Below are 72,089 nucleotides of genomic sequence, written 5' to 3' on the forward strand. Positions count from 1 at the left end.
GACAAATGGAAATTATTTGCAATGGAAACATTGCCATTGAAATCGATGGTGATGCAAACGGAAGCTATGGTTTCCGTTTGCTTTTCCGTTGATGGGTTCCTCCGACGGAAAAGTCTGTCGGAACCTATCAACAGAACCCTAACGCTGAGGTGAACAAACCCTAACTTAATGCTCAAGGTACTACACAGAAGGAAAAACTATTGTTTAGACTGCTCGACATAGCCAGTAGATTTGAGTTGATGGGATCCTCTCTATAGGGGCTGCCAGAGAAACCCGAATTTATGTTGTCAGAGGCTTTCTGAGACAACCCCTTCTCTAAGGACAGTCATCCCAGAGATCAACTGATTGTCCAGGTCTCGCTCCTGGAACCCTCCGCTATCAGCTATTAACCACAGGCAAAGTTTTATTCATTCACACATTGTATTAGAATAAATAAATTACTTACCATGTAATACATGGTAGGGTCGGGTTCACCAGATTTATAAAGGGGTGTCCCAAGTGCGAGATAATGTTTTAAGACATCTTGATGAGTCAATCCATTTAATGGGCTGTAGACTTACCTATATTCGCCTGATGGAATCCATTCCCGTTTTTAGGCCTTGAAGGGGTTGTACAGACCTAAATCATTGCTTAGATGGGGGTGGCCTCAGATGAGTCCTGGGCCTTAATGGCTTTAGATAATACCAAGGCTTTCGACTTATTGGAATTGCCCTTTCTGTTGAAAATTCTCCATAAGTTCTATTTTGGTATGAATTTTATCAAATGGATAATTCTCTTGTATTGTCACCCATGCGCAAAACATGGCATGTATTTCCCTTTTTTCACTACACAGTGGCAAAAGGCAGGGTTTTCCACTTCCCTTCTTATTGCTCTTTTTGGCTATTGAGTCCCTGGCCAAAAAAAATCAGGCAGGACACACAATACACTGGTATTAAGTTAGGTCCACATGAGGATCGCCTGGGCCTATATACGGATGACCTCATCTAATCCTTTTACTACTTTACCTTATGTCATTAATGCCATTAAAATATTTGGTTAGTAGTCCGGCCTTCGGATTAATTGGTCAAAATCTTCAGTTATGCCTCTCGTTTCAATTTTGACCAATCCGCCCCAATTCTTGATTTACCTCTTATTGTATATTTAAAGAATAAATGTAGAATCTGGATCGCCCTGCCTATTTTAGTAGCAGGTAGGCTAAATTTACTGAAAATAGATGCATTGCTGAAATGCTTTTATATTTTTGAGCACTCGCCTGTTGTTATTTCCAAATCCTTCTTTAATGAGGTGTCCTACCGGACGTCCACCTTTGAATGGGGTTCCTCTCGCCCAAAGATAATATTGACTTCTCTGCAAAGACCAAAACTCTAAACTGGCGCTGCCCTTCCAGACCTATTCCATTCATTCACACATTGTATTAGAATAAATAAATTACTTACCATGTAATACATGGTAGGGTCGGGTTCACCAGATTTATAAAGGGATGTCCCAAGTGCGAGATAATGTTTTAAGACATCTTGATGAGACAATCCATTTAATGGGCTGTAGACTTACCTATATTCGCCTGATGGAATCCATTCCCGTTTTAAACTTCTCTGCAAAGACCAAAACTCTAAACTGGCGCTGCCCTTCCAGACCTATTTCTTTATTACTTGGCAGGCCAAGTAAGATATCTTTGGACCTGGTTCTCCTCTACTATGCCCCCCCCCCCACCTCTGAGGTCCATTTCACATATTTTTAAAACCAGATAAGAATAGGGGAAAGTAAAGAGGAACCAAAGTGTGTGGTTATGTAAAGCAACGATTGAAAAACAATATATAAAATAAATTTTATTTCCATCAATTAAAATTCTCCTGTGATACAGGGGTCCGACAGAGTAAGTTTGAATGACCACTAATTGCACACCCTCTGGTGGACAAAAATTGGCCAGCATTAGGGCATGTTCAGAAGTGGCAGAAATTTTCCGCTGCAGATTCTGCCGCAAATTCGCGCCAATTGCGCAACGAATATGCAGCAAAATTTGCATATTTGACAGGTAATTCAGACGTTGCAGGTATCCCAACGGACTGGCTGCAGATTTCAGCCTTTGCATTGCAAAGGCTGAATACTGCAGTGAAAATCCGCTGCCTCTCTGCAACACACTGTGCATGCTGCGGAAGGAAAATTCTGCACCACAGCCTAAATTCCGCAACGTCTGAATTAAATTACCTAGAAACGTATAGAAACCAATGGATAAAAAGACTGCTGTGGATTTCCACTGCGGACTGTCCGCAGCGGAATTCAACAGCAATTCCGCCATGTCTGAACGTGACCTTAGAAAGTAAGTAATGTGTGTACTCATAGGTGTCACAAGAAATATAGACAGCGTAAGAGCAAAGATAACCAGACCAGATGGTTATATGAAACGGTATTACGCTAAACTGTCCCGCTCAAGTAAGGCTATTGTAGAGAACAAGGCTAAATGAACCACAGTGATGTGTCCCACAAGGATCAAAGCCATGTAGGCTCCAAAGAAGCAGAACGTTAGATAAATTTACATCCAAGTGCTGTAATAAACAGGGAGCGTGGAAATAATAGTTATTTTTTCCAATTGTTGCCTTACATAATCACACACTTTGGGCCCTCTTTCCTTTCCCCTTTCTTTTCAGTCATAAACATTTTGGTGGTGCACACCTTGTGTGGTTTTCCCTTATGATTCCAAATCATCATTTGAGAAGATAGTTACCATCTCCATTTAATATATTTTTCAAACCTGTCCTCCTTATGGCCTATTATTTATGCCTCTTCTAGATGGAATTGTAGGACCCTACCCATACAGAAACTAGTGTTGAAATTATGGACCCAATATTTTACATTATACCGATATCTCTGCCGAAAATCCATTATGGCTTAATATTTGTCCATCCCATCTAAACTCTTTACCAGATGTTAATTTTTGGGAGGCCTTGGGATTTTTAACCTGGGAGATTTACATCATGATTCTATTATTGACTTTTGAGCAATTAGCTTCACGTTTGGACCTGCCCCATTGCCTCATTTTACTGATACTTACAGCTTCGCCATGTGTTGAATGCGCAATTTTCTAATGACATTCTTATCTCTAAACATCCATTGATTGGAGTGTTGTGTTCACAGAGCCCTAAAGGTCTCACATTGGACTTCTACACCTCCTTGCTCAACGAAACTATAAAACATTCTTTCTTTTCAGTCTGGGACAAAGGGCATGATATTATTCCCACCATGACGTTGGAGGATTGGCAGGAGGAGATGGAGCCACACCTTTATGTATCCCCGGCTGCAAATAACAAGCTGATACAACTCTATATTACACGTCAATGTTACTTATCTCCGGTTAGATTGCACTGTATGGGTAGAATTCCCTCCTCTGCTTGTTTGAGATGTCTCGCAGATTTTATATGATATGGTCCTGTCCCAATATATCTAAATACTAGCAGAATATGATGGATTGACTATCTGGGGTACTAGCATTGACTCCCTCTCCAGCCTTCTGCCTGATTGTTGGGATCATTAGCAAAACATCTTTATTCAACTGACTTTATTTTTGGGTCCGGAAAGCCATTGCTATTCGAGGGATGGCTCCCAGGTCTCCAAATTTGCATATGATGAAACAGGTTGTCAACCAAGCTATCTCATATGAAAACATTGTATACAATTTATATAATTGCAATTATCTGGCTAAATTCTATAAAGTCTTCAATGCTTGCTGAACTCCATTTCCACTTGTTTAGCCGTCTCTTCTAGTAATACATATGGCCTCTGCCCACAACTTTATGTTGCTCTTGACTACTTGTGAAATAGAGGTGTACCCATTCCTGTGATACCGGATATTGCCACATTCCTATATTCATGGTAACTGTACCATTTATCGTTTATGTTTTGACGTGACATCTTGCTCTGTGATGTGTTTGTGGATTGCAACCTTTTCTTTGTATTATCCTTTTAATGTTCTATCTCAATAAATCCAATTTTAAAAAAAAGTTAATAAATAAATAAAAAGGGTGTGTGGGTTGTACAGGATTCGAAAAATATGGCTGCCTTCTTCCAGAAACCGTGCCACAAATGGCCATGGGTTGTGCCGGGTATTGCCGCTGTAGTGAATGGGGCTGAGTTGCAATACCCCACACAACCTGTGGGCAGGTGTGGCATGGTTTTTGGAAGAAAGCAGCCAATTTTTCTAATCGTGTACAATCATTTTAACATTCCTGTGTGACTAAAGCCTTACAACAGATTAGAACCAATCGATATATCTACAAATAAAGATTATCGAAACTAGCTTTACTTACCAAGATTTTGTTTTGGCATCTTTCTGTTTTGTTGGAGTGGCCATTTTTGCACATGTGTTCAATCAATAACAAAGTGACAAGTGTTTATCATCAGTCATTGAGAATTTATTTCAGCCGTGGTAACCAATATGGCTGATCTTTCTGTTGTCAGTTTTACAAAACTTAAAGTGTAACTAAATGTTTGAGAAACTTCTGACATGTCATAGTGACATGTCAGAAGTCTTGATTGGTGGGGGTTCAAGCACTGAGACCCCCACCAATAGCTCAAACGAATCGGCAAAAGCGCTTTGTGTTTGTTCGGCTTTCTCCGGAAAGCCGATGTAGCGGAGTACGGGCTCATGGACTTTCTATTCAGCCCGTACTCCGATACATTGATTTCCGTAAAAAGCCGAACAGACACAAAGCAGCTAAGCGCTCACAGGAGCGCTTCTGCCACTTCGTTTGAGCGATTGGCGGGGGTCTCAGGGCTCGGACCCCCACCAACCAACACTTCTGACATGTTACAAGTTTGTCAAACGTTTAGTTACCCTTTAAAACAAACAAAATGACCAACCGTTGGCTTCTGCTCTAACTTCTGATTTTTTAAATGTTGTAATAATGTATAAATATTTAAATGTTTTGCCTGGATATCCTCAAAGTAGAAATTGTGCAATTTCACATTAATCACGGTCCTCTCTAATAGTCAGAGAAGAGGGACACTACAAAGTGTGAATTTCCCTCTACCCTCTAGAGTGGCGGTACCCAACCTTTTTTTTCAGTTTCATGTAAGACAATTCTTCCACGGACGGACGGGGGTTATCACGCGTATTACAAAACACCCTGCAGACTGCAATTAGGAAAGTGGATGAGATGGAACAAATCTCATCCAGATGCTGCATAAATTGTGCAGTTTTATTTCGCAGCATGTCAATTGTATTTGCGTAAACGCTGCTTATTTGTTGCATTTGTAGCAGTTGTTGCGTTTATTGCGGCGGAATCACACCGATTCCGTCGCAATAAATGCAACTCAGAAAAAATAAATCTTAAACTTACCCAGATGTCTGTGTTTCTTCCTCCAGGCTGGCCTCCTGGGATGACGTTTCATCCCATGTGACCACTGCAGCCAATCACAGGTTGTAGCGGCGGTCACATAGGATGAAACGTCATCCCAGGAGGCCAGCTTGGATGACGTCAGAGGGCCGGTCTCCTGGGATGACGTTTCATCCCATATGACCGCCGCTGCAGCCAATCACAGGTCATCCCAGGAGGCCTGCCTGCTAGCAGGCTAGCAAAATGCTGCAGTTTTCCACAGCGGATATTCTGGGCAAAAAACGGCACCACAGTTTGGTGCGGTTTTTCGCCTGGAATTCCCTGCGCCCACCGTGGCGGATACGCAGTAACTTTATGCAGCGTATCCGCCCCGAGGAAACGTAATCTTTCTGTGCGGCCCAGTACCAAACGATCCATGGCCCAGTAATTGGGGACCACTGCTCTAGAGGACCAAGCATTTACGTGCTTTTCACTTAGGGGAGTAATGGCCAGCAGCCCTCAAATCCAGACGCATCTTTTCTCAGCTCCAGCTCAGCTATGTTTGAAACCAAACAAACATATTACCTGCTTAGAAGCTCTACAGGAAACCCTCCTTATACAGGCCAATGACAAGTGGGGTACGTACTCTGAAGTCCGATCGTGGTATGCTGGCCTGGGCCTAGACTCCGCCAGTGGCATGTCGGGCTGCACCATCTTCTGTATGGCCATAAGGGCACATAAAAGCTGCTTGCTACAGGGAGTCCGGTTTTTGATTCAAGCGGCCTACAAAGCCTAATGAGTTGGTCTGGTTGTCATATTTACCCTACTATTTACAGATCTGTCCCTGCCAGTTTACCCTCAAGAATGGTTTCCCACACTTTACTTATGATCATGCTCATGTTACGGCCACATACATGGTGATCTACTTTACTGGTTTTCTTGAAATCTATGCTGTTTTATTTACAGGTATCCGTGTTACTCAATATGCATACCCTGTCTCTCACACAAGCCTGAGGAATACCTGGGACTTGCTTGTTTCAGCCATTGTTTGTACCTTAGATCAGTGCATGTATGATCTTGGCCATTTCTAAAATGCTTTATGATATAAAAAAAAAAGATTATTTTTACAGCCTTTGTTTTCAACTGACCAAACTTTTTAAAAAATTGTTAAAGGGGTTGTCCACTTTTTATTTTTCTTATTAATTAACTTATAGACTAGGAATCATACAGATAATTCATGTATTTACAATTCTGCTCACATACGTTTCTTATATCAGTGCAGTGGCCTGTCTAAAAAAATTAATTAAAAAAATGGTATAGCTGTAAGATTAGTTTATAGTAATGCACCCATAGAATAACTGAATAGACTAAAGATGGCGTCGGTCATGTGACCCACATCACGTGACCACTGGTATTCAGGTAATACTGTCCAGGTATAGAACAGGTTATTGAGGAGCAGAAATTCTAAAGCATCTCATCATCATGTCTGTCAGTGTCCGTGAGGAGCAGCTCTTACATTCTTCTCCTTGTCTTCTCTGTGTGTTGTGTGTAGGGTATCACGATACATCGAAATATCGATACTATTTTAATGCCGCGCACCTGCAAACTGTTCAATAGCGTTAATTCATGTATTTCGATAACAAGATGTGTGGCCATACAACTTAGTATTGTAACACATGAATTTAGTCAGAGCAGGGCTGCGGCTGTGTAATACCCTGCTCCTGACAACAAGTGTGTGCGCGCGGTCTGCATGATGTGATGCAGCCTGCCCTGAAGACAGAGAACATGGTGGGCACACTGCAAAACACCCCCATGTTTTTTGTCTTTAGTGCTGGCGCCGCCGGTCATTAATGCAGCGCCGGCCGCATTACCACATGCTCACCGTGCGCGCACACTTGTTGTCAGGAGCAGGGCAATGAATGTATTACACAGCCGCAGCGCTGTTCTAATGGCGGAGATCAGAGATACCTCTGATTCCCGACGCTATTCCCGTAAATGCCTCGATCAAAGCGGACCATAGCATTCAAGGGGAAAATGAAAAGGGGGATACCCATTTGATCGCGTCAGTTAATCCCTGTGACGCGATCTAGAGACATACCATATATGGGCAGACAGCCCAGGGTTCAACGTCTGACCATATTTCCTGTTAGGGCATACTTAGAGATGTCCTAACAACTGCCTGTGTACTATCCGTACACAGGCTAATGTACTGGCATATAGATATATGCCAGTACATTAAAGTTTAAAAATAGAAAAGTAAAAAGAAAAGTCAAAATTATGTTAAATAAAAAATACACAATAAACATTAAAATAAAAGTCTTAATACATAAAATATACACACATTCGGTATCGTCGTGACCGTAATAACCTGCACAACAAAATTTATAGTGTCATTTATGTGTACGCTGTAAAAAAGATAAGATAAAAACGGCTTTCTTTCACCTATTGTGAGGCACGAGGTGTTATGAATTTTGAACCTCCATGTGCCTCACATTAATAGTAATTAACCCCATCATGTACCTCACACATTAACCCAATGTTGTCCATTATGACTGAGAAACATGATGGGGTTAATTACTATTAATTTGAGGCACATTTAAAATTCATCACACCACACGCCTCACATCAGAAGACGGAAGGACTTTTTTGTTTTTTCATTATTGTTGGCAAAGTATCGTCTAGTATCGAGAATCGCAATACTACACAGAGTATCGGTATCGAAGTCCAAATTATGGTACCGTGACAACCCTGGTACCGTGAAGTAGTTTATCGTTATTCCACCATTACTCTTATTCACTTAGCCCATGTATGCGCCCTCCATGTTGCCCCAACACATGACTGCTGCCATGTTTAGTCATAATTAGTTAGCCTATGGATGCATTACACAGGACTAATTTATGTGTGTGTGATGCCCGCTAGCATTCCCCCACTTACCGGCAGCCGTGATTGCAGGTCTCTCAGAACTTGCTGGCGTCTCCTCCCCCAGAGACGCCGGCACACACTGCGGTCTCTCACCGCGGTTTCCACTAGGGTGCGCGCGCTCATCCCCGGTTTTAATCTTAAGCTAGATTGAGAAAGATTCTGTGTTGAATTGAAAGGTCGGTCACTTGGGGTGAAATTAAACAACTGTGCTTTCATCTACCTTGAAGTCCTGGTGCCGTGCCTTCTTCTAGGATTGTGTGTGTTTGTGTGTGTATATATATATATATATATATATATATATTTATTTTCCTAAGACTTTATTTACATTTTTTATTGTTTTTTTAGTTCAACTAGGGGACTTGAATAAGCGATCAGATCGCTGGTACAATACACTGCAATACTTATGTATTGAAGTGTATTAGCCTTTGGCAAGGATTAATCGGAGGACATGAATGGCAGACGTGGGGACCATCATTTAGCCCCCAGGCTGTAATGACAACTATTAGCACCCCGTAGTCACATCACGAGGGGGGCCCCGTCTAATGACTTAGATGCCACAGTCACTAGTAATTTCGGCATCTAAGCTGTCACATGGCTGAAATCAGTTATCTCCGATCCTGGTCATTACAGCAGGGTGTCAGCTGTAATACACAGCTGAGAACTGCAGCATATGGAGCCCATGCGCCTGCACTATACTTCCCCTTCCGTACATATACCAGGATGCTAATTCTTTGCAGTCAATGACTGCTTGAAATCTGGACAACACCAAATGTTGCGTTTCCTCCCTTGAGATGCTTTGCTCGCTAATGCCTTCCTTCTTTTTAAGAATGTTGTAAATTGTTGATTTGGCCACTACTAAAAACTTTCTGCTATATCTCCGATAGGTTTGTTTTTTCAGGATAAGGATGTCCACCTCCACTTGCATTGATACCACTTTGGATCGCATATTGAGAGTTCCCATGTACAGCTAACAAATGCAAATTCAACAATTAGAATCAACTCCAGACCTTTTATCTTCTTCATTCGTCATAAAATAAGGAGGGCCCAAAACGGAACTGCCAGACAAAATGAAGGGACTACGTAAAAAATTCCTAAACTATTAATGCAATATTTTCCCAATAGATTTAAAAATACACATGTATTTGCGTTTTTTCTGGCGTCAATAAAAATCAATGCAAGGCAGCAGGGGCTCAGTTTCACGAGGTGCACTAATGCATCAAGTCATTGGGAATATATCATCAGCCATTCATATGTGTGGAATATATTAGAAATTCCACACAGACACCAAGTCTGAATACAGCTTGATACGGTTCTGTGAAATAAGATGAAAAATCTTTCCAACGGAATGAAACACGCAACGTGATAATACCTCAAGCTGACATTGTACACAAGATTTATTTTAATATCATATTACCCTCATTTTTAACCTTTATTTGAGAGCGCACAGGTCCATTCTATGTTCAAACCAGATCTTTTCAAAGTGCATACCAAACATCAGTCTTAATCCTCACACTATATGTTCTTTTTGCTTCATTTTGAACAAATGTAAATCAAGTTGCTTAGAATAAGTGGGAAAAACTGGGACGGATACAAGGCTATACTCAGAATTCAAGGTGCACCAGATACTGTAAATAAATACACCATATATTATTAACAATACATCACACATGGTCATGCCACTCTGACCAACACCTGCTCCTTCATTACTTTTAATGAGAAACATAGGTGTTTGGTAAAGCCCAGGTACCCATCAATCAATCAACGTTAAATTGATCAGTAAATGTAATAGATATCTATGCTGTAGGCCTCCAATTACCAAGACAAAAACGCATGCTTTTCTGAAGTACAGGCCAAGAGAAATAGTTACTTTAAAGGTTCAAGCACACGGAGACAGCACGGCAGTACTGTACAGCCTGTACAAAGCAGAGCCATAATAAGGCAGTGTGAATGAACGCTACTTTTTCTTAAATAAAACTCCTGACGTATTAGTGGTCACTAATTTCTCGAATAAAAGGCTCCTGTGAGCGCTATGCCACTATGGGTTTTAATCTAGAGATTTGGAAATACTGACGGTGCCACCATGAATTTGCATTACTATCGCATTTGTTATTATTGCTGGGTGATAAATATTAGCTCGATTTTTGAGCCAAACCTCAAAAAGGGGCACAGAATTCAATAGAGTGCCATGGCCCGCCTTCATTCTCGAAATTGGTAGGGGTTCCAGCGTGCAGACCTTCGCGGAGGTAATTTTTGATGTGTCTGTATGATATTGAGGTTTTATACAACTGTAGGTATACTTTATGTGCAGTCACACCTGAATTTTCACTTTGAGTGCAGTTAGATTATTTTTTTCTTACCTTAGATAATTAAAAAAGGTTTGTTAGTTATGGAGAGAAGACAACACCAGGTCCCTAATTTGAGTATCATGCTAAACAATTATCTTGGCTTCCGAGCTGGTTATTGCATTCATACCCGACTTTCCAGGTTTTGGTGGAGTTAAGCTTTAAAACATGTAATAAACACACAATAATGACTTCAGATATGGAGATTCACTATGCTATTAAAAGATCATTCCATTAAAGAAGTTCACCAATAAAAGCGCTCTAAATTTCTCAATGATCAGTTCGGCACATCATCACCAATAATGTTTAAATTACTACATTTATTTACTTTTGGAACTTTTGAGGCTTTTTCGTACTTGGAGCTCCATCTGCCTTTCTCAACCCGTGGGAGGGTCAGCTTGGTTGTCCACCTGTTTCTAACTCTAGTGAACCCTAAACAAGCTGTAATATAAACATAAAAAGGATTCCTTCAATCGCAGGCTATTACTAGCCACCTCTTGGATGAAACATGATTATCTCCAATGGAAAAATTAAGCTCTGCATGATGATAAGCACTATACTTATGCTGTATTACGATTAGCTAATGCAACATAAGTGGAAAAGGTAGCAGGAAGAGGCGGGAATAAAGAATGTTTTGACTAGGTAAACCAAGAAAAGAACTGTGGAAATAACCTAGTCAAATTACAGAAAGTGGAATTAAATTTACTTAAAATCACCTAAGACAAAAAAAAAAAAAAAAAAAAAAAAAAGGACAGTTTTACTAATATAAGGGCAGGTTAAAACAGTCCCCAGCAAGATGCAGACAAGCCACAATGTTATATGGATGGGGGTCACACAGGTGCAAAATACTGATGAACAGCCACTCACACATCTTCCATTCGAGAGTGGGTGCTTCGCATTCTAGTTGCACATAGATAAGGCATCTATATGGCGCCAATAACACCGTTATGTGTTAGTCACACCCATACTATCAGATCAAATGGGTTAAATTAATGAAGGAAATACAATAAAACTTTAAAGTACAATTTCAAATGATCATAGCATAGCTCTATTGTTAGGTAAATGTTTTGACAAACAGATTTATTGAAAAACAATACTGTTTGGCAGTTAAATAATGCAAGTAATCACATTCATTTATTGTTTTATGGAGAATCAGGGAGTCTTTAACCTACACAATTGCCATCACAAAAAAAAAATAAAAAATTGGAAAACATATCTAGTCTAATTTCATTTCCCAAAGTTTTGTTATAAATCATCAGCCAGGCTTTGGCACAAGCTGCATTTTGCCTTAATTTCCTACCCATGATCTCTTTAAATAGACCAAATAACTGCCCCCCACACAAAGTCTGACAACCAATATACATTCTAGATGTCCTCTACGTGTACTTTTGGCCTTTTAAGTGTACCAAGCTATTGTTCCATTACAATTGGTTAGTTAGCGTTGTAGATGGCATGCCTCTGATTCATGGGGTTTTCGGGAGATTTCATCCATTCCTTTTTCAAAACTTGCTTTAATTGGGAAAGCCTCATGTTTGGATTCTCCTGCTTCAGGCGTGGCAGATTGAGTTCTTCATATGCTGTAAAGGCGGCTTTCATTCGACGTTCCGGATGGCGGTCAAGCTCCTTGCTGACACTGGATAGAAAGAAGAGGAAGGAAGTCATTGAATATCATAAACATGTTTTCTATTCAGGCTTTCATATCTGACAATACAGTGGTATTATCTCCATGCATTGGAACCTCTATTGGGCACATTTTACAATTGAATCATGTATGTTTGTTTGTGTATGTATTGACATACATAAAAACGTAGGTCTGTCCCAAGCAGAGTCTGAGATGCACAACACCTTCTTTAACCCTTTCATGACCAAGGGTCATTGATGCCCCTGTGTCCAGGTCAAATTTTCCATTTTTGATATGCACTTCTTTAAAGGATATAAACTTTGGAACTACTTTGAATATCACATCTAATTTTGCTTTGTTTTTTACAAGTCTTATGAGGCTTTAATTTTCTAGATTAGTTTAATTAATTCGGTGTTTTTAATTTTTATTATGAGCAGACAAATCTCATCGCTGTGAGGGGAGAGTGGAGAGGGCTATATACACACAACCGTGAAAAAAATGGCAGTCAACAACGAATCAACGGTCAGTTTTTCAGGGCTGTTTTGCATCAATGTGTCTCAAAATTTTAACCCATTCCCCGCCATCTGACCGTTTTTAACCGCGATTTGCAATCAGTTTGTCATGGACGTTAAAAAAAAAATATTTTTTTTTTTTATTAATTTGGTGTTTCAGGGGGTTGGGCCAAAAAACCCTCAGTGCCCATGTAGATAGTGACGCAATACCACTGTAGACAGTGCTGGTGCCCACATAGTGCCACAGTTCTCCCTGTAGATCATGCCCACAGTGCCCATGTAGATAGCGCCAATATAATGCCACAGTACTTATGTAGATAGTGCCACACCCCATGTATATAGCACCCCCCCCCCCCTGTATTTAGCAGTATCCCCGCTGCAGATAGCGCCACCCCATCCCCCGTAAATGGCACCTCCTTCCCGTAAATAGCACCACTGTAGCTCCCTGTAGGAGCGGAATCCCTCTGGCCAAAGTTTCCGCTCCTACTGGAAACCCCTGATGTCTCTGTCCATATATGGACAGAGACATCAGGGAGTTAACTCTAAAAGCGCAATCCCTTGCCAGAGTGGGGATTCCGCTCCAAGAGTAGCCCCTCACGTCATTGTCCATATATGGATAGTGACACCAGGGGCTTCTCCAGTAGCGGAATCCCCGCCAGAGATTCCGCTCCTAGAGAGAGCCACTAACGTCACTGTTCACAATGGGGTTGTGGGTGGCACTATCTACAGTTGGGGGTGTCGGCTCTCAAAGCCCCGGCCGACATGAGAGTTCAGTGCTGCTCACACTGAAGCAGCACTGCACTCATTAAACCTGTTTCAGGCTGTCAATGTTTATACACGTGCTAACTGCCTGGGGCATCGGCAGTTAGAATGTATATAGCCGTATGGCAGCCGTGAAGGGGTTAAAATAAGTGCAAGATGTGCAGAGCTCATACATCCTACATGTATTTAACTTAATCACCAGAACTGAATAGACAAAAGATCTCTGCGATTCAGATGCCAATAAACATCTGAGTCACAGAGTTAACAAATGGTCTGAGTAGGCATAGGGGTGATTACATTTGCAACCGCTCACCCTTATAGTAGAAAAACAAAAAGAGACCGAGAGCACATATCCTCTCCGATTGGTAAGGAGGTGATAAAGAAACATTCTTGTATCACCCACCAGGGGTCACTATTCGTCCATACAGGAGTAACCGGCTATGAACTCCTGGTCTGACTTGCTGCTTCATCATGCCCCTTCACTTTAAACGGGTATTTGCTTTATCTAAGCTTTAGTCCTTACATTTTAGTCACTGCAAGAGTTTAGTCATGACATATAACATACATCACTGGCAGTACAGGGTTGAAATAAATGGTAAGTCGGTCCACATGGTGGGGACAGGCTTGAATTTGCCATTAGTTGTGTATCTTTAAATAACTGTTATATTGGACGCAGAAAGGCTTTCTACTACCAACCTTAGTGCAGCTATGGCTTCTTCTACAGAACGCGCTTCAAGCTCTCCTTCCTCTAGCACACGACGGTTTAAATTTTCTTCCAGCGGCATCTCTAGTTGTGTCTTCGGATTTTCAACAGTGGCTGAGAAGAGGGTAGCAGATAGTTAAATGGTTTTTTTTGTACAAGAAACTAGTGCATATGCTGCTCTGTCTGTCCTGCTTACCTTTCTGAACATCTTCATTCTGTAAAGTTTCTTCTATCTGTGCCCGTGTCACTTTTGTGGGGGCAGGTTTTGCTTGTCTAATCTTCAATTTGGCATCCTCTTCCTCTAGCATGCGTTGGCTTTCCTTCTTTCTCTCTAACTGCTCGACGCGACGCTTTTCTTTTTCTTCCTGACAAAATTAATAATGACATTTAGCATAAATACAAGTTTGATAACAGACTGGTAAGTAGAACTGCATGATGTGGCACCAGGTCTACATTAAGACTTCTACAGACCTAATAAACGGATATGCTAAATAAACATAACAGGAAACTTAAGAGAACACTAAACATAGAAAAATACAACAAGAAAAATCTTTTATATATAATAATCGTTTAATTGTGTCTCCATTTCTCGCAGATAAAGGGACATGTCCAGGGATTGGCGCCTATTGACTAGGGCCTTCCTTTTAATTCAGGAATTTCAGGAGCCCCCAATGTTAGCATACCGTAAAGGCGTAACCTTAACCCCTTCCCTCCGCAGCCATTTTTCGGATTTTCACTTTTGTTTTTTCCTCCCCACCATCCAAAAGCCATAACTCTTAGGGTATGTTCACACACACACTAATTACGGACGTAATTCGGGCGTTTTTGCCCCCGAATTACGTCCGAAAAATGCGCCTCGATAGCGTTGACAAACATCTGCCCATTGAAAGCAATGGGCAGACGTTTGTCTGTTCACACGAGGCGTATATTTACACGCCGCTGTCAAAAGACGGCGCGTAAATAGACGCCCGCGTCAAAGAAGTGACCTGTCACTTCTTGGGGCGTAATTGGAGCCGTTATTCATTGACTCCAATGAAAAGCAGCGCCAATTACGTCCGTAATGGACGCGGCGTTCAAGCGCCTGCACATGCCGTTACGGCTGAAATTACGGGGATGTTTTCTCCTGAAAACATCCCCGTAATTTCAGCCGTTACGGACGCTGCCGTGTGAACATACCCTTATTTTTCCATCAATATTGCCGTATGAGGGCTTGTTTTTTGCAGGATGCGTTGTAGATTTTCACAGCGATTCCTTGTTTTTACGGCATTCACCGTACGGTAAAAACGGCATGTTAACTTCATTCTGCGGGTCAATACGATTACAGCGATACCAAATGTATATAGTTTTCTTTGTTTTACTACTTTTACAAGGAAAAAACTGATTGTTAAAAATAAAATGTGAGTTGTCGCCATATTCTGGGAGCCATACCGTTTTTATTTTTCTGTAGATTTGGCCGTGTGAGGGCTTATTTTTTTGCAGGGGGGGGTTTCAGTTTATATTGGTACCATTTTGGGGTACATAAGACTTTTTGATCACTTTATTTAATTTTTTGTGGGAGAAGAAGGGACCAAAAAAAACAGCAATTCTGATGTTAATTTTTTACGGCGTTCACCGTGCGGACTAAATAATGATATATTGTAATAGTTCAGACTTTTATGGACGCGTCGATACCAGTTATGTTAGCTTTTTATTTTTTTTACATTGTGCTTGAGGGAAAAGTTATTTTTTTTGAGCTTTTCATTTTTTTCTTGTTAAAAAAAAACAAAAACTTTATTTTACTGTTTTTTACTTGTCCCCCTAGCGGACTTTAACCAGCGATCGTTAGCACGATATACTGCAATAATAATGTTTTGCAGTATATCGCGATTCTGACAGTCACTTATGAAGCCCATGAAGTACAAAGATGGCAGACCTGTGGGACTTAGTCAGGCCCCCAGGCAGCCGTGGCTATAGGGGGACGTTACAGGGGGGGTCGCCCCCCTGTTTTTAGTCATTTAAATGCCGCGATCGCAATTGAAAGGGGCATTTAACGAGTTAAACAAGCGGGATCGCGCTCGTTATCCGGAAGTGGCGGCTGTAACACACAGCCAACACACTCGCTCTATGGAGCGACCTCAGCCTGTGAGCCCGCTCCATATTCCCCCACCCGGCGTGCGCCGTATATATACGGCGGATGTCGGGAAGGGGTTAAGAAATAGGTTAGTAAAAGCCAATATTGGGTCTAAGGCTATGGGATTACAGAGTGTTCTAGTCCCTTCAAAACGGGGCTGTTACCCTTGCCTTGGATGCAATATGTGTAATCATATGATAAAGGGTGACCGTTTCAGCCATCCTCAGACAGGTAACATTTTCAAAAATCAAAAGGTTTCTACACGTGTAAAACCACATATGCAATTTATTAAAGTTGTATATGTGGCCTATACTATGTAGGTGAGACTATCACTGAGGTAACCCTCAGGATGAGGAATCATAAGTCCAGTATCAACACCAAAAGACGTAATCTACCTGTGTCTAGACACTTTATAGAGTGCAGACATAATACATCTGTTACATTTTAGAATTATTCATTCAGTACCCCATAATAGACGGGGAGGTGACAGAGATTTGGCCCTTAAAAGAAAAGAACTGGAGTGGATTTTCACCCTAGAAACTATGTCCCCAAAGGCAGTCAATATAGAGTATGCCTATATTCCACACATCTAATGTTATGTATTTTTTATATATACAAGCGATTTGCCTTGAGTTCAGACTATCCTCCTTGGTATTTGTTAGATTTGTATATAGATTTATTATTAATATTGTTACACTTGTATTGTAATTTAATGTTTTGTTACAGATATCGATTCTCCAGATGAGGGGGTTTATATTGTGGGTGTAGAGGCAGTCGTTTCCCATATCATCAGAATATTGTTATATATGCATTTAAATACAAGAATTTTTGATTGATCTGTGCCTTTTCAAATGATGTGCTTGAAATAAATCTTAATTGAAAGAAGCCATCATATAATTTTTTATACAAGATGTCCTAAAATATGCCCGCTTTTGCCTATAAATAATGTGGGAAGTAGACACCGTTACTCTGGTGTGGTTTCTTGTTTTCAGGCTTAATAATTCTCCTCACCTAGACATCTAACGGGTTGTTCCACTAACAGTCGTCTCCGAAAGTCTTTATAATATATACATATATATATATACACACATATATATATATATATATATATATACACACACACACACACACACACACACACACACACTGTATTTTTCGGACTATAAGGCGCAGTTTTTAGCAAGAATAAATCTTGCTTACTGAACCACTTCCCGACCCGTGATGTGCCAGCACATCATGGAGCGGGGAGGGGATGATGTATGGAGCGGGCTCACGCGCTCAACCCGCTCCATACTCTGCAGGTGTCAGCTTCAGACATGCTGCTCTAACGGGCAGGAACAGCGAAGGTGCTGTTCCTGGCCATTTAACTATTTAAATGCCGCAGTCAATAGCGACCACAGCATTTATATTGGTTTTCCCATGAAGGACATTTATGACATATCCACAGGATGTCATAAATGTCAGATAGATGCGGATCCAACCTCTGGGACCCGAATCTCTCTAGAACGGGGCCCCCTAAACCCCGTTCTATCTTACCCGGCTCCGCTGTCATTCGGCCACTTCCTGGTTACATGGTCGAGTTACGAAAACATTGTAACTTGCTGAGCTACACAGTTTCTGTAACTGCCATTCACTACCATGGGAGTTACGGAAACAACGTAGCTCAGCGAGTTACGCGGTTTCCGTAACACATCCATGTATTGTACCAGCGATCTAATAATCACTGGTTCAAGTCCCCTAGAGGAACTAATAAAGTGTAAAAAAAAAATAAAAAATTAGACATTTTCAGGAATGTAAAACATTAATAAACTTTTCCCATTTTTCCCCAAGCACAATGTAAAAATAAAAAAAATTGGTATCGCTGCGTCTGTAAAAGCCAGAAACCGTTACAATATAGCATTATTTGACTCACAGTGAATGGCGTAAAATTTTTTATTCAAAACCCAGAATCGTTGTCTTTTGGTCTCCACAGCGCTAAAAACAATTAAATAAAAAAACAAAAAAAAAAAAGTGATGAAAAAACCGTATGTACCAAAAAAAATGTTGCTAATAAAAACTACAGCTCGTCCCGTAAAAAATAAGTCCTCACACCGCTCAAACGATTGCTTTCAGAATGTGGTGAAATGGAACAAATTTTTTTTTTTTAACCAATAGTTTTTTTTCTTTGTAAAAGAAGTAAAAATGTGAAATATTTTCCTATTTTCTGTTGTCTAAAACCTGGGTGCGTCTTATAGTCCGAAAAATACAGTAATAGATATTTAAGATATATACTGCCCTTGACCCATGAAACAGATATAGTATTTTGTATTGTTTGGACATCTATGTCGGCATTTTGTGCTGTCATGACATTTATTGTTCGGTATTTAGGGATATTCCTGATCTGTCAGTTATATTGCTCGTACGTGCGCGGACAATTCTGCGCATGTGCGATATATCATGGCTTTCCCTGCGGTCCAGAGATGCGTTCCAGTGACGCATTTCCGGTAACGGCGCCATTTTGTGCAGAGACATTGGGAACTTCCGGATGCTAGTATTTGCTCCATGTACATCAATTAGATATGGCACTAAGATTTTCTATTAATTTTCTTAATAACTTTTCATCGATTTTATTTAAAGGAATAGTGTCGCCCCAAAAAAATTTTTTATATCAGTTTGAGGTTAGTGTTTTATAAAAAACTTTTGTATTTATTTGTGTGTTTGTGTGTTACTTTTTTTTATTTTTTTACTTTTTCTTCCCTATGGGGGCTGCCATTTTTTCCCATTTCTGTATGTGTCGATTAACAACACATACAGACATGGAATACGGCAGCTACAGTCCAATAGTGAATGCGAACGGGGCCCGTTCCATCCACTATGGTGTACGCCGTCTGTGTTGAACATTTTCCTGTAGACCGGAAGTCGCGGCCGGACAGTAAGATTACTACTTCCGGTCGCGGCTTCCGGACTTGTGCACTTGGAGCAGTGGCAGCAGACGGAGCGGACGGACCGGCGGCGGCAGGAGCAAGTAAGTGATTTCTATGTATGTTCGTGTTTGTGTGTGTTTACTACTGTATGTTAACCTACTACACTGTCTGTTAGCTCATAAAATGGCGACACACAGTGTAGGAGGTTTGACCGTTCAATCCCCTCGTTTCTCCCGGCACTAGCCAGGATAAAGGAGGGGGGGATTCTGAGAGCTCACTAGAGCGAGGGATTTTTTCCCAATTTTGCAGCATAAAGCAATGTGGTTGCTTTACCACATGCAATGCTGCAATTTTGGGAATTGCTCCATCTAGTGACCAGCACTGGAAAATATTATAAATTAGAATCTAATTTATAATATTTCCTGACTCGTGAAAAAAATAAAAAAAAATTAGAACAATGTTTAATCACCTACACACTAATTGTTTGACAAAAAAAAATAAATTGCATTTTTTGCTAGCAACACATTCCCTTTAAATCAATGATCTCCCTCTGCCCTCCTCCCTTATTTGGAAGTGATTGATAGAATTAAATATAATACTAGCTTTTCAGTCTATACTGTATATTCTGATCATACTATTGGGAGAGGTGTCTATATACACCAATTACCGTATGTAACACTTTTATATGAATTCACTTTTTATACATACACACTACCGTTCAAAAGTTTAGGGTGACTTAGAAATTTCCTTATTTTTGAAAGAAAAGCAGGTTTTTTTTCAATGAATATAACATTAAATTAATCAGAAATACACTCTATACATTGTTAATGTGCTAAATGACTATTCTAGCTGCAAACGTCTGGTTTTTAATGCAATATCTACATAGGTGTATAGAGGCCCATTTCCAGCAACCATCACTCCAGTGTTCTAATGGTACATTGTGTTTGCTATCTGTGTTAGAAGGCAAATGGATGATTAGAAAACACTTGAAAACCCTTGTGCAATTATGTTAGCACCGCTGTAAACAGTTTTGCTGTTTAGAGGAGCTATAAAACTGACCTTCCTTTGAGCTAGTTGAGAATCTGGAGCATTACATTTGTGGGTTCGATTAAACTCTCCAAATGGCTCGAAAAAGAGAGCTTTCATGTGAAACTCGACAGTCTATTCTTGTTCTTAGAAATGAAGGCTATTCCATGCGAGAAATTGCCAAGAAACTGAAGATTTCCTACAACGGTGTGTACTACTCCCTTCAGAGGACAGCACACACAGGCTCTAACCAGAGTAGAAAAAGAAGTGGGAGGCCCCGCTGCACAACTGAGCAACAAGACAATTACATTACAGTCTCTAGTTTGAGAAATAGACGCCTCACAGGTACTAAACTTGCAGCTTCATTAAATAGTACCCGCAAAACGCCAGTGTCAACGTCTACAGTGAAGAGGCGACTCCAGGATGCTGGCCTTCAGGGCAGAGTGGCAAAGAAAAAGCCATATCTGAGACTGGCTCATAAAAGGAAAAGATTAATATGGGCAAAAGCACACAGACATTGGACAGAGGAAGATTGGAAAAAAGGAGTTAGCAGATGTGCACATGATATCGACAATTACGGAGCCGTTTTCAGGAGAAAACAGCTCCTGCATTTCAGACGTAATTGCTCGTACTCGCATTTTGCGAGGCGACAATTACGGCCGTAATTTGGAGCTGTTCTTCATTGAAGTCAATGAAAAATGGCTCAAATTACGTCCCAAGAAATGTCCTACACTTCTTTGCCGAGGCTGTCATTTTAAGCGTCGTCTTTTGACAGCGACGCGTAAAATTACAGGTCGTCGGCAAACCCATTGAAATGAATGGACAGATGTTTGCCGACGTATTTGAGCCGTGTTTTCAGGCGTAAAACGCCTCTTTTACGCCTGAAAATAGGTCGCGTGAACCCAGCCTTATGGACAGACGAATCGAAGTTTGAGGTGTTGGGATCACACAGAAGAACATTTGTGAGACGCAGAACAACTGAAAAGATGCTGGAAGAGTGCCTGACGCCATCTGTCAAGCATGGTGGAGGTAATGTGATGGTCTGGGGTTGCTTTGGTGCTGGTAAAGTGGGAGATTTGTACAAGGTTAAAGGGATTTTGAATAAGGAAGGCTATCACTCCATTTTGCAACGCCATGCCATACCCTGTGGACAGCACTTGATTGGAGCCAATTTCATCCTACAACAGGACAATGACCCAAAGCACACCTCCAAATTATGCAAGAACTATTTAGGGAAGAAGCAGGCAGCTGGTATTCTATCTGTAATGGAGTGGCTAGCGCAGTCACCAGATCTCAACCCCATAGAGCTGTTGTGGGAGCAGCTTGACCGTACGGTACGCAAGAAGTGCCCATCAAGCCAATCCAACTTGTGGGGGGTTCTTCTGGAAGCATGGGGGGAAATTTCTCCCAATTACCTCAGCAAATTAACAGCTAGAATGCCAAAGGTCTGCAATGCTGTAATTGTAGCAAATGGAGCATTCTTTGACGAAAGAAAAGTTTGAAGGAGAAAATTATTATTTCAAATAAAAATCATTATTTCTAACCTTGTCAATGTCTTGACTATATTTTCTAGTCATTTTGCAACTCATTTGCTAAATATAAGTGTGTGTTTTCATGGAAAACACAAAATTGTCTGGGTGACCCCAAACCTTTGAACGGTAGTGTATGCTAATCTAAATTGTGAAGTTACTGCCACTAGATGCCTCCCTTCATGTTATCTGCTCTCCACCCAGTTGTCAAGCAAAATCGGTTTCTAGTTACAGAGCCCAAAGATAGACTGCAGAAAGTGTGTGTGTGTGTGTGTGTGTGTGTGTTCGTTCCTCATATCCTGCCCATGGAGAGGCGAGAGGGGGGAGAGACAGGCACTGCCCATAGTAGTCTATGGAGAGGGGAAGGTGAAGCAGGAAGCAAAAGAGTGGTGACACAGGCTGCTGGGAAGATTTACATGTCATCCCAGTGCTGGATTCTGAGATACATGCAGCAGTGGAGAGCAGCGTTTGTGTGTGTATATATATATATATATATATATATATATATATATATATATATATATTAGAGATTGGAGTGCAGGATTCTCCTCTTCTCTGTGTGCATTGTACAGAAGAATACACGATAGCCATTAGGTTCCACCCACTAGCTCAGAGACAACTGAGAGTTAGAGGGTAACTAAACTTTCAGAAAACTTCTGACGTCATAGTGACGTCAGAAGTTTTGATCGGTGGAGGACCGAGCACTGAGACCCCCACTGTCTGTAACTGTTTACAGGCCCTTGAACCGTCTATGGAGTCTGTACACCGTTACATAGACTTTCCGAGAAAAGTAGTTTAGAAACCAAGCGGCACAGCGCTTAACCAAGAGCTTCAGCCGCTTTGTTTTAGCCATCTCAGTGCTCAGACCCCTACCGATCAAAACTTCTGACATTTTAGTTACCCTTTAAAAAATGCTGGGAAAGTTGCTAAAAAATGGCACATACAAGTCATATAATGGCCAGAAATAGTGTTATACTTCATGTAAGCACATATGACAGCTTATTATGAAAAGTCACCTGAAAAGTTAGGTACGCTTTAATAAAATTAATCAACTCTGAATGTTGGACCTATATAGAATAAAGAGTTAGCTTAGACATTCACACTAACAATTACTTTGTTGTATATTCTGTTAGATTTGACCGGAAGAATAGGGCTACATCTACACCACTACGGAACCCGAATATAAGTTAAAAAGGGTCTGTCAGGCACTGGCGGTATCCGTCAAACGGTTCCTGCACTTCGTCGTGGAAACCACAAGGCAGACATGAACAGAGCCTAAACTGCCTATATGTTTATTTTGATTAAAAAAAAATATGTATAAGTATGCATTGTTGTAAAGGCTCCATGGCGCAAAAGTACGTCATGGTAATTGCGTGGGCACAGGCGTTGTGCCCATGCAATCAACAGCAGGAGCCCGGCTGTGACAGTGGGGCTCCTGCAGAAACATTTTATCCAGGCCATTAGCCCCTTAGATTCCACAGTCAATAGCATCTGTGGCATATAGGAACCATGGCAAGCAGGTCTGTCATAGGTATCTGCCTAATAGGAGATACCAGAGTGTAGCACGGACAGGCGATAATGCTTTGGAATACTAAGTAATACAAAGCATTATACCAGCGATCAACAGCAGCAATTCCGAGCCACCTAGTGGGTAAAAATATTTTTTTTAAATAACGTTTAGACAAAAAAAAAAAAAAAAAACTAACAAAGTCGTCGCCCCCCCCCCCCCAAAAAAAAGAAACCTTTTCCTATTTTTTTTTTAATCATTATTGTTTAACCCCTTCCTGACAAATCGACATGATCGTACAACATAGCCAAGCCGGCGAAATATGGAAAGGATTTACAGGAGGAGACCAGCCCATTCTATGCCCCTCACTGAAACGCCCAGGATCGAAGATAACATCCGTTCCCGGCCGTTTAACCGCCAAGATGCCACGGTCCATGGCATCTAAGCCGTTGGAAAGAGGGAGGAACCTCTTTCGTCATACCATCGCCCTCCCCCACAATGGTTGTCATGGCAGCCTAATGAGGGCCCCAGGTCTGCCATCTTTTACTATAGACTTTAATGTAACACCTGGCCACACTAAAAAAATTAATCTAAAAACGCCGTTTAAAAATGCCACGAAAAACACAGCAAACACTTTATGTGAATCCAGCCTAGGACTAGAAAAATGGCAGAAAGAAAGTGCAAGTTACACATGCAATGAATCGAAAGACTTCATCAAAAGCACAATAAAAGCTTCTTGGAATTCAGGGTTTTTTATTTTTTCTTTGTTACAAAAAAAAAAAAAAAAAAAAAAAAAGCCAGAACAGTATGTGTTAATAAGGCCAAAGGGGTAAACCTGATCTGATCTTTCCTGAATTTTTTTTTCCCCCAGTTAAAAGCTTTTTTTTTTTTCTTCTTCGTCATCATATGTGTAGAACAAACAATTTAACAACATATTACAGAAAAGTAGCAGATACCCAGTGGAACCTACTAAATTCTGTAAAGAGGAAGCAAAGAACACCATTCTATTATTCGTATATTTTTTCAATCCCAGTATTAAACGTCATTAGTAGCAGAGGAATAGAAGTGCAGGCAAAGCAGTTTTAGAAAGACCAGATGTCATTACAAGGGTACGGTAGAGGCCAAGGACAACCACTCAAGGAGGACAGACAGCTGGAAGAAAGATGTGAGGTCTGCCATATCAGTGCAATACACGATGCTATGTAAAAAGTGCATCTAATCAGCATACTACGAAAAAGAAAAAAAGATGTACAGCATAACACATGAATGATATATACAACAGTGGGAACAATTTTTCACATGGCAAAATTTTTCCCGTAATTTTAAATATCTGTGCATGTGCGCACATTTACGGTCAAATGGACATATCTTACTTTAGTTTATTAATCACAGCATCAAGCTATAATATAGACAAGTATACATCTATTTTTAACAATTATCTTAAAGGCTATGAAAACCTTTTTTTTAATGTAATGTATGTGTTTGTGCATCCTAAAGATTTTTCTAATATAGTTTTATTAAAAAAAAATAAAAAAAAAATTGTTTTTTGTGCTGCAGCTTCTATGTATCCACTATACATAGAAGCTGCATAAAGCCGCTGCAAGCCAAATCCACCAGTCCGCTGGACCGATGGCTCGGCCTCTGGCACACAAGCTAACCCTTAGGCATCCCACACACGAGCGTGTTTGGTCTGTGATATACGGTCCGTACGTCGGCCGCATTTCCTGGACCAAACACACTGCAGGGAGCCGGGCTCCTAGCATCATATTTATCTAGAACGCTAGGTGTCACTGCCTCGCTGCAGGACAACTGTCCTGTAATCATGTTTTCAGTACGTGACAGTAGTTCTGCAGCGAGGGAGTGACTCCCAGCGTCATAGATAAATAGGTTGCTAGGAGCCCGACTCCCTGCAGTGTGTTCGGTCCATGAAATGCGGCCGACGTACGGACCGTATATCACAGACCAAAACACGCTCGTGCATGCGTTATTCACGCACTTGAAAAGCACATTGTTTTTCTTTATTATTATTTTGAATTGGTGCGTAATTCACGCACCGCACACAGATGTGCATCCATGTGCGGTGCGTGGTTTTCACGCACCAATTGACTTCTATGTGCGCGTAGGTGCTTGAAAACGCACCAATATAGGACATGCAACGGATTCTCGCTACGTGAAAACTCACTCATGTGTGAACGGCCCCATTGAAACCAATAGGTCCGTGAGATGCGCGTGATTTGCATGCACAGCACACGGACGTTATTCACGTTCGTCTGAATGAGACAACTTAGATCAATTGAAAAAAATAAAATAAAATCGTCAAAGGTTTTCATAGCTTTAAAAAGAAATATGCTGTGGGACTAGACACAGGAAAATTGGCTGTGGATTTCACCCATCCATAAAGCTAGAACCAGTTATGGAAGTTGGCCACCTCTCTTCCTCTAAAGTTGGAGAACACATGATGCTTGAACGAAGGGACAAAATGCAGAGAAGTAGAGAAAAAAAGTGGTAATGTGCATAGCGCGAGGGCTTTAGTTAGACTGGTAAATAGTCGTTTGTTGGGGGGGGGGGGGGATTAAGCTTTGAATGATTTCGTCTTACCTATATAGCTAAAATTACTGTCCAGATTCAAGCAGTCTCATAACATGCCCAAGCAAAAAATGTATGCTGGTGATCACTGGGGCAAAGACATTGTCCATTACTATTAGTTTCGTACTAGAGATGGCATAGATTAATATTCAATAATGGGTACACCCTCTTTTACTGCCAGTCTTCTATGGCTTGCAGAATCCTCCATTCATGTATTGCCTTTTAGAGTTAATGTCATCTACTATACTCAATGATTATGTATGCTTTTGTTTAACCGTATTCTTGTGTGACCACTTTCTCTTAGTAACATTATCTACACTTTCATACCTTGAAACACTGTGTGTATGCTGAAAGGTAGCAGAAGAGCGGAGACAATGGATCTTGGAAGATGTAGCTATAGAAAACTCGGCAAGAACCCAACTCAACTGGACCATAGTCATTAGGGTGTTCTAGTAATAAAACAGGGTGAAGTAGAAATGGTGCTAACAAAACCCCTAGAAATGCCTTTCCCCTCCAGTGACATGGTTATGGATTTTTCCAGCCGTCTCTAAATCTTTGTGTAATCTTTAGTATAGAATTCTTAGGCCCCATGCACACGACCCTAAAATCGCCCGTAATTACGGGCCCATTCATTTCTATGGCCAACAGACACCTTCCCGTATGTGCACGGGAGGGTGTCCGTGCCGGAGAAACCTCCTGAAAAAAATAGGACATGTCCTATTTTTTTTATTTTACGGACTGTGCTCCAATACTTTATAATGGGAGCATGGCCCGTAAAAACGGCCGGCTGTCCGCGTACGGCCATGCCTGTAATTACGGGCACGGTCGTGTGCATGAAGCCTTATAGTGTACATTCTAAAATCAATGGAAAAAGAACAAATGCCGTTGTCAACAACTTTACGTCGGGAAGCTTAAGGCCCTACTCACACAGTTTTTTTTGCAGGCGGAAAATTCTGCCTGTAAAAATCAGTTCCGCTGTTTTTGAAGTGGTTTAGCACCCCAAGCGTTTTTTGCCGCAAATTTTGTTGCGTTTTTTCACCATGTTTTCAACAGGCAAAGGAAAAAAACGCGAGCGGTATTTGCCATTAAATGAGTCAAAAAAGCGGCAACAAAACGCTGTGGCCGTTCTCAGCATTTTTCCGTCTCCCATTGATTTTAATGGTATTTTTGAAAAAAAAAAAAAAAAAAAAAACCTCCACCTCCCATTAAAACCAATGGGACGCAGTCCCGGACAGTTTTTGCCAAGGCTTCCAGGGCAAAAAAACGCGTCAAAGAACTCTTCGTGAACAGGGCCCAAGTTCTACTTCCTCTCTTGGATCAGTTTCTGAATTTTCCTACAAAGGAAACAGTCATTCTACATAAAATATTTTCTATGTAGAACGCTTGCCATTTTTTGACATATTTGTGAGAACTGGGAAGCATGAACAGCTCTTCTACTAGCAGGGCATGACCACGGTGCATGAAATTCCGGGAAATACTCCAGTATTTACACACGTGTCATCTCAGGCGATCATGACCATTTCAGTAAGATGATAGTGGAAAAATTCTGCACTCGGCAGTAACTCACATCACAAATGAATGGGCAAAACCATCATTATTTTTTTGATGGTTTATAGAATTTCATTTAAAAAAAAAAAAAAAAAAAAAAACCCCACTGATTTTATAATGACTTATGTTTGCAGTGTTTAGCTGCCTGTCCAGTAATAGATCCCCCCCCCCCCCACCCGCTGGAGACACCACTAAAGCTTCATGATCTTGGGTCGGGTGGTGTCACGGACTAGTAGGACATATTGATACACACCACCAGAACTTCTACCTCCTGCATTACACAAATGGTCACTGGTCTCTTTTTGTTACTGCCAAGAGCTAGAAGCAGGTGACTGCCAGAACACGATCTCCCTGAAAGAGGCTCTCTAAGTGACGTCACAATACACTAGAAGTATAAAAATGAAGGCGTACTGTAATTTAAGCTTCTATTGCAAGGATCGATGACTGGAAATGAAAGATTAACTAAGTACAGTTTATTTCAATTAACAGATGCAACGGTCGCAACCACAAGAGGTCTGTACTCCCCGGCGATCAGCTGATATCCCTAGGGATAGGTATACATGAAGTGTAGCACTACATGGTGGCCTTTCAAATGAACGGCTCTCCTATTAATGCATGGATATGCTGAGTTTGAGCAGGAGTTGCTCTTACAGAGGGGCTCTCTGTTCTTGCACATTAAGGGAGGTCCCAAGTGGGGAACATATAGGGCATATAGACAGGGGTGATGTCAAGGGACAACGACTTTACTCTGTCATAGAGTTCAATAGAAAACAACCAAACAAGTTGGCTACCTGGCTCATGGGATTTGCCCAAGCCTGTTTTAAGGTTATGAGACGCATGAATTTTCTGTGTTGCTATAGCAAAGTGGCTGCTCCTTAATATTAACCCCTTCACGACTGCCATACGGCTATATACGTTCTAACTGCCGATGCCCCGTGCAGTTAGCACGTATATAGACGTTTGCAGCGTGCATCGGGGTTTAATGAGTGCAGAGCGGCTTCAGCATGAGCAGCTCTGCCCTAATCTATGTGTCGGCTCTCTTTACAAGTGCCGACACCTCTTTGACTTTGTTTTATAAAACAAACATGTGCTTTTTTTATGTAACTAAATTTACAAGTGCAGCGCTGCTCACAATGAAGCAGTCTGCACTTCTCTCTCTCCCCGGTGTGTCGACACCTTCCCCCTTCCGTAGGCTTCTGCCCAGAGATAACGGAGCCAGTGTGCTCATTATCTGGGCAGATAAGGTACTGAAAGTCCAAGGGCTCCTTCACACAAGCGTAGCCCACCTCGGACGTGAAAAACTGCTGTTTCCCACGTCCTGGTTGGACGCAATGTCTATTAACTCTGAAGACACTTCAGTAACACGTGTGTGTGTGTGTGTGTGTGTGTGTGTGCACATAGTGATCTAGTAAGATCACTATGTGCAGAGTAAATGAATGGAGAGAAGTGTATGACGCTGATTGGTCACTGATTGGTCAGCATCATACACTTCTCTCCACAACGCCCACTTGCTCAAAAAGTAAAAACACGCCCAGCTGTCTATTAATAAAGTCATTAGCATAAATCTAAAAAAGGTCATAACTTGGTGAAAATACATCATTTTTCAAAATAAAAACCACTGCTGTAATCTACATTACAGCGCCGATCACATTATGTAGAAGATAGGCCACTTATAATGTGGTGACAGAGCCTCTTTAATTAAACTAATCTAGAAAATTAAAGCCTCGTAAGTCTTGTAAAAAGCAAAGTAAAAAAAGTTAGGATGTTCAAAGCGGTTGCAAAGATATTATCTTTTAAAGAAGTGCATATCAGAAATGGAAAATTTGACCTGGACACAGGGGTCTCAATGGTCATAAAAGGGTTAATTACATAATTTACCAGCTTTCTCTACATGGTGTGAGCTGACTGAACTTATATAAACTGCTTAGTAACAGTGAACATGACTGGCCAAAGCCTTCACTGAACAGGTCTATAAGCTCTACCCAATAGATTTATTCAGAGACAGGCAAACCTCTTAGACTCATTCCCAACCTACTTACAATTTCCTGAAAAATGGTAGAAAAGACACTATAAAATAAGAGATCGCTTTTAATTGAAACCACAGAATATATTATAAATTCATATTTAACGGTAACAAAAGGTCTAGAATAAACGTCGGAAAAAATATACTCAGAAATGCATTCAACAGATTACTATCGGACGACCTAAAGTGATTGAACTTCCCTCTGTATCCTGGTGTCACATTGCTATGCACACTTAATGATGTGTCCTGTGAATTATTAATGCCAGTTCTATAGCTGTCTGATCAAGTGTTTAATAAACGCTACACTCCTAAAGAAGAGAAAAGAAGCGATGACATGAGTAATCTGGTAAGCAATGTTCAATGCAGGAAGAAATGTACCCATGCCGAAGAGAACAAATGATGCCATGAAGTTCACCAAAGAGAGAGAGAAAAAGAAAAAATGTCAAGAACAAGTTTCCCGACAAGCACAATACTAGTAATTTAGGCTGTGAAACTAACACTATAGTCCTTATGAGAAAAGAAGGCAAACTTTACTAGTTCAGTGGTTTCATTCCAAGTCATGTGGTCGTTCTGATTTGTGGCTTAGGAGCTCATCCTCCAGCCATTTTATTAATTGCCCTGTATAATGAGATAGTGGAAAGAAGAGACCCCGGTGAGTGCACAATTTCCATGTATCGTGTATCACCTGGAGTGAAACATTACAATGAGAGCAGGTTTAAGTTTTCCTTCTTTACTATCCAGCAGAGGGCATCAATAATAGCAGAAACTCACATCAGTATAATAAATCTATTTCATCATCCATACAATAAAAAAAAAACCTAGAGTCAATGCTCAAACGCATAAAAGACAACAAGCAGTGGAAAGTGAGTTGACCATTACATTACCCTGTCAAGCAAAATGAATGATTTAAAACACACACACACACACACACACACAAAAAATACATGCAGGCATACAGTTTACGTGTGAACTGTGCCTTTTAGAACTTTCAAACCTTTGCCTTTGTCTTCATTAACACAGCCATGTGAACCGTCCGTGTGAGAGCCGTAGTGCCAGGAGAACAAAGCAAAGGCCAGGGCTACCTAAACTTTTTGTAGTGCTACAGATTCATTTCAACTCTTGAGTGACAGCTGCATGCAACTCCATGCTTTCATTTGAACTGCAGCTGTAGCTCAATAGTTAAAATCCAGCTTTTACATCACAGATGTCCCTCTTGTTGTGTAGTCCTTTGCACAGACCGCAGCCGCCTAACCCTACTTTATTTACTGGTAAAATTTGACCCACAAATGTTGTTCATGTTCCTACACCGCAGAGGGCCTGTTGTTTTTATCTATGTATATTCTCTATACTTACAAACAAGTGCTTTGATCCTGCTGCAGTCACAGCCCATGAGATCACTGGTTGGAGGTCAAATTTTACCAGTGCTTATATTACTAATAGCATAAGAACCTTCAATAGGCTTTTTTTGGTCTTACAAACTATGATAGCTGTGCTGTTAGTATACCGAACGTTTAATATACAAACATTTTAACTAGGGCTGGGCAATATGGCCTAGAAAAAAAAACCTCAATCACCGCAATTGTCCCTCGGGTGATATGTGTTATCACCCTCACTTGTAAAAAGGACGATTGGAATGAAAACAGCCCCCCCCCCCCCAAATTGCATGACAAAGCGACTATGAGGACCTTGCTAGAAAATACGGTGTAAACCTAGCTTTTCACTGCAGTCACCTCAATCTGACACTGGGGCCTCCCTTCAATTACTACCAACTTACATCCAGAGTGAACCCAGCTCCTGTCACCACCTCACACAGACACTAGGCCTCATCCCTGTCATCATCCACGTAAGCACAATGTAAACCCTGCTTCAATCACCAACAAAGCAAGGACCAAGCTGCTCTCACCACTTGGCCATACTGCTTTCACATCCCAGGTGAGGTCCTTCGTTCCCAGCTCATGACAGGCCACCTTCACTATGGCCAAACTTAAAGAATAGTCGGGGAGAAGTCTATGACACTTGGTCTCTAGATCCTCATGATCAGCCTCCTCAGGTACAGAGAAAGGGCCTTTGATGAAGTTGGTGGCGCGGCTGCAGACTCAGATGTCTGGGGTTTTCCACCACCTCCTCATCAGGCTGGGAGACATTATTTACGACCGTAAGGCAGATGAGGTAATTGAAGGCAAGTTTCTGGGCCATGGCATTTGAGTTAGAAGATGGTGCTGAAGCACAAGGAGATAGATGGATGCTTCGAGTGGGAGTGCTGGGAAGTACCGGCTAGCGGGGTATGGGGAGCCGGGTTATTGCTCCAAACATCTCAGCAGCTCCGGACCCCGCTGGCCGGTACTCTTCTCCACTTACACTTCTTAAGGAATCTATTGCCTTGTGCTTCAGTAGCTTCTTCCTGTAGTGCTGCAGCACCTTCTCCCGTGGGTCTGCCACAAGGGGAAGCTGCTGCCATGGGGATTTCTAGTGATTTCAAGATTTTTTTACCAAAATCTGAATTGTGCTTAATTTGCATGGCGAATCTATTTGATCATTTACATTGATTACGAAGAGGGTCAATGAGTAGGGTCACTTTTCCCCAAAAGTGTAACTGTTAATCACCACAATCCTCCCACTTATTAATAAAAGTAAATGAGCGCAAAAATTCTGGCTTTAAAAAGGGATTGTACATGGTTCTTAAAACTGTGCCACATCTGTCCAAAGGTTGTGCGTGGTATTGCAGCTCTGCTCTATTCACATCAATACCAAAACACAACCCATGGACAGGTGCGGCACTGTTTTGGGAAAAAAGTAGCCCTATTTTTCTTATCATGTACAGTCCTTTTAAACCGCAGGATATGGGTTGGGTGACCCTCATTCTTAATGTAGATGTGAGCCCAAGAGCTGGGATACGTATCTATCGGATATTCATGCCATTTATTCTGGATATGCCATAAATGTCTGAGATGTCTTTAAAAGGGCATTCGAGTTAAGCGCCAACTATATTTACTTGAGACATGAAGTCAAAATCTACAATAAAAAAAAAAGTTACATTTTTAGGTGTGTTTTTCCAATTTTAAAGTGACTGTTAGGGGGTTAAAAAGGTGTACATACTCTGCTATGCACAATATTGCAAAGCATCACTAGTTTGTAAACCTGGTACAGAATCTAAGAAATATTACTTATTTAAGAACGGCAGAAGCGGGAGGGAGAGAAACTTCGCTATAGGCAACGTCCTTTCTCTAAGGGTCTTAAGCATTTGACACAACAAAACTACTTGGGAATGGGGGAATCCTGAATGTTTTCTTAATGTAGAAAATTAAGTTGTGGGAATTAAAACAGAATACCCAGAAGGGTTAGTGATCAAACATCTCCTTAGTGGTGTCCCCCCTTGAATGACCAGGGAATGTGCTTGTCCATTAACTTAGCCTCTAGTTTGGATAGTCTTGTAACAAAAGTCTGACAAAACAATATACTAATTTGTCTGCTATAATGGTGCCCTGCAGCAGCCGAATGTGTCCCAGTTAAACCTTCCATTTTTTGAGCTGTGAGATGTCCTAAATTCTTTTAACTCTTACATGCTGGAAAAAAAAAAAAGAGCAATAGAAGGCCAAGAAAATGTATGCAAAAGTTCTAATAGTCAGCATAACAAGTTAAGGCCTTATTCACATGACAGCGATATCGGCTGGGTGACGGCCATTTTTTTTTAACCTCCTTCACACGACTGTATTAAAATCAGTGCATGTCTATGGGGCTATTCACACAACCGTTTTTTTTGTTTTGTTTTTTAACGGACCGTGTGAACGGCCCAGGACAAACTGGGACATATCCTATTTTTGCCAGTTTTCCCAAATCCCTCAATAGACTCAAGTCTATGAGAGAACCGTGAAAACGGTCCCGCATGGGTGCAAAAATCGGCCGTGAAAAACGGCAGTTTAACATGGCCGATTTGACACTCGGTCATCTGAATAAAGCCTAAGTGTGAATAGCCCCATAGACATGCATTGATTTTATTGCAGCCGTTTGACGGCCTTTAAAAAACGTCCGCCACACAGGCGACTTTCCCTATCGTCTGAATAAGCCCTAACAGCAGCACAACTGGAAGTCGCAATAACACTATATCCAGTAGTATATTACACATACTAAACGAAGGCAGAAACTAGTAAAGTGATCAACAGGAGCATATACATCATGACAAGTCAAGAACCATAAACCTAAAAATAAGAAATCAAAGTGATCTGGGGATAAATGCTGGGGGGGGGGGCAGTTTGTCAGTCCCTAAGATTTTCTGCATGTTCCTAAAGCAAACAGTCTTGTAGAAATCTTGCGGAGACCACAGGGGTTCATTTCCTTCTGATCTCTTCCATTTTTGGCTGGCAGACGTTAAGGGGGGCTTATTGAAGGCAAGGACTAACTAATATCAATATTCTTTGCTGCATCACGCAGGCGGTACTATAGATCACAACATGTATGCATTTCCTGTAGTAATGATGATAACCAAGTCATGCTGTTAACCAGCTTGATATTAACACATGGCATCAGATTTTGGCTGTGTATTAAACTTGAACTATGAGATTGTGCCAGCCACAAAACCATGCTTACAGTATTTCTAGCTATACAGTACTCAGTCCCAGCAGAGACCTCATCCCCATAAATACTAACCTAGCAGTGCCCCCACACCCATGCTTTGTCACTGCCCAATGCCCATTTTATAGACCCATTTGTGCCTGTAACTTACTACACTAGCTTTTAAAATTATTGTGATATCAGATTGCAGTAAAAGTGTTGTGTGACCGGTCTGCAGGTAACAAACGCATAGGGCTGGCAGAAAGATTCCTTAGTTACCATTATTTGTCACTAAGTCTATGTATTGTGTTAAAGGCAGCGGCTTTTAGGGCAAAAGCTGCTCTTTGCAGAGTAAATTTTTGGGTTGGCAATTTTACTGCATAAATGGAATACAGGTATTGTTGGATCGCAGGCTGATAAAATAAATTTTAACATGTTGCACACTCTAGTGGACAAATGCCACATTACAAGTCTGCTTCTATAAAGATCAACTATTTCCAACCTTGGGTGATCACACCCCCAAGGGGTATGAGGGGCCTTTTCAGGAGGTACAACAAATTCAAAAGGCTTTTACGGTTTACCATTTATCTTAGAATAGTTTAGAATCTAATTACTCAATTTATATTTGCATTTTATGCACCAATTTAAAAGTTTCAAATTGGGCCTAGTTCACATTGCGTTTTTTCCTACCCTCAGAGTTATACGTCTGAAGTTTTCCCTAACTCCCCGGGCAAAACGCTAGCTAAAGCGCTGTGCCCATCACGATCCTGGAATCCCTGGCCAGAGGATCAGAAGTGCTCTGGCCAGGGACTCCATGCACCACCCGCACGGCAGCCCTATATCCCCTGGGACCTCATGTACTTTAAAGCAGCTTGAGTCCCCGGCTGCTAGCTCTGTCCCAGGAAGCTACATCAGTGCAGTTTCTCCAGGGGAGCCCCAGTAATGTACCTCGCTGTTAAGGTCCTGTAGCTGCGGAGTATAGGGCCGCTGTGCGGGCTGACAGCCTCTTCTACTTGTGGAAGCTCCAGCGACAACGTCCATATATGGACTGTTGTGTCACTAGAACTTCCCAGCGCATACATTTAACTGAGGCCTGCGATGGGTGCCATACAATGGCATCCTAAAAGAAAAAGGGTACACAGCGCCTCATTGTGCAGGTCACCTCAGGGTGGATGGAAGCAGAGGACAGATATGGTTATGCTCAACTGAGCTAGTTGTGCTGGCACAGGCACAACTCTAGCGTAGACATGGGTTTTAATGTAGTCAGCTGCCGTTAGATCCCAGCCGTTTGATGGAAATGTCACCGCTGTATAAAGAAAGCAGGAAAGGCAAAAAGTAGGCTATATGTTGCAGCGCTGCTGACATCAAGCACGTGTCCATGCAGCAACTCCCCACTTTTTGCCTTTCCTGTTCTCCATACAATGGCATCAGTCACCCTTAGGGCCCCATGTCCATCTTCGACAGTGATATTTTTTTCGTAGGGGGTGCGAACATTAAGCAAACATTTCCTAGGGGGCGTGTGGTATAGAAAATGTTAGGAACCACTGAGCTAACATCTCCAGTATTTGTACATTCTACATAATAGGGGACACCCAGCCTAAAAAATTTCTTGTACATCACAAAATTATACAATTTTTGGTTTCTGAACTTGCACCAACATCTTTAATGATGGGGCTGTAAAAATAACAAAACTCATTTGAGTCACCAAACCAGTTTGGCCCCTGGATGACTGTCCCTGGAGGAGCGCTGATACGATGTGTTGAAGGAGCTGCGGCCATTAGTGTAAAGACAGCGTGATTTCGCAATTGAAGCGGAGATCACGCTGTGAAGGGAAGGGGGGAAAAGCTGTATTATGCTGACTGGACAGCACCATACAGACAACACAAACACCGCCCACAGAAAAAGAGCAATGTTACTGCCCATTTGGCTAGTATAGGCTCATTTGCATATTTAAAAGTAAGCTCATAACTTTTAAAATAAGCTTTTGGGACAATTTTTACTGGAATTATCAGCATGCAAGTGCCTATTAGATTAGTTAGGAGATTGGGCATTACTAAACTAGTGATAGATGCTCTTTAAAAGGGAACCGGTCACCAGTATTTTATCTATTAAACCAGTAATACCTGATGGAAAGGGGTGAAAATCTTTATACAACCTATAATTCTCTTCTAAGTGGGCTCTGTATGTCTAGCATTCAGTTTTTTACTGTTCCTGCGCCGTATGCGAATGAGCATAAAAGAGAGTCATATCTTTATTCCTCAAGCCTTTCCGATTAAACCCACGCCTCCTTACTTTTGATTGACAGCTCCTCGCCTTCCCCCAGCTTGCGCATCGGTGTCCTGTTCTGGTGCGTGCGAACAAAGGGACACCACAGCGGCACACGCGCAGTAACTAGATCTGAGGCCCAGACGAAGCAGTGAAGTGTGTTGGACCATACATGACAGGCGCGCTATCTCAGATGAGATTTCAGCACGGACCAGTTTTCAGGTGCTGGGGGGCATAAGAAAAGGAACGAACGAGACTGCCAATTTCCAAAAAAGATGCAAAATGTTTGCAGACTTCTTCACGGTCGGATAAGGCGTTTAGGAGAGAGGATAACGGCAATGAGTTTTTGACAGCAGCGGCCAGCGAGGTGGGAGTAGATTTCAATAGGTGAAATGTTGATGACAGGTTCCCTTTAAGAAAAAGGAGAGAGCCGAGCGCACACAACCCTGTTGCAGCTTGTTTTATACTCGCTTTTCCCCCAAAGCTCGTATTGCATCCGAAAGTGAAGAGGAGTATAAAGAAAACATTACATATCTCCTCCCTGTTGGACCAGTTTTGAGTGTTGACAAATAGATCAGGCAGGAAACACTGTCTAGTAGTAGCAGAGTATTTCCTAATAGTATTAGTAGCAGCAACGTCCTCCCTTTCCCCCAATTGTAGCAGCACAATGTGTCCTCCACCAGCTTTCCTCCAGTGGTAGTAACAGTAGTCTCCCCTACAGACCCGTAGTAATAGAAGCAGCAGCAGACCCTCTTTTGTCCTGCAGTAGTAGTAGCACCAACAGCAGGGTCCTCCTCTTTCCCTCAGTAGTAGGGACCCCTTTCTTCCCAAAATAAGGAGCAGCAGTAGAATAGAGACCTGCGGGGGACTGGGGAAACAGCACGTAATTGAGAAGGCAAATATTGCTTCTTTTGTTATTCTACACCAGTGGTTCACAAACTTTTTGTTTGGGACTCCCCACTACTGTACTTCGCCCCATTTCCTCTGACGTATGTCAACATGATTTGTAGTTAGATGCCGATACTTCGCGTCATTAAAAAAATAAATCCCTGCAATATCAAAACCAACGACAATTGTACGGGCAGGGGATGGGGCGCCTCAAGGTATCCTACTGCTGTGCGTTGCTGATGCCCGACTATGGCTGCTGATGGAGGGTCATGTGACCCGACCAACAGTGGTGTAGCTAGGGGTTAAAACATATCTGAGAGGGCCCCAAACTTAGTGGCCCCCACAGTATAATGCCCCTATAGCTGCCCCACTACACAGTATAATGCCCCTATAGCTGCCCCACTACACAGTATAATGCCCGTAAAGCTCCGCCAAACAGTATAACACCCCCATAGCTGCCCCCACAATATGACCCCTTAGCGCCCCCCACAAAGTATAGTGCCCCTATAGCTGCCCCCACGCAGAATGCCTCTATAGCTGCCCCACACAGAAGACTGCCTCTATAGCTGCCCCACACAGTAGAATGCCTCTATAGCTGCCCCACACGCAGTATAATGCCCCCAAATCTCTCCCCACACAGTATAATATCCGCATAGCTGCCCCCACAATATGACCCCTTAACACCCCCCACACAGTATAGTGCCCCTATAGCTGCCCCCACGCAGTATAATGCCCCTATAGCGGCCCCCATACAGAATGTCTCTATAGCTGCCCCCACGCAGTAGAATGCCCCTAAAGCTGCCCCCACACATAAGGCCTCTATAGCTACCCCCACACAGTATAATGCCCTATCTCTGCCCCCCCACAGTAGAATGCCTCTATAGCTGCCCCACACAGAAGTATGCCTCTTTAGCTACCCCACACAGAAGAATGCCTCTATAGCTGCCCCACACAGTAGAATGCCTCTATAGCTGACCCACACAGTAGAATGCCTCTATAGCTGCCCCACACAGTAGAATGCCTCTATAGCTGCCCCACACAGTAGAATGCCTCTATAGCTGCCCCACACAGTAGAATGCCTCTATAGCTGCCCCACACAGTAGAATGCCTCTATAGCTGCCCCACACAGTAGAATGCCTCTATAGCTGCCCCACACGCAGTAGAATGCCTCCAAAGCTCTCCACAAACAGTATAATATCCCCATAACCACCACAGCTGCCCTCTTACAGTATAATGCCACATAGCCGCCACCTCGCAGTATAATGCCCCAGACCTGCCTCCACACAGCCCCAATAGTGCCTAATAAAATACATACTCACCTATGCCTGTTCCTACAACAGGTGAAGGAGATCCTTCTGCTCCCCCAGTCTGTGCAGTGGGTGGCTCAGCACAGACAGGCGTGATGACGTAACTACATCATGCCCGTCTGCGCCGAGCCGCTCATGGCATAGTGAATGCTGGAGCAAGCAGCTGTTAACTCCTTGCTTCATCATTGAATTCAACTGTACCTGCGTCCGGAGGACACAGATACAGTTGAAACCGGGATATCCGTGAGTCGTCCGCGACCCCCTGGAGGTCTTCATACAACCCTCCAGGGGTTCACGACCCACAGTTAAAAACTGTTCTACACCATTGTAAGTTGGACAACCCCTTTAAATACCAAGACAATTTTTTTTTTAAGACCTGACCTGTAAGAATGCATGCAATAGCGTCCTCTAGAACACAGGATGTAAGTACAGGACGTGAGTAATTTTTGGGAGTAGTCATTCAACTACACCCAAAGCCATTTTTATCCATGGATGGAGAGCCTTTATTTCACGTACGTATGCTGATCTGTACATAACATACAGGCATAATAAAAAATAAATAAATGAACACCCACGGACAAACCAGAAATGTAGTGGAGGCAGACATTTCGGCAAGGGAACCTTTCATGAGTGACACACCCTAAAGGTGACAGCCACTTGATTTGTATCTATTTTATTTGGAAGAGAATAATCTAAAGTATCCCATTCACCCTTCCTAATTCTATAAGGAAGGACTTTGTAACCAAAATTTATATTTACATAATATTTATTGTTGCATCAATGTCTTCCGTAACTGCAAGACAGTGAATAGTAGGACTACAAAGAAACTATATACATCCACATAGTAATAATTAAATTCTCAATTTGCATTTTTTGGTTGAGGCAAATTGTGGATGATTTCCCTTTAGAAATGATTCAGGTTTCACGTGAACAATACAGGTTAGACTATAAAATAAGACATCTGATTGGTTACTGTGGGAACTGCTCCACTTGTATTCTAGTGCACATTGAGGCACATCTCTACATCACACTGAGAAATTGCATAGAAAAATGCATTGTCAAATGCCAGTTCATTAGAAAGCATTAGAAACCGTGTGTCCAAGCATTTGTATTTTTATTCCTGCACTTTTATAGAAGATTTTTCAATATTATTCCAGTACTTAATGATTTTTCTCTATTTAGGATCCACTTCAAGCTCGGTGCTTTGACCATTATTATAATATGACCCGGATATCCTGCTAATAAATCTGCCTAGTGTAATTCACAGTCAATACCACCTCGTTTCATGTCAGTAAATTATGTATTTGTCACACTCATGATTTTATCAGAACTTGATACAGGATTAGGCTCAGTCCAGATCAAGTTTGGAGCCCACGTTGAAGATTTAGGGCATGTTCACGCGGCCTATTTTCAGACGTTTTTTCTGGCCGCAAACGCCCCGAAAAATTGCTGAAAATACGGGGGCTGAACTCCAAACACTTGCCCATTGAATGGGAAAAATGGCGTTCCTTTGCCACGGGGCATTTTTTACGCGGTCGTTTTTAAAAACGGCGTTTAAAAAAACGCCCCGTAAAAAAAAGAAGTGCACGTCACTTCTTGAGCCGTTTTTCATTGGGTCAATAGAAAAAAGGTCATAAAAAAAACGCATCAAAAAACGCTTGATGCTTAATAAATGGCTGAAAATTCCCTTGAAAACAGCTTTGTATTTTACAGCTGTTTTTTGTTACATCCTTACAGTGCGCATACAATGTGATCAGTATTGTAAAAAATAAAAATGTATACTGTCGTATTGAATAGCTATTAGATACCACAAACAAAGTTGTAACAACATATACTAGCCTGGCGGAGGCCAAAATTACACTCTTTTTGGCCTCCCTTGGGTGAATGGAACCCTATTTAAAGGGAATGTGTCGCTAGAAAAATATTATTATTTTTTTTTTTCAGTTAAACAGTTAGTATATAAGTGATTACACATTGTTTTAATTTATTCACAAGTCAGGAAATATAAACTAGATTCTAATTTATAACATTTCCATGTGCTGGTCACTAGAGGGAGCAATTCCCAAAATTGCAGCATGGTCAATGTGGTAAAGCAACCTCATTGCTTTATGCTGCAAATTTGGGGTAGACACACTCTAGTGTCCACACACAATCCCCCCCCCCCTCCCTTATTCTGGCTAGTGCCAGGAGAAGGAGGGGGTTGAATCTTCAAACCTCCTACACTGTGTGCCGTCATTTTCTGAGCGAATGCACAGTGTAGGAGGATTAGATACAGTGCTAAGCAGACAGTATAACACGAACATACACGAACATAATACACACATCACATACGCAAACATAACTTACCTGCTCCTGCCGCCGCCTCCGCTCCTATACCTTGCGTCTTCGCTGCCTTGAACATATGGCCGGAAGCCGCGACCGGAAGTCGTCATTTTACTGTCCGGCCGCGGCTTCCGGTCCACATGAAAATGGCGCCGGATTTTGCTCTGCCAAAGACCTTCCTTTTGGTCTGTGTGGGAGCGGCGCATGCGCCGTTCCCACACAGACGGCGTACACCATAGTGAATGGAACGGCTCCTGTTCGCATTCTCTATGGGGTTGTATGTGCCGTATTCCATCTCTGTATATGTTGTTAACCGACAGATAGAGATGAAAAAAAAATGGCAGCCCCCATAAAGAAGTAAATGTAAGAAGTAAAAAGTACAACACAAGAACACAAATAAATAAAATTTATTTTAATATGATACTAAAAGCAATATTATATATATAAAAAAAAAAAAAAATATGTTCGTGACACCTTTCCTTTAAGTTAGGCGTAAGATAAGTTTGGCGTATACAGCTCCAAACATGGTGTGAACAATAGTGAAGGATACACTTATATGATCAAAAGCAGTAGCCGATCCTTTCTGAAGAAAGTGTATAATGCTATAAAGTAAAATTCTACCCACAAACCAAAAAGATAGTGATTAGTATAGTATGCTGGGACTTAATAGATGCTGGTCATGTATAACGTTTTGCTATCAGCCTCCCTTGAGAACAAGCAAGATTTTTAATGTTAATAAAGCAACTCACATTATAAACAAGCAGTGATTTCAATGTGCATCTTTAATCTTAAATAACCTATATAAAATTACAAAAGGTAATTATTTTTTTTTATATTATTTCCACTTACTAACCACCTCATTTTTGTTTTAAAGTCTATGAACAGACCTTGCATCTCCTGAGTAAAGCTGGTCATAAACGCAAGGCTGGATTCACACGAGCATGTTCGGTCCGTACTGGACGGAACGTATTTCGGCCGCAAGTCCCGGACCGAACACAGTGCAGGGAGCCGGGCTCCTAGCATCATAGTTATGTACGACGCTAGGAGTCCCTGCCTCGCTGCCGGACAACTGTCCCGTATTGTAATCATGTTTTCAGTACGGGACAGTAGTTCCACAGAGAGGCAGCGACTCCTAGCATCGTACATAACTATGATGCTAGCAGCCCGGCTCCCTGCAGTGTACTCGGTCCGGGACTTGCAGCCGAAATATGTTCCGTCCTTTACAGACCGAACATGCTGTGTGAATCCAACCTTAGATAGCTGTTGGCTCATTTGGCCAACAATTATCTCTCCCGACTGCCCCTTAAGGTATGTTCACACGCAGTGGTTTCAGACGTAATTCGGGCCGTTTACGCCTCAAATTACTCCTGAAAAAACGATATTCTCAGGTTCACAGGCAACAGCTGTTTCGCGTAGACACGCTTTCTCCCTGAGCTATGCGGTTTCCGTAACACCAATAGTAGCAAATAGCAGTTACGGAAGCAGCATAACATGCGAGCTATGCTGTTTCCATAACTCATATTCAGTTCTATGGGGATTAGAAGAACAGCGTAGCTCAGCTAGCTACACGGTTTTCACCTTCATGATCGGAAATCAACCAACACACAAAGAGGTAGAACGGGGTTTAAGGGGCCCCATTCTGGAGATAGGTGCAGGTCCCAGAGGTGGGACCCGCATCTGACATATCGCGTGGATATGTCATAAACATCCCTCGTGGGAAAACCGCTTTAACCCCTTCCCGTTCCTGGACGTACTATTAGGTCATGGCAGCTGTATCGTTCGTGCTCCATGACCTAATAGTACGTCTCGGGAGTAACGGCCGTTTCGGCCGTCCTCCCGACACATACAGGAGCTGTGACAGCTGCTGTCTCGTACAGCAGCTGTCACAGCTCCTACAGCAGGGACCGATCGCTGTGTCCCCGCTGATTAACCCCTTAAAAGCCACGTTCTAGAGAGATCACAGCTTTTTAGGGGTTAAACTGCCATCGCCGGCCTGCTACACGATAGCGGCCGGCGATGGTGACTATGAACTGCGCAGTAGTATAGACAAAAGTGCCGAGATAGTTTAAAAACGGCACGTCTGCGCAGTAGAGCGGCTGAGGGACTTAGAGCGGGGCAGGACAGGGCGAGAGCATAGCAAGGCACAGAGGATCGGCGCATGCGCTGTAAGAGCAAGGACGGACTTAGTGCAAGGAACAGCTGACAGCCACCATAGATACCTCGTACCAAGCGTAGGGCTGAGAACATGCCTCATTTAACTGCAATTTGTATATGCACAGGTCTATACAGAGATCTAGTGCAGTGCCACATGTAAGGTAAAGTGCCCAAGTGTCCCTCACAGTCCAGGTATATAATATATACTCCCTTTAAAAAAGCCAACCAGTAGCGGCTGCACATCCAAACAGCCACCTCAGGAGTAATATTGAAAATTAGTAATGAATAATATAAGAAAATAATAAATAATAAAGAATACGATAGCATTGACATCCATCTTCATTTATAAATTATAATAGAACAGAAAAAGAAAAAGAGCCGCCAAGCGCATGACATGTATAGTTAGGTCACGTGAGATCAGTGGATCAGAATAGATAAACCTATATATATAATCATACATAATTATAAAGCCCCCTTGTCAGGAGGCCACAATGAAGAGATGGTACCGATAACGTGGCCACGAAACCGAAACAATAAAGGCGAATAAAGTACAATACAAATAAATCCATACAGAACCATAAAGGGAAACGCAGAGAAACTCACAGAAATGCACTATATGTAAAACCCTCGTTAAGTCCCTGAGGGGTCATGGAACCGAGACGGTGAATCCACCGTGCCTCCTCCTGTAAAAGCCTACGGTCCAAATTACCTGCAGCTGTTCCTTGCACTAAGTCCGTCCTTGCTCTTACAGCGCATGCGCCGATCCTCTGTGCCTTGCTATGCTCTCGCCCTGTCCTGCCCCGCTCTAAGTCCCTCAGCCGCTCTACTGCGCAGACGTGCCGTTTTTAAACTATCTCGGCACTTTTGTCTATACTACTGCGCAGTTCACAGGCTGCCATGGGCTGCTTTATACCTGGCCTCCTATTGGATGCTCGCTCTCCCCTGTTGCTCCCGATGTTTAGCTTCGCCTGATTGGCGGCCATCCACACACCCACCTCACGTCATTCCACACTCCCATAAGAGGAGCAGTTTTCTCGCGGCGCCGCCATTAGCCCCGTGTACCCCTGAGGACGCTACTAGTTAGCGAAACATGTCGGGGGGGCTGTATTGATTTTTAAATCCCTGCCTCAGCCGGATCCTTTGTCTACATACTAATAGAGGCACTGGTTGCCCTTGCACTGACTGTTTGCCGACACTCGGCATACACCGCAATTCTCAGATACTCTGCTGGGTTTCTCCAGCTGTTAAACTGACTTCGGTCTGTGGCAGTGAAATTTTAAAATTTATGTGTATAGTTTGTCCTTGCTACACGTAGCTCAATAAAAGTTGTAAACTCTAACTTTATCTTTATTATCCATTGGGTGGTCAGGAAATAGGGTTTTGTTTGCCTGCAGGCATTCCTTCTCTGACTAGTTTCCAAATTGGGGTAACTTTTGGGGGGTTTCCAATGTTTTGGCACCACAAGACCTCTTCAAACCGGACATGATGCCTAATAAAAAAAGAGGGCTCAAAATCCACTAGGTGCTCCTTTGCGTCGGAGGCCGGTGCTTCAGTCCATTACCGCACTAGGGCCACATGTGGGATATTTCTCAAAACTGCAGAATCTGGGCAACAAATATTAAGTTGCGTTTCTCTGATAAATCCTTTTGTGTTATAAAAAAAAAAATGGTATAAAAGAGGATTTTCTGACAAAAAAAAAAAAAAATTTACATGTCACCTCTACTTTGCGCTAAATTTCTGTGAAACACCTAAAGGGTTCATAAACTTTCTAAATGCTGTTGTGAATACTTTGAGGGGTCTAGTTTCTAAAATGGGGTATTTGATAGGGGTTTCTAATATATGGGCCCCTCAAAGCAACTTCAGAACTGAACTGTAACCTAAAAAAATAAATAAATGAGGCAATACTTCGCTTCTTACATTATACTGATGAGCCGTGCCCACCCCGAGATGACCCCAGTTTTGACCGTTTGTATAAACTGAGACCCCTATTAGACCGTTTCAGTGCCCGGTTTTCCCAAGCATTCACCCCCGAGAAGTGTATTTCTATTGAGGAGTCCCTGGTACATTTTAAAGGGAGGGTTCAATTCTGCGAGTAACTGCCGGGTAAGAGGGCAAGGTATGGCGTGAAGACGTATAAGCTGTGCGAGAGTGATTCAGGGTATACTTACAGGTTTAGGATATAAGAAAGAAAGGCCACCCCCAAACCAGACTGCATCCTGGACTACAAAAAGTACATGGGAGGGATGGACTTGTCAGGTCAAATCCTGAAGCCCTACAGCGCTATGCGGTGTGGTATAAGAAGCTGGCCGGGCACATCATACAGATGGCATTGTACAATGCGTACGTGCTACTTCGATGTGCAGGCCAGACGGGAACTTTCCTGGAATATCAAGAGGTGATTATCAAGAACCTAATCTTTAGGGACCAAGAAGGGGGGGCACCCAGTACTTCTGGAAGCGGGGCCACACGCATCGTACCAGGGCGGCAACACTTCCCAGGAGAAGTTCCCCAAACTGGCAAGAAGGGAAAAAGTCAAAAGAGGTGCAAAGTCTGCTATAAGAGGGCGATAAGGGATGACAAAATATATCAATGTGACACGTGTCCCGAATAACCAGAGCTCTGTATGAAAGAGTGTTTTAAAATTTACCATACATCCCTTGGTTTATAATTTACCCCAATTTTACTTACCCTGATGCACAGCTTATCCCCCCTCGTCTTTCCCCTCTGAGCCCTGCTGTGTGCCCTGGCAGCTGATAACAGCGACATGTAGGGTATTGCCATACCCGGGAGAACCCACATTACAGTTTATGGGGTGTAGGTCTCCGGTCAAAATGCTCACTACACCTCTAGATGAATGCCTTAAGGGTGTAGTTTTTAAAACGGGGTCACTTCTTGCGGGTTTCAACTGTACTGGTACCTCAGGGGCTTCTGCATACATGACTTCGCACTAGAAAATCCCCAGTAGGCCAAATGGTGGTCCTTCCCTTCTGAGCCCTCCCATGGGCCCAAACGGAAGTTTATCACCACAAATGGGGTATTGCGGCACTCAGAACAAATTGCGCAACAGAATGGGGTATTTTGTTTCTTGTGAAAATAAGAAATTTTCAGCCAAAACTACATATTATTTGAAAAAAATAATTTTGTTTTCATTCCCAGCCCAATTCAAATAAGTTCTGTGAAAAAACTATGGGGTCAAAATGGTCACAACACCCATAAATGAATTCCTTGAGTGGTGTAGTTTCCAAAATGGGGTCATTTGTGGTTGGTTTCTATTGCTTTGATATCTCTGGGGCTCTGCAAATGCGACATGGCACCCGAAAACCAATCCAGCAAAATCTGTTCTCCAAAGAACAAATAGCGCTCCTTTGCTTCTGAGCCCTCCCATGGGCCCAAACAGCAGTTTATCACCACAAATGGGGTATTGCTGCACTCAGGACAAAATTGGGCAACAAAATTGGGTATTTTGTTCCCTGTGAAAATAAGAAATTTTGATAAAAAAATTACATCTTATTGAAAAAATTTCATTTTTTTAATGTCACAGCCCAATTCAAATACGTGCTGTGAAAAAACTGTGCGGTCAAAATGGTAACAACAACCATAAATGAATTCCTTGAGGGGTGTAGTTTCCAAAATGGGGTCACTATTGGGGGATTCCTACTGTTTTGGCACCTCAACACCTCTTCAAACCTGGCATGCTGCCTAAAATATATCATAATAAAAAAAGAGGACTCAAAATGCACTAGGTGCTTCTTTGCTTCTAGGGCTTGTGTTTTAGTCCACGAGCGCAGTAGAGCCACATGTGGGACAGTTCTAAAAACCGCATAATCTGGACAATACATATTTAGTAGTGTTTCTCTGGTAAAACCTTCTGTGTTACAGAAAAAAAAAATGAATAAAATTGAAATTCAGCAAGAAAAATGAAATTTGCAAATTTCACCTCCACTTTGCTTTAATTCCTGTGAAATGCCTGAAGGGTTTCTAATACATAGGCCCCTCAAAGCCACTTCAGAACTCAAGAGGTACCTTAACCCCTTAATGACCGGGCCATTTTGCACGTTAATGACCAAGGATTATTTTTTGTTTTTTCATGGTCGCATTCCAAGAGTCGTAACTGTTTTTTTATTCCGTCGACATAGCCGTATAAGGGCTTGTTTTTTGCGGGACGAGTTGTATTTTGTAATTGTACCATTTTTAGATGCTTATAACATATTGATTAACTTTTATTAACTTTATTTTAGGAGAGGATTGAAAATAAGCAGCTATTCCAGCATTAATTTTCACGTTACAAATTTACGCCGTTTACTATGCAGCGTAAATAACATGTTAACTCTATTCTATGGGTCGGCACGATTACAGGGATACCAAATGTGTAAAGGTTTTATATGTTTTCCTACGTTTGCACAATAAAAAGCCTTTTAGAAAAAAATTACTTGTTTTTGCATCGCCGCATTCCAAGAGCCGTAACGTTTTTATTTTTCCGTCGATGTGGCCGTATGTGGGCTTGATTTTTGCGGGCCAATGTGTAGTTTTTATTAGTACTATTTTGGGGTACATAGGACTTATATTTTATTTTTTATGGGGGGGAATGGGAGAAAAGAGAGAATTTTGCCGTTGTTTTTTGCGTTTTCTTTGGACGCCGTTCATCTGGCGGTTTAATTAATGTGTTCATTTTATTGTTCAAGTCGTTACGATCGCGGGGATACCATATATGTGTATGTGTGATTTGTTTTGACACTTTTACTAAATAAAACCACTTTGAGTCAAAAAAGTAGTTTTATTTGACTTTGACTGTAATTTTTTATTTTTATTTTTTTCACAAACTTTATTTAACTGATTGTCATTTTTTTTTAAGTCCCATCAGGGGACTTCACTATACGATGTGCCGATCGCATATATAATGCTTTGGTATACTTAGTATATCAAAGCATTATTGCCTGTCAGTGTAAAACTGACAGGCAATCTGTTAGGCTATGCCTCTGGCATCGCCTAACAGGCAGATGCTGAAGACAGACCTGGGGGTCTTTGTTAGACCCCCGGCTGTCATGGAAACCCGACGGCGACCCGCGATTTGTTTGCGGGGGCGCCGATGGGGTGACAGAGGGAGCTCCCTCCCTCTGTCAAATACATTAAATGCCGCTGTCACTATTGACAGCGGCATTTAATGGGTTAAACTGCCGGAATCTGAGCGCGCTTCGATTCCGGCAGTTGCAGCAGGAGCCAGGCTGAGTATAACAGCCGTGCTCCTGCCGCTGATCGCATGGGTACGCTGTCAGTACCCGCGCGATCACAGGACGGATATATCCGTCCTCCTGCGCGAACAAGCAGCTGCTGAGGACGGATATATCCGTCCTTCGGCGTTAAAAAAAGGCTTTTGAAATTTTCTTAAAAATATGAGAAATTGCTGTTTATGTTCTAAGCCTTGTAACTTCCAAGAAAAATAAAATGCTCAAAAAACGATGCCAATCTAAAGTAGACATATGGGAAATGTGAACTAGTAATTATTTTGGGTGGTATAACCGTCTGTTTTACAAGCAGATGCATTACAATTCTGAAAAATGCTATTTTTTCAAAATTTTCTCTACATTTTGCAATTTTTCACCAATAAACACTGAATATATCGACCAAATTTTACCACGAACATGAAGCCCAATGTGTCACGAGAAAACAATCTCAGAATCGCTTGGGTAGGTTTAAGCATTCCGACGTTATTACCACATAAAGTGAAATATGTCAGATTTGAAAAATGGGCTCTGAGCCTTAAGGCCAAAACTAGGCTGCGTCCTTAAGGGGTTAAAGAGGCTCTGTCACCAGATTCTCAAATCCCTATCTCCTATTGCATGTGATCGGCGCTGCAATGTAGATAACAGTAAAGTTTTTTTTTTTTGTTTTTTTTAAAGCGTTCATTTTTGGCCAAGTTATGAGCTATTTTATATATATATGCAAATGAGCTTTGAAATGGACAACTGGGCGTGTTTTTTTTCGTATGTCCAACTGGGCGTGTATTGTGTTTTTAACTGGGCGTGTTTACTTGTTTCACTAACTGGGCGTTGTGGAGAGAAGTGTATGATGCTGACGAATCAGTGACCAATCAGCATCATGCACTCCTCTCCATTCATTTACACAGCACATAGTGTTCTTACTAGAACCATGTGCAGCCACATACACAAGTGCCTGATAATGAATACACATGACCATCCAGCCTGGACGTCATGTGTATTCAGAATCCTGACACTTCTGAATCTTTTCTGTGAGATTGCAGCAAGCCACGCGTAAATCTCACGAGATTACGAGGTAAACGAGATTTCGTTTCCCTTGCTAGAAATCTCACAGAAAAGATTCAGAAGTGTCAGGATTCTGAGTACACATGACGTCCAGGCTGGAGGTCATGTGTATTCATTATCAGGACACTTGTGTATGTGGCTGCACATCGTTCTAGTAAGAACACTATGTGCTGTGTAAATGAATGGAGAGGAGTGCATGATGCTGATTGGTCACTGATTCGTCAGCATCATACACTTCTATTCACAACGCCCAGTTAGTGAAACAAGTAAACACGCCCAGTTAAAAACACAATACACGCCCAGTATACGAATAAAAACACGCCCAGTTGTCCATTTCAAAGCTCATTTGCATATATATATATATATATATATATATATATATATATATAAAATAGCTCATAACTTGGCCAAAAATGAACGTTTTTAAAAACAAAACAAAAACTTTACTGTTCTCTACATTGCAGCGCCGATCACATGCAATAGGAGATAGGGATTTGAGAATCTGGTGACAGAGCCTCTTTAAGCTCTGTTCACATTGGCTTCATGGTTCTAATCCATCATGCTTCTGTTAACCCTGATGGGCAAAATATCATAGTCTGCTACATTATTGTGCATGGCTAAGAAAAAAAAAAAAAAAAAGTACACCTAGTAGACCCATTGTCAATTGAATCTGTCAGATCTTCCAAACTGGAGCCCATGATGCCAGTGTAAACAAACCCAGATAGTAGAGGTGCACTACAGTCATTCTTTTTTTTATTGATGGTTGATTGCTATTGACTACATACAAAGAAATGTTTTTTCCTTGTGACCACTCACCTTCCTTTGCTCTTTGCGGTGGACATGTTTGTCATCATCCTGCCAATACGCATCCTCCAGCGCCTGCTGACGCTTTGCATCAGCTACAGCCTTTGCCTCAGCCTTTCTGGCACGGGCAGTAGCAGACTTGGTGTTTTCTCCCTGAAATTTTTTGGGCATCCCTTAGCTGAAAAAGAAGGTATTATGGCAATTTAATAAAAGGAGTAGTCCACGACCGGACAACTGATGACCTATCCACAGGATAGGTCATCAGGCTATGATCGGTGGGGGTCCGACACTCGGACCCTGCACCGATCAGCTGCCGGATGTTTTGAATGTTATGCAATAGTTGGAGCCGGAAGCAGATGGCTGCATTCACTTGAATAGGAGCAGAGCTGCAGTACTGCAGCTCGGCCGCTATTCCGTCACTGGAGCCATCTGCTTCCGGCTCCAACTACTGCTTACCATTCAAAACATCCGGCGCACGGAGGAAGCCAGAGCAGCTGATCGGTGCGGGGCCCTGGTGTTGGTTCCTCATTGATCATATACTTATGACCTATCCGGTGGATAGGTCATCAGTTGTCCGGTCGTGGACAACCCCTTTAAAGAGCTCCCATAATTTCATTTGAAACATTAGCAATACTATCATACTCGAATACACAATATGCAAAATATCCATAATGGCAGCTCTGCATTTTCAGGATAGTATCCCAGATCTACATATTTCCCGTGTATGCATAAAATATAGAGCTAGACGTGTGCAACAGCCTTTTATAGGGCAAAGCAGGAAAATAGGACGTTTATACAGCTACAGAACTAGGGGAGGTGAATTTGCCACTTAGCATCACACATGGTAACATCCCAATATCTTATATCGAGTTTTCCATAGGAATGTATGTAAACACATACGGTTATACAAGAAACAAATGACCAATCCAGCTCTGCTACATCTGTCACCTATGCGGTTTCATCTACTATTGAGTTCTCTAAGACACCAGGTAAACATATAACGCTATAGCACTAGATCTGTCCTGTGCAGTCATGTATTCATTGTATCCTAGGCACAGTGTCCTGTATCTATAGCACGGGCAGATGAACACCCCCCAACTCGCCCCACAGGAAAGAGATATGAAAGCAGCTGAAATTCTACACTGCTCACACTATAAGTCCTACTCCACAGCATAGCACATTAACATTATCACTCCGGTGCCCAGGCGACTTCAAATACCCATTCAATGCCAGACACAGTTACACACCCGGGACTCCTGCTTCCGCCCCCACCTCAGGTCGCGCTGTGACGTCACTAGTCAGCGACCAGACCCGGCTTTACGCAGGCTACTTCCGGTGTCGTAAAGTCCTGCGCGCTCGCGCCGCTCGGTGTCGCGCATGCTCATTGTTTGTCACGGCAGCGTTCATTCTGTCGCTGTATACAGTAGATCGTGTTATTAACCCTTATATAGCCAGTTCTAGCGGTTTCTAGACCAGGGGGTAGTGGTTAACAGGTGGTACATTCTATATTTAGGTGTGTTGTGGCAACATTTTCAGCTATATCTTTTTCTGTGCCCCTATAGTAGTGCCAGCTCATATCTAAAGATTATGCCATAAATACTTGTCTCGTGGGAGTCTGATCACTGGAACTCACTGATCACTGCATTTTAGAGTCTGGATGACACAGAAATAAATGCCCTCATCCCTGCTTGGCCAACGGTTTGCTGCATGCTTCAAATGGTGAATATGGTTCCTCAACTGAGATCCAGATGAATATCCAGGAAATAAAAAATAATAATTTACTCACCATTACTCTTCTCCGCAGGTGGCCTGACCCGATTCACCCTCCGGCTGCCCCATAAGGCTTCGGCAAAGGTCCTAACACAAGGCAGCATCAGGATGTTAAAGAGTCTCTGTCACCACATTATAAGTGCCCTATCTCCTACATAAGGAGATAGGCGCTATAATGTAGGTGACAGTAATGCTTTTTATTTAAAAAAAAACGATCTATTTTCACCACTTTATTAGCGATTTTAGATTTATGCTAATGAGTTGCTTAATGCCCAAGTGGGCGTTGTACATGGGAGTGTATGACACTGACCAATCAGCATCATGCACTCCTCTCCATTCATGTAGGCAGCGCATAGGGATCCTGTTAGATCGCTATGTGCTGTCTTAGGCCCCATGCACACGACCGTAAAAACACCCGTAATTACGGGCCCATAGACTTCTATTGGCCACGGGTACCTCCCCGTATGCTTACGGGATGGTGCCCGTGCCGTTGAAAAATCTAGAACATGTCCTATTTCAGGCCGTTATTACGGCACGGGCAGCCCATAGAAGTCTATAGGGCTCCCATAATTACGGGTGACTAAGTGTGTGCACCCGTAATTACAGGAGCGTTGCTAGGCGATGTCAGTGTATAGTCACTGTCCAGGGTGCTAAAAGAGTTAAACGATCGGCAGTAACTCTTTCAGCACCAGGGACAGTGACTGCCGATCACAATATAGATAAAGCTGTAAAAAAAAAAGACGTTCATACTTACCCAGAACTCCCTGCTTCTTCCCCCAGTCCGGCCTCCTGGGATGACGTTACAGCCCATGTGACCGCTGCAGCCAATCACAGGCCAATCACTGGCTGCAGCGGTCACAAGGACTGCCGCGTCATCCAGGGAGGTCGGACTGGATGTCAAGAGATGGACGCGTCACCAAGACAACGGCCGGGTAAGTATGAATTTCTTTTACTTTTATTACGGAAAGGGCTGTCCCTTCTCTCTATCCTGCACTGATAGAGAGAAGGGGCTGCTGATTAGTGCAGTGCAATTTTGCAGAGAAAACGTGCCCGTAAATACGGGTGACACCAGACCCGTATTTACGGGCACGGGTCCATAAATACTGGTGCAATACGGGTCGAATACGTGTGACCAAGGACCCGTATTTACACCAGTATTTACGGGTGGACAAAAATACGGTCGTGTGCATGGGGCCTTATACTAACACATTAACAATACTGAAGTGTTTAGACAGTGAATAGACATTCCACGGGATGTCTATTCACAATCTCTGCACTTCGTTACTCTGTCTGTGGTAGTTACAGCAGAGGAAGCGTAATCTCGTTGTAACCTGTCATTTACCGCGTAATCTAGCGAGATCACGCGTCCTCTGCTGTAACTACCACAGACAGAGTAACGAAGTGCAGGAATTGTGAATAGACATCCCGTGGAATGTCTATTCACTGTCTAAACACTTCAGTATCATTAATGTGTTAGTATAAGACAGCACATAAGGATCTAAAAGGATCCCTATGCGCTGAGTAAATGAATGGGGAGGAGTGAGTGACGCTGATTGGTCGGAAGTAAAAACACACCCACTTCGGCATTAAGACACTCATTAGCATAAATCTAAAATCACTAATAAATTGGTGAAAATAGATCGTTTTTTTAAATAAAAGGCACTGCTGTCACCTACATTATAGCGCCAATCTCCATCTGTAGGAGATAGGGAACTTATAATGTGGTGACAGAGGCTCTTTAAATGCAACACAGCATACAACGTCCTGACACTTGACATTGTGTTCTGCTTCGCATATAATGTGAAGATCTTATATACGGCACAGACCTTTGATCCAGGACGTGCCCCCTTTCCCTCCGGTAACTTTCACACCCCATGCGACCGTGATTGTTATGCGACTCAGAAAACCCTTTAACATTGTGATGGTGCAATATGTGTGCTTTATTGTGAGCCCTCAGCAGAGCGGAATGGTTCTGTAATCAGGTACCACAGGTCATGTCTCCAGCATATGGACAATCAGATGAGTCAGAGGTGCAGCCACAAGACATAAAGTGTCCTCATTGTCCAGACTCCACAGGGGATCATCAGGAGGCTCCACCATCACTCAGCTAGAGTGCAGACCAGCAAACAAAAGCAGATCTAATTATCTCCCCCCACTGTGTTCCCATCCCGGCTGTGGCAGACAATTGTTGGGCAATACACATGTGAAGGATGGTTTATTTGCTTATATTCTCTGTATTAAATGACATTATGAATTATCGAGCAGGATGCCAAATTACTAAGATATGTATTCTCCAATGACCTTTCCTCTACATAGTTCTGCTCGAGTCTCAAAGAAATGTGTTATCTTTATGTGTTTATCGTGTGGTCTTCATAGATCCATGGCTAGCAGATTGCCTGAATGCCCAAACATAAAATGCAACTATTTGTCGTTATCTCCCACCCTCAAGAGTTTTGCTATTTTAGGAATTGGGACCATACAAGAGGTTTTCCATACCTTCGGCACTTTTTCCATCATCAAACTCCAATTCTATAAATCCGCTGTTATTTCACACAATGCATCAGCACAAGTTTTAAGTAACCTAGTACTAATCCTATCCGGGCCTGGCGCCTTCCTTACACTTAGTTTTTTTTAACAGTTCTCTCACATCGTCCGCTGACACAATGAAAACCCCTATACCACATCCATCTCTATTTATTGCATCATCTTTTCCCATCACATTAGATTTAATCATAGGATCCACTATACCACCCCCAACATTTGAAAATCTGTTAAAATAAACATTCAGTTCATTTAATTTTTCCTCATCCATATCGACTATCCCCTGTTTGTTCTTCATCCCTGTCATAGCCTTCATTCCTGACCAAACCTCCCTCACATTATTAGTAGCAAGTTTGAGCTCTAGTTTCCTTTTATACTCCTCCTTACCTTCTTTTATTTTATACTTCAACTCACTTTTCACTATTCTAATCGCTTCATGATCCCGATCTCTATAGGCTTTTTTCTTTCTGTTTAATAACTCCTTGAGATCCTTTCCTACCCATGATTTGTTGTTTCCAAAACACTTCACTTGCACCTGAGGTACGATTAAATCAGTACAAAAATTAATATAATCTGTTATGTGTTCTGTAACCTCATTAATATCACATCCATCTACCCCAACGCCAAAAACGCCCCAATCCATTACTTCAAAACAGGCATTTAACCTCTCCTCTCTTTGCTTAGTCCATTTTCTTACATGTTTAATTTCAACCGGGTTTGATTTTACCATTGGGCAATATACAGGTCGACCTAATACCAAATTGTGGTCCGAACGACCCAACGGAGGTAGTATATCGGTATGATATGCATTCCTCACGTTGGCATGCAACAAGTCTAGCGTTCTGTCGCCTCTTGTTGCACCTTCCACATACTGCATAAAATTTGGTAAGACTCCACTCTGACACATGATTAAAATCCTTTGTTAATACAAAAAAACAGTAAGGATATTCAGTCATGATACCTGATATTACAGATGATAAAACATCACACACTACTTTAGCGTCCCCAGACGGCGGAATATATACCACCCCCACCATCACAACATTCCCTCGGAAAGTAATATGGTCTTATTCCCACCACAAGCAATTAGATATCGATACTACAATATGTTTTTTTCACAGTGATAATATGCCCTGGATGACACCATTTACTATTAATATACAGTACCACTCCTCCCCCTCTTTTCTTCCCTGTACTCTCAAAGTCTCTATCCGCTCTTACTAATTCGAACCCTGAAACTTCAATACTTGCATCGTTTATATCACTGTGGAGCCACGTCTCGGTGAAAGCCAAAATACTACACTCCCTCACATCACGAACAAACAACCCCATTGCTACCAGCTCGTCCATTTTATTTCCAAGAGACCTCACATTCCCCATTAGAACAGATGGAACCGCCGGTTTATACCTCCTTGTTTTTGCCCATACCTTATGGCCCGCCCTGCACCCCCTAAACGGCCTCCACACATCCCTAGGAATCTTCACTAATTTAGTAATACTTTTCGGCATATCCTTGCGAATCTGTATTAACTCTCTCCTTGAATATTTAATCACAACAATGGTACCCCTGTTAAAAACCACAGAAAAACAATTCAATTCCTGTTTAAAATCCGCCAACAGTTCCTCCTTTATTCATCCAGAATACCGAAGTCCCTTTGGACTTCCAGAGTCATGAGTGTCAACTATCTCCATGGAATAACCAGATGATTTAAGGCACGATGACAAATCAGATTCCCCTAACTGCATCCTCAATAACGATAATATTGGAAGTACGAAAAAATGTAAAACATCATTTGGCAAAAAATCCCTCCTAATCCCTCCATCCTTTTCCGCACTGGTTGCCTCATCAATCCCGGCATGGGCCCCTCTGTCCGTGCTGGCAATGTATGTCAAGTAATGGTGGACAGGCACTTGTAGTCCGCAAAAACACTCACTCGTATATTCACGACAATCCGTGACACTGCCCCCGATACCTCCACCGACTCCTCTTGGTCAGTTGTGGATACTGACCCCAACCCAATGCAACTCTCACCTCTCCAGCAGGCCTCCAGTAACTTACCAGCAGGTTCTCACCTCTCCAGCAGGCCACCAGTAGTTTACCAGCAGGTTCTCACCTCTCCAGCAGGAATTCAAAGTCACTGCTGGTCCGTGCTCTTTCACAGCTGGACCAGCACTTCCTGCAACTTCACTCCAGACACTCCGCAGTCTTTCACTGCCGGCCCCCTGCGGTTTAGGTCAATGCACGATGCGGTCCTGCTCTCTCACAGCTGGTCCAACGCCGCGCCTCCTCTCCAGGCACCCCACCGAATCTCACAGCTGTTCACATGCACTTGACGGTCTGTGTACCACGTGGTCAGGCTCTCTCACAGCCAGACCAACACCACCTGGAGCACACGTACCTGGAGGTCTTGCTCTCTCACAGCCAGAACACCGCTTCCTCCTACCCCTTTGCTGGAGCGCTGGTTCACCGAGACGTCCCCCTAGAACTACTCACGACTCCTCTCCTTTCGTCATCCAGCGCGCCAGGTCACTCACTGCCGGCTCATTCAAAGCTGCACAGCCGCATCGCACTGCCGTGAGTCGTGGCGCTCAACTGCCGACTCAAACACCCACTTCAAACTCTCGGAGGCTACCACCTTCGATGAACCGCCTCTCCTGGATAGTCCGACCCGCTCGTCCTCTACACCGAAAACGACACGTTTTTTCAGCAGGTACAAAGACAGTACATATCTATATGCCAGTACATTAGCCTGTGTACTGATAGTACACAGGCAGTTGTTAGGACATACCTAAGTATGCCCTAACAGGGAATATGGTTAGATAGCCCTGGGGTCCTTCAACGGACCCTGGCCTGTTTGTTCATATATAGTATGGCCCTCGATCGCGTCACAGGATTTCCCTGTGACACGATTCAAAGTGCATTTCCCCTTCTCATTTTCCAATGAATACTCATTTTTCCCTAATAGTTTCTCTGATCTCCGCCGTTAGAGCGGGGCTGCTGCTGTGTAATACAGCTATTGCCCCGCACCTGACAATAAGTTTGCGCCCGGTCATCATGAGGTGATGCGCCGGCGCTGCCCTAATGAGCGGCGGCGCCAGCACTGAAGACAACATGGGGGTGTTTTGCAGTGCACCTGGCATGTTCTGTCTACAGTGCCGCCGTTCATTAGTTCAGCGCCAGCAGCATCACCTCATGCTGACCACACACGCACTTCTCAGGGGCGGGGCAATGGCTGTATTACACAGCCGCAGCCCCGCTCTCATACATTCATGTATTACAATACTGAGCAGTGCAGCCGCACAGCTTAGTATCTAAATACATGAAATAACACTATCATACCGTTTGACGGTGCACGGTATCGAAACAGTATTGAAGTTTTGATACATCGTGCATCTCTAGTTACATTACCTCTGGTTCATTAACCCCAAGCCTACACCCCTTTTGAATGATATTATTGTAATTGAGTTTGGCAATAAACCCCCAGATTAGTATTTTGAGCATACCAGCAGCATCTGTGTGTTTTTTCTCCTCTCTCTATATATATATCGGTAGGAAATCTCCTGATTAGGATACTGGATAAAGTTCCTGGCGTGAGTGTCTGTTGGAACACTCGTCTAAATTTCAGTCTAATATATTTTGAGCCATTGACTTCCACGACAGTAATGGTGCCGAAACAACACTGGAGATTGCTCATCTGATCTGATCTGAGAGGTCTGGCTTTGCATCTGTGAATTACAATATAACGCGGTAGGTAAGGAGCTTATTCTTACACCATTCACACATGTATTGCGTAAGCCTCGGAATTTAGCTGTCATGATGTCACATCTTCTGGACGGGGCACCTTTTAGCACACAGCTTGTAATATTATGTGTAAGGGTCCCTAACAACCACCAGTTCTATGCATTGTCAGACTTGCGACGTGCAAAAGGTGGGAATCAGTACAGACTAATTTCTAGCATGCATTTGATAATCCGGCAGGGACTTTTGATGTAGTATAACATCCAAAGTCAGTCAGTCTGTATTAATATAACATCAGACCACCGGCTTGAATACCATTGTAAAATAACATCCTGTATTTAATGAATGACCCTGACACTTACCCCAATTGCCATCTGTGTCGTAGTAGTATAACTACCTACACAAATTACTGTGAAAAACATTGGTATTGGCTCACACCCAGGGCCCCTAAAGAAATTATCACCAAAATACATTACAGGCTGTATGAACCAAAAGCTATACCCCGGCAGTGAGGGGTTTGTAGATGTTTGAAATGAATGACCAACTCCTGCTGAAATCAATGGAGGTTCACGAATGTCGATTGTGTTGAAGAATTTGCTCTTGCAATTGTTGATTGGCAGCATTTTGTCTGTTCTTGATGTTCAAAACAGTGAGTGATCAGAGGAAAGGATACCCTACTGCTAGAATGTCTGGAGGAACCACTTTTGATATAGTATTGGTAAGATAGTCTAGGAGATAGACTGGTCTGAGATATCTGTCGGCAGATGTGGCCAGTTTGCCTGGAGGTGGGGGATTTACCGGAGATCACCCTACTGCTCACCGACCATGGGGTCAGGAGAAAGTGAGACAAAAATGTGGGACAGCCTTGGGGCACGGGTCCCGGCCATCATTATAGTAGAATGAGCAAAAGGAGTTGGTGCTGTAATTTAAAGAATGTCAAAGAGTGATGGAAGTTGGATCTTGTGATGCTGAAAGAATGTGAAAACAAAATAACAATGTAAAAAAAAAAAATTGTTGAAGAGGCTGGCAGCCATAAGATGGTTGTTTGCATGTGATAAATAGAATGGTTTGTGGAAAGTTGAATAAGGGATGGTGGATGTCCAGGAGTTAAACTCTGTTAACCAGGCATAAGTTAAAATGACACAGTAAGTGATTACAGGTGGTTACAAGAAAGTTTATGTGAGAAAGAACAATTTGAATACAGGTGTAAATTTTGATAGGAAGAGTGAAGTAAACAGAGCAGCCAGGTACTTTGCAGTGACTAATGTGGGTCAGAACGTGGGGAGTGTAATGTGAATGGGTGTGATGTGACATCTGTGTGATGTGTGAGACTTGTGTGTAATGTCATGTGTGAAGTTTGAAACTAGTGGCCACAATAAAGCAGATCTATATTGTATGCTATTATTTTTAACAGCAGTACTGTCTAAAAGTTTTAGTGTCTTGTGTATGGGGTTAAAATCAGTTCCTCTCCTCTATAAAGGAATGTTTCTTATCTCTGCGCATGTGCTGTTGTCCGTAAGTACCAAGTGAGAAAAATATTACAGCCTGCTGAATTTGTCTGCAAAAAATATAAAAGTTACAGCGCATATTTATGTATTTATTGGATAAAGAATTATAATTGTTATTTTTGTTTTTAAATATGCAGGCAAGTGCTATAGCACTGCCTTAGGGTATGTTCACACGGCCAAATTTCAGACGTATACGAGGCGTATTTTGCCTCGTTTTACGTCTGGAAATACGTCTCAAATACGTCGTCAAACATCTGCCCATTACTTTCTATGGGTATAACGCTGTATTGTCCACACGACACGTAATTTTACGCGTCGTACGGCAATTACGACGCGTAAAATTACGCCTTGTAAAAAGAAGTGCAGGACACTTCTTTGGACGTTTTTGGAGCTGTTTTCTCATAGACTCCAATGAAAACAGCTCCAAAAACGGACGTAAAAAACGCTGCGAAAACGGCGTGAAAACGCCGCGAAAAATGCGAGTTGGTCAAAAAACGTCTGAAAAGCAGGGTCTGTTTTCCCTTGAAAACAGCTCTGGATTTTCAGACGTTTTTGTTGACTACGTGTGAACATACCCTAAATGTCATTTTTGAAAATGTATGGTGTTTTAAAGGTAAATGGTTGTAAGTTATTTAAAAGATAAAATGTAGTTTTCTCAGGAGAAACTCATGGGGGACACTAGTACCATCCAGATAGAGTGAACCCCAGATAGAGTGCCCGACCTTATTATGTTGAGATATGTAGTTTTGAACCCTGCTACATTACTTTTGCAGAGTCCAAATAGGAAGGAGTAGTGAGGGGACTGATCAGGTACAGTTTTGTTTTGTATTTTGTTTTGAATTAATGAATTTGGTTCTAGGAGGTCTACAAAATGTGTATGAGACCCCAATGAGTAACCTAGATTAAATGTGTATGACAGTAACCCAGATTTTGAGGTTTTTCTGTGTAGATTGTTCCAGATCCTTCCAGAATGGTAAATATGACACTGGGTATGCTGTGCTGTTGTCTCCACCCAATATGAGGTATTGTGTTAGAGTCCATCCCCCTCCAGCAAATCTGCACAGGAGGCCGAGGTGACATCACTCACAGATGAGTCTTTACATATTTAGATGGGAAGGAGGCAAAATTGTCTGAACGTTGTTAATTTTATGCCAGATTTTAGCAAAATAATTTGTTTGTGTTTATATTAATCAGGTATTTACAGGACCTGGTCGGGGTGCAATTTATAAGTGTTCTGGATTATCAGATGAATGTGGAAAAATAAAACTCCACCCTTTTGAAATAGTTTATTTATATGCGATATGAGTTTCCATTGTAAATTTGTAATGTAGAGATTCTTTATCATATACAGTATGTACAAGACAGGATATGAGGCACAAGGTAAATTATGCAAAAACCACTCTCACCTTCTTGTTCATCTCAAGGAGCGGAGCTGGAGGTGCTCGCTGAGGTTTGTAACCTGGCAAAAGGTAAGGCAGCCAACATTTACACTGACTATAGGTACGCTTTTGGTATCGCCCACAATTATGGGCCCATTGGTAGTAGGGCCTTTGTTGGATCATCGGGTAAGCCAATAGAGAGAGCAAGAGATGACAGATCTGACAACAAGAGTTTGTGCAGCCAGGTATCAGAAAATTGTCTTGTCCCTGGATTCAATAATGCCACCACTAGGTTTGTAGCAGCCGGCATGATGTGCGCACGGCATGACATAGGTAAAACAGCAAAGGTACCTATGAGAAGTGCACCCTGGCCAGATTACCTGTTCCAGCGACTGCAGAACATACAACTACCCGAGGTAGGTGTGTATGAAAAGGTGCTCGTGTGTGTAGACCTGTTCTCATGGTGGCCTGAAGCCCAGCCAGTATCTTCTCCACTGCAGAAATTGTGTGTATTGACAGGAATAGTTCTTACCCCAAGTATTGAACTGGTGTTTGTACAATGATAAGATATCAGCAGTTCTCCAGATGTTATTCCAAAGTTAGTTTGTTTGATAATGGTATTCAAGAAGTGTTGTGGGAATATTAGATACTGAGGTTAAGTTTTATGTACAGTTCTAGACCAGCGTGCCTTAGCATTGGACTATTGGAGGCATGCGTCAGATAAAAGGTACAAAAGCGGAATATTCTCATTTGAAAACTTTAGAGCAGTCTATATATATAAAGAAAAATCACTTTGCATGTATCACTTCTAGTTACTGCTCAATGTTAACGTTTAATGTAAAGATGTTATTTGTTAATGTTTTTTTTTCAACTGAATTATCTGATTAACCCCTTTAGGACACAGCATGTTTTGGCCTTGTGGACACAGATGATTTTTTCAAATCTGACATGTGTCACTTTATGTGGTAATAACTCCGGAATGCTTTTACCTATCCAAGCGATTCTGAGATTGTTTTCTCGTGACATATTGTACTTTATGTTAATTAAAAAATTTGGTCTATAAATTCAATATTTATTTGTGAAAAACTTCACATTTTAGCAAAAATTTGCAAAAATTACAATTATTCTAAATTTAAATGTGTTTGCTTGTAAAACAGATAGTAATACCACACAAAATAGTTACTAGTTAACATCCCCCATATGTCTACTTTATGTTTGCATCATTTTTTTTCACGTACTTTTATTTTTCTAGGACGTTACAAGGCTTAGAACTTTAGCAGCAATTTCTCATATTTTCAAGAAAATGTCAATAGGCCATTTTTTCAGGGACCAGTTCAGTTCTGAAGTGGTTTTGAGGGCCTTCTATATTAGAAAGTCCCCATAAATCACCCCATTTTGAAAACTGCACCCCTCAAAATATTCAAGACCACATTCAGAAAGTATTTTAACCCTTTAGGCGTTTCACAGGAATTAAGGCAAAGTAGAGGTGAAATTTACAAATTTCATTTTTTTTGCCGCAATTCATTTGTAATAAAAAAAAATCTGTAACACAGAAGGTTTTACCAGAGAAACGCAACTCAATATTTATTGCCCAGATTCTGCAGATTTTAGAAATATCCCACATGTGGCCCTAGTGTCCTAATGGACTGAAGCATCGGCCTCAGAAGCAAAGGAGCAGCTAGTGGATTTTGGGGCCTTCTTTTTTTTAGGAATATATTTTAGGCACCATGTCAGGTTTGTGGAGGTCTTGTGGTACCTAAACAGTCGAAACCCCCCAAAAGTTACCCCATTTTGGAAACTACACCCCTCAAGGCATTTTTCTAGGGGTATAGTTAGCATTTTGACCCCGCAGTTTTTTTGCAGAATTTAGTGGAATTAGTCTGTGAAGATGAAAATCACCTATTTTTCTGTAGAAACATAGAATTTTTTCATTTTTACAAGGAATAAAGGAGAAAAAGCACCCCAACATTTGTAAAGCAATTTCTCCCGATTACGGCAATACACCTTATGTGGTCGTAAACTGATGTTTGGACCCACAGCAGGGCTCAGGAGGGAATGAGCGCCTTTTGGATTTTGGAGCGCAGATTTTGCTGGATTGGTTTTCAGTGCCATGTCGGGTTTGCAACGCCCCGGAGGGACCAAAACAGTGGAAACCCCCCAAAAGTGACCCTATTTTGGAAACTACACCCCTCAAGGAATTTTTCTAGGGGTATAGTGAGAATTTTGACCCCGCAGGATCTTTTTTAGAGCTAAGGTGACCAAAACACAACGATTTTGGCGCTTTCAATTCTTTATTTCTTACAGCGTTCACCGTGCGCAATAAATTACGTTTCACTTTATTCTGCGGGTCGGTACGATTACGCCGATACCATATGTGTATAGTTTTTTTAAAGTTTTGCAGCGTTTGCACAATAAAATTACGTTTCTATAAAATAATTTATTTTCTGAGACACGCTATTCTGAGCCGTAACTTTTTTATTTTTTCGTCAAAAAAGCTGTGGGAGGTCTTGTTTTTTGCGGGACGGGTTGTAGTTTTTATTTGTACTATTTTGGGGTAAATGCGACTTTTTGATCACTTTTTATTCTATATCTTGGGAGGGGTGGTGACCAAAAAATAGCGATGCTGACCTAGTTTTCCGTTTATTTTGTTTACGGCGTTCACCGTGCGGAAAAATAAACATTATAGTTTCATAGTTTGGGTCGTTACGAACACGGTGATACCAAATATGTGTACTTTTTTAACGTTTTCATTTTTTCCCTATAATGACTTATTATAGGAAAACAAAAACTTATTTTTACACTTTTATAAAACATTTTTATTAACTTTTTTACTTTTTACACTTTCTTTTTTTGTTTATTAACTTTTCTTTTACTTTTTACACTTTCTTTTTTTGACCTGCAGCTCTGATCGCTGCTAGAATACATTACACTACCTAGGTAGTGTAACGTATTCCAACTATCAGTGTGACGTCACAGTCACTCTGACAGTTACTCTACAATGATGCAAAATGACGGCCCAGACTCATTTTTAGGTCCAGTAGAATTTCACTAAATACCCCACATCATCATTTGCTGGACCCCACAGGTGGACCCTGTAGATGCAGCGGAGATGAGGAAACTTTAGGGCCTTGTGCGGCTTATAGGGCTAGTGAAGAAGTCAAAGATTAGGCAATACTGGAGCGCAGATATTTTGTATAATACCCAATAAACACGGCCTGTGCATAAAGGATTGGTTCAAAGCCTACCACACCAATCCATGGATTATTCATTCACCCCATTATTACATCATCCTATTATGACCTGATGTACTCCGCCCAGCTTACATATGCCCTGATGTACTCCCCCCAGCTTACATATACCCTGATGTACTCCGCCCAGCTTACATATACCCTGATGTACTCCGCCCAGCTTACATATGCCCCCACATTATAAGCTGAAATACCACTAATACACCAAGCAAAATCTGCGCTTCAAAAGCCAAATGGTGGTCCAACTGAGCCTGGCAGTGTACCCAAACGGATATTTATGACCACATATGGGATATTACTGTATTCTGGAGAACCCGCTTAACAATTTATGGGATGTGTCTACAGTGGTACAAGCTGGGCACAACACATTGGGCACTGAAATGGCATATCTGTGGAAAACAGCAATTTTCAATCTGCAACATCTATTGTTTACTCATTTTTGCAAAACACTTGTGCGGTCAAAATGCTCACTACTCAAACTAGATCAATTCTTTGAGGGATCTAGTTTCCAAAATGGGGTAATTTTTCGGGAGTACCACTGTACTGGTACTATAGCTCAATGCAACATGGTGTCAAAAAACGAATCTTGTAAAGTCTCCACTCCAAATACTAAATGGCGCTCCTTCCCTTTAGAGCGTTGCTGTGTGTCCAAATAGCAGTTTATGACCACATGTGGGGTATTGCCGTACTCCGGAGAAGTTGCTTTACAAATGTTATGGTGCTTTTTCTCTTTTATTTGTTGAGAAAATGAAAAATGTTGAACGAATGTTTCGTGTTATTGGAAAATAATGTAATTTTTCATTTCACTGCCCATTTGTAATAAAATCTTTGAGACACCTGTGGGGTCAAAATGCTCACTACACCCCTAGATGAATTCCTCAATGGGTGTAGTTTGCCAAATGGAGTCACTTTTGGGTAGTTTCCACTGTACTGGTACCCAAGGGGCTTTGCAAAAGCGACATGGTACAAAAAAAACAATCCAGCAAAATCTGCTCGCCAAATGGTGCTCCTTCCCTTCTGATCCCTGATGTGTATTCATACAGTGGTTTATTACCACATATGGGATATTGCCGTACTCTGGAGAAGTTGCTTTGCAAATGTTACGTGGCTTTTTCTCCTTTATTTGATGAGAAAATGAAACATTTTGACCTAAAGCTACATCTTAGTGGGAAAAAAATTTAATTTACAATTTTTACTGCACAATTCTAATGAAATCTATGAAAAACCTGGGGGGTCAAAATGCTCACTACACCCCTTGTTGAATTCCTCTAGGGGTGTAGTTTCCCAAATGGAGTCACTTTTGTGGGGTTACCACTGTACCGGTACCTTGGGAGCTTTACAAATGAGACATGGTGCCGAGAAATTAATCCAGCAAAATCTGTACTCCAAAAGCTAAATGGCGTGCCTTCCATTCTGAGCCCTGATGTGTATTCATACCGTGGTTTATTACCACATATGGGGTATTTCCGTACTCTGGAGAATTTGCTTTACAAATGTTATGGTGCTTTTTCTCCTTTATTTGATGAGAAAATGAAACATTTTGACCTAAAGCTACATCTTAGTGGAAAAAATGTAATTTTTAATTTTTACTGCACAATCATAATGAAATCTATGAAACACCTGGGGGGATTAAAATGCTCACTACACCCCTAGATTAGATCCTCTAGGGGTGTAGCTTCCCAAATGGAGTCACTTTTGGGGGTTACCACTGTACTGGTACCTTTAGGAGCTTTACAAATGCAACATGGTGCCGAAAAATCAAACCAGCAAAATCAGCGCTCCAAAAGCTAAATGGCGTGCCTTCCCTTCTGAGCCCTGATGTGTATTCATACAGTGGTTTATTACCACATATGGGGTATTTCCGTACTCTGGAGAAGTTGCTTTACAAATGTTGGGGTGCTTTTCCTCATTTATTTGTTGAAAAAAAAATAATTCTGAGGTAAAGCTACATCTTATTAAAAAATAATGTCATTTTTCATTTTCACTGCCCAATTCTAATGAAATCTATGAAACACCTGTGTGGTCAAAATGATCACGACACCCCTAGATGAATTCCTCTAGGGGTGTAGTTTCCCAAATGGAGTCACTTTTGGGGGGCTTCCTTTGTTTTTGCACCACAAGACCTCTTATAACCTGACATGGTGCCTGAAATATAATTTAAGAAAAGGAAGGCTGAAAAATCCACTAGGTGCTCCTTTGCTTCTTGGGCCTTTGTTTCAGTCCAGTAGCGCACTAGGGCCACATGTGGGATATTTCTAAAAACTGCAGAATCATGGCAATAAATATTCAATTGTGTTTCTCTTGTAAAAATCTTCGGTATTACAGGGAAAATGGATTAAAATGGAATTTCTGCAAAAAAAAATGAAATTTGCAAATTTCCATTCCACTTTGCTTTAATTCCTGTGACACGCATAAAGGGTTAAGAAACTTTCTAAATGCTGTTTTGAATACTTTAAGGGGTGCAGTTTTTAAAATGGGGTGATTTGTGGGGGCTCCTAATATATAAGGTATTTGTAGAGGAATGATCGAGGCACTCACCGAAGCTGGCAAACAATTTCTTTATTACAAAAAGATCTTGGTCAGGATGTGGAATTGCCTACGGCCGTTTCACGTGCGTACACGCTTTCTCAAGGCCCTGGCGTCACTTCCTTCACCTGCCCTTTTATTGACAAATTAGTGCACATTGTTACATAACAAAAAATAAAAAAAGACAGGGAAATGCACAGTATACTTTGGTGATCATGCAACTGATACATTCTAATCTTGAAATATCAATATTTCAGTATCAAACTATCTAAAAACAAATAAGGTTCATGTTAAAAACGAACTCAGATCATTCCGATCATTGAGACCGAGTGGTCCTAGCGCACCTGTCAGAGAAATAATCTCTGCCTCTCTCTGCAACAGAGATTTGTGTCTGTCTCCTCCTAACGCCAATGGCTGAATGTGAACAATACCCACAAATCGCATACGTCGAGCGTTATTCTCATGTTTCTCCTGCATGTGTTGTATCAACCTAGGGCATCCCTCACATGTGATTAATGATCTTATATGTTCACGAAATCTTACATACATAGGTCGTATAGTTTTTCCTATATAAAATCTACCACAGTCACAGATCACTGCATATACAACGTATTGGGTCCTACAGGTTATTAATCCATTAATTTCAAACGTAATGCCCCCTAAATTCAGGTTCCTTGTACGTATTATGGAATTGCAATAATTGCATTGTCCACATCTATGGTTACCCTTTGGACTATTAGCTGTCAACCAGTTCTCTTTGCACTTTTCTTTTTGGGAAAAACGTCCCCTGACTAATATGTCTTTTAAATTTTTACATCTACGAAAGGATACTATTGGTTTCCTAATTGCGACTTCCATAAGTAATGGATCATTCTCAATTAGGTGCCAGTTTTTTCGAATACTTGTTCGAATAACATCACTCATTGGGCTATAACCGAAGGATAGAACAAATCTCTGATCTTTTTTAATAGGAGTTTTTCGACTCTGTTTTTTATGATGGAATAACGATGTCTGTTTAATCTCACTAGCTCTATTTAAAGCTTCTTTTACCAATTGTACTGGATAACCTCTTGCTTCGAATTTTTGACTCATCTCATCTGCCTGTTCATAAAATGTCAAATCACTACTATTGATTCGTCTTAGACGTAAAAATTGAGCATAAGGTAAAGATTTAGTTATATGTCTAGGGTGATAGCTATCATACCGCAACAATGTATTGGTAGCTGTAGGTTTTCGGTAACCTTTAGTCTGAATTGCTCCCCCCTCTATTGTTACGTATACATCCAAAAACTCAATTTCTTGATTACCAAATGTATGTGTAAAACTCATATTGGATGAATTTGCATTCAGGTATTTTACAAAATCTAGGAACTCTTGCTTTGTACCAGACCACACTACAAAAATGTCGTCTATATAACGCAGGTATAACTAGGTATTTGGCATAGGGATTAGAAAGATTGTATATCATTTGTTCTTCAAAGTCCGCTAAAAATAATTTCGCAAAAGTCGGAGCTACGGGGGTAACCCATAGCCGTTCCCGACTTTTGTCGATACCAGATGTCATCAAATTGAAAGGAATTGTGACTCAACACATACTGTAATGCCTCACATATGAAGTCAATAAACGCATGATCACTTTTGGTATACTGCAATTGACGTCTAACAGCCTGTACACCGGCATCCTGAGGGATACGGGTGTATAGGCTTTCAACGTCAATACTGGCCAATTTAAATCCTTTTTGCCAACCAAAACCCATAATTATTGACAAGAAATCTTGTGTATCCTGTAAATAGGAAGGAATATTCTTTAATAATGGGCGCATGACCCAATCCAGATAGCGTGAAAGTGGCTCAGTAACTGATCCAATTCCCGCTATAATAGGACGGCCCGGGGGGGATTCCATTGATTTATGTACCTTTGGGATGAAATACCAATATGGTCTATTGGGGAATGGTATAATTAATTTCTCTCCGAATTTTTCAGAAAAGAAACCACCCTCAACCCCTTTTCTCAATAATGATCTCAATAACCTCAGGTATAATGAAGTTGGTTCCTGTTTAAGGATTTCATAGACCAAATTATCATCTAACTGACGATGAGCCTCCTGAATATAATATTCTTTTGACAGTAATACTATATTCCCTTCTTTATCTGCCGGTTTTAAAATAACCTTTTTGTTAGAACTTAACCATTTCAATGCCTTTCTTTCCTCTACTGATAGATTGGGAGTGGCTGATGGATAAATGAGGCATTTTACATCACGTAAAACCTCTTTTTGAAATAAATCCAATTGTGAACCGGCAGGTAAATGAGGGTTGAAGGTGGATGGTTTCCCACCCTGAAACTTTTCAATATTGTACGATTGTGGTTCACAATCCACTTCTTCAATAGGGACATCCATTAGAATATGTAACATTTTTCTATCTTCAGCAGAAAAATTATCATTTAAGCTAAAGCCAAGAGTACCCACAGTAACTTTCCTTTCCCCAATAGGAGGCATTTTTGTAGAAACATTTCCAGAAAAAACCCGATGCAAATTCATCTTACATATTGATTTATAAAGATCTATTTCAAATTTAGTATAATCAAATTCAGAATTTATACAATAGTTGAAACCTTTTGAAAGCAGAGAGAGACAATCTGGAGTCAAAATAAGATCGGACAGATTAATCACAGTTATTACATTGGTAGAAACAGGTACATCCAAACCAGATATAGACATTACATTATTAGAAGAACAGTCTCTTACTGTCTCCAAGAGACCTGCTTTCGCTTGACTCCTGCGTAGTTGCCTCTTCTGCCTTTGACGACCCCTTCTGATGCTCCTCCTAAAGGGTTATTGTTCCCCTCAGTTGCAGGACTAGTAGAAATGTCCATCAACGGACCATGCCTGGTCACTTCTTCTCCATGGCTAGAATCTGATCCTGAATCAGTAGTCCAGTAATCAGTTGATTTGTGCTGGATCCTTTGGCGTCTAAATTTTCGTATCCTCCGATTACCCCAACTGAAGATATGACCGGTATCAAAATCACCTTTATCTCGGATGAATTTATCTTTCTTTCTTTCTTTTATTTCCGACTGAATAGGAATAACCTTCTTATCAACTCTTTTAATAAACATTTGGAATTGTATTTCAGTTAATCTCGTTTTTAATTCCATTTTGGCTTTTCCAAGTTGTTCCTTTATAGATGTATATTCTTTTTCAGTGCGGGTCAGTATTAACTCAGTTAAGTTGAGTGAATGTTGTACATGCAGTTGTTTCCACCGTGCAGCAAATTCCATATCATCATGATACTGCGAGATTTCCTTGTATATACGCAGACCTCTAGGTGATCTGTTGCAGTCTTTGTAAGATTGTAGGGAGTTAACAGTCCAAAACAATTTAACTTCTTTTTCGGACAGGAACATGACCTTATTCTCAAGAGCTTTGGTGCCCATCACCTGCAACTCATCCTGGAGATTGTGCAAAAAACGCATCCACATCCATACGACCTGCGATCAGCGCTGCTGAATCCAAAGTAGCCAAGGGCTCCACATGGTCCACTGGGTTATTTTCCATGGCTGGTTCTTTCAGCGTGCTCTAGCCCAAAATACACTGTATGCAATCAATGGGAAGAAGGAAAGAGGCTGGCACTGCCAAAACCGCCTAATCGGAATGGGAGTTGAAATATGGCTTGCTTACTGTTGGATATTTGCAGGTAAATTGCCACGGAGTTGCTCATCGAAAGAGTAGCACAATCAGCTGAATATATTTGTAGAGGAATGATCGAGGCACTCACCGAAGCTGGCAAACAATTTCTTTATTACAAAAAGATCTTGGTCAGGATGTGGAATTGCCTACGGCCGTTTCACGTGCGTACACGCTTTCTCAAGGCCCTGGCGTCACTTCCTTCACCTGCCCTTTTATTGACAAATTAGTGCACATTGTTACATAACAAAAAATTAAAAAAGACAGGGAAATGCACAGTATACTTTGGTGATCATGCAACTGATACATTCTAATCTTGAAATATCAATATTTCAGTATCAAACTATCTAAAAACAAATAAGGTTCATGTTAAAAACGAACTCAGATCATTCCGATCATTGAGACCGAGTGGTCCTAGCGCACCTGTCAGAGAAATAATCTCTGCCTCTCTCTGCAACAGAGATTTGTGTCTGTCTCCTCCTAACGCCAATGGCTGAATGTGAACAATACCCACAAATCGCATACGTCGAGCGTTATTCTCATGTTTCTCCTGCATGTGTTGTATCAACCTAGGGCATCCCTCACATGTGATTAATGATCTTATATGTTCACGAAATCTTACATACATAGGTCGTATAGTTTTTCCTATATAAAATCTACCACAGTCACAGATCACTGCATATACAACGTATTGGGTCCTACAGGTTATTAATCCATTAATTTCAAACGTAATGCCCCCTAAATTCAGGTTCCTTGTACGTATTATGGAATTGCAATAATTGCATTGTCCACATCTATGGTTACCCTTTGGACTATTAGCTGTCAACCAGTTCTCTTTGCACTTTTCTTTTTGGGAAAAACGTCCCCTGACTAATATGTCTTTTAAATTTTTACATCTACGAAAGGATACTATTGGTTTCCTAATTGCGACTTCCATAAGTAATGGATCATTCTCAATTAGGTGCCAGTTTTTTCGAATACTTGTTCGAATAACATCACTCATTGGGCTATAACCGAAGGATAGAACAAATCTCTGATCTTTTTTAATAGGAGTTTTTCGACTCTGTTTTTTATGATGGAATAACGATGTCTGTTTAATCTCACTAGCTCTATTTAAAGCTTCTTTTACCAATTGTACTGGATAACCTCTTGCTTCCAATTTTTGACTCATCTCATCTGCCTGTTCATAAAATGTCAAATCACTACTATTGATTCGTCTTAGACGTAAAAATTGAGCATAAGGTAAAGATTTAGTTATATGTCTGGGGTGATCTGAATGATCTGAGTTCGTTTTTAACATGAACCTTATTTGTTTTTAGATAGTTTGATACTGAAATATTGATATTTCAAGATTAGAATGTATCAGTTGCATGATCACCAAAGTATACTGTGCATTTCCCTGTCTTTTTTAATTTTTTGTTATGTAACAATGTGCACTAATTTGTCAATAAAAGGGCAGGTGAAGGAAGTGACGCCAGGGCCTTGAGAAAGCGTGTACGCACGTGAAACGGCCGTAGGCAATTCCACATCCTGACCAAGATCTTTTTGTAATAAAGAAATTGTTTGCCAGCTTCGGTGAGTGCCTCGATCATTCCTCTACAAATATATTCAGCTGATTGTGCTACTCTTTCGATGAGCAACTCCGTGGCAATTTACCTGCAAATATCCAACAGTAAGCAAGCCATATTTCAACTCCCATTCCGATTAGGCGGTTTTG

The 72,089-nt window shown here is 41.7% G+C and overlaps 1 protein-coding gene across 2 annotated transcripts; it reads right to left on the bottom strand.

Annotated features, from left to right (window-relative positions):
• Positions 1-11,624: 11,624 nt before the first annotated feature.
• CCDC124 (coiled-coil domain containing 124) lies at positions 11,625-51,308 on the bottom strand. Of its 2 annotated transcripts, none has more exons than XM_075850908.1 (5): positions 51,220-51,308; positions 49,985-50,150; positions 14,368-14,536; positions 14,165-14,285; positions 11,625-12,206 (listed from the first exon to the last, which is right to left on the bottom strand). In XM_075850908.1, exons 2-5 carry the CDS (start codon positions 50,141-50,143, stop codon positions 12,005-12,007), a joined length of 651 nt encoding a protein of 216 aa, XP_075707023.1. In that variant the 5' UTR covers positions 50,144-50,150; positions 51,220-51,308; the 3' UTR covers positions 11,625-12,004. The 2 variants fall into 2 exon arrangements, with proteins under 2 accessions (XP_075707023.1, XP_075707030.1); XM_075850915.1 differs by lacking the exon at positions 51,220-51,308 and adding an exon at positions 51,123-51,145.
• Positions 51,309-72,089: the final 20,781 nt, after the last annotated feature.

Source organism: Rhinoderma darwinii, chromosome 1, assembly GCF_050947455.1.
Source record: "Rhinoderma darwinii isolate aRhiDar2 chromosome 1, aRhiDar2.hap1, whole genome shotgun sequence".
Classification (NCBI taxonomy): Eukaryota; Metazoa; Chordata; class Amphibia; order Anura; family Rhinodermatidae; genus Rhinoderma; species Rhinoderma darwinii.

Bases quoted from the DNA above. Each gene is read 5' to 3' on its own strand.
- CCDC124 (XM_075850908.1), bottom strand. From the start codon at position 50,143: ATGCCCAAAAAATTTCAGGGAGAAAACACCAAGTCTGCTACTGCCCGT. The intron at 14,537-49,984 runs GTGAGTGGTCAC...TAATTTTGTCAG, and splicing joins ACCGCAAAGAGCAAAGGAAG to GAAGAAAAAGAAAAGCGTCG. The intron at 12,207-14,164 runs GTTGGTAGTAGA...CTTTCTATCCAG, and splicing joins GAAGCCATAGCTGCACTAAG to TGTCAGCAAGGAGCTTGACC.